This window comes from Topomyia yanbarensis, chromosome 3 (genome assembly GCF_030247195.1).
Source record: "Topomyia yanbarensis strain Yona2022 chromosome 3, ASM3024719v1, whole genome shotgun sequence".
Taxonomy (NCBI): Eukaryota; Metazoa; Arthropoda; class Insecta; order Diptera; family Culicidae; genus Topomyia; species Topomyia yanbarensis.
This window is the reverse complement of record NC_080672.1, coordinates 222943520-223015608: the sequence shown is the minus strand read 5'-3', so window position 1 is coordinate 223015608 and position 72089 is coordinate 222943520. Positions and strand designations below refer to the sequence as shown.

The 72089-nt window shown below is 39.4% G+C and overlaps 1 protein-coding gene across 1 annotated transcript; it reads left to right on the top strand.

The window, feature by feature from the left end:
- The first annotated feature begins 25954 nt into the window (after positions 1 to 25954).
- Positions 25955 to 36662, top strand: LOC131687690 (uncharacterized). Its single transcript, XM_058971786.1, has 3 exons — positions 25955 to 26364; positions 26507 to 27624; positions 36475 to 36662. The coding sequence occupies exons 1-3, from the start codon at positions 25955 to 25957 to the stop codon at positions 36660 to 36662; spliced, it is 1716 nt and encodes a 571-aa protein (XP_058827769.1).
- Positions 36663 to 72089: the final 35427 nt, after the last annotated feature.

Sequence of the window (72089 nt, the reverse complement as noted above, 5' to 3'; positions counted from 1 at the left end):
TTTTTTAAATTTTTGATTTCTCTATTAAACCAGATGGGATGTTTTGAGTTATAATGACGCCTTATTCTTTTCAATGGTATATCTTCGTGAATGACTTCAAATAATATTTTGTAAAAGATGTCTACGGCAGCTTCAACATTTTCTTCATTTCTTAAAATCATTTGCCAGTTTAAGCATTAATTTTTTGCCTCAAGCTTTCATAGTTAGCGGACTCGTAATCAAATACCTCCTCAAATTCACTATCACCAGGTCTGTCGTTAACATGCAAGAATATAGAAAACTCAATGGCTGTATGATAAGCTTCATTCTTCCATAAGGGAGTAAGTGATTCCGTTACACAGAAGTCTTCGTCTATATTCGTCATTAATAAATCTAAATAACAATGCCGCTGATTTCTTATGTGATTTATTTGATTAAGGCCTAAACTGGCAAATTTATCGCAAATGAACTGCAAAGTTTCATTTTCCCCTACAACAGGAAGTAGGATGCTCTCATTATCAGCATCTGGTATGAAATCAATACCGCGTTGATTGAAATCACCGTATATGTGAACTTTTACGTGCGGGGAAAGACTATTAATAATGCATTCAGCAGCATGATAAAACTTTTCGTAAGTCGTTTTTCGAGCAAAATTTGGAGGAAAATACACCGAAGCGAAAACGTGAGTTTCGTCTTTAACATGTACTTTCACCCACACATGCTCGAATTCTTTTGATTTTGTAGTTTTGATAACTTCTGTATTTAGTTTTGCTGAAATCGCAATCAAAGCGCCCCCTCCTGACTTCTTACCAGATACATGACAATCACGGTAGTCCCTAAAGACATTGTAATTGCTTCCGAAAACTTCTTCACTTCTCACTGTTTCGTCCCAAATAGTCTCAGTTGCTAAATTACGGAATGACAACCTAATATTTTGTTTTGAATCACATTCATCTTAGCTGCATTTTTCATGCGATTAAAGTTTTGGCAATAGACCAAGATTTCTGTTCTTGACTGAGATTCTCTTGGAGAAGTTTTCGTTGAATAGGAATTAATTAGACCTAGCTCTACCTCTTCTTCATCTTGAAGCACAATATGATTCAACAGTCCTTCACTGGCGGATAACAAGAATTGGCGAGTTAGTGAGCACGATTGGTCGGAGGAATTGCATTGTAACGCGGAGAGTGAGGACTGGCGAGCGGAAGTGGAAAATAAAGGACTTCAACAAGAACCTTTTTGTGGAAGCACTTTTTGCTGACAGCCTCGCTTAAATTTTGAATGACGATGAGCTGTTGGAAACATTAGGGGACAGTTGACGACGATCTGAGGCAGTCAGAGAAGAGTGTAAGGTGAAGTTCCTGGTGGCTAGGGCTGCTTTTAAATACAAGATAGAGGTGCATCTGCTACAAGGAGTTGTGCAGAGAAGTAGACGCTAACTGTTGGGCAACGCTTACCGTGCCATGATGGCCAAGATCAAGGGTCCAATAACGCCAGCTGAAATGCGCGCTGACAAATTCAAAATTATTGTCGAGGGTCTTCTCACGAAGCATGACCCAACCCCATAGCCGCGTACACCGTACGTCGATGCAGACGGTGCAGATGCTGGAGACAGTTGAGTTTCCAACTACGAGCTCCTTATAGTGGCGAAAGGGCTGAAAACGAGGAAAGATCCCGATTCGAACGGTATCGCCAACGTGGCATTAAAGCCCACGATTCTGGCGTTTCCGGACATTTTCAGGATAGTTCTACAGAAATGTCTGGACGAAGGTTACTTCCCGGACAGATGGAAGGCCAGAAGATGGTGTTGCTGCCAAAAGCAGGGAAGCCACCAGGAGATCCAGCATCGTATCGGCCATATGCCTGCCAGATACTCTTGGTAAACTTCTGGAAAGGGTCATCCTCAACAGGTTGACGAGCTACGTTGAAAGTGAGAACGAACTATCGCCTAGGCAGTTCGGATTCCGGAAAGGGATTTCGACAGTGAACGCCATCCGTACAATCATCGCGAGCGTGGAGAAAGCATTGTAGCAAAAGAGAACGGGTAATCGCTACCGCGCCGTGGCTACAAACGACTTGAAGAACGCGTTTAACAGCTGGTGCTATCGACGTAGCGCTACACAGAATGTGGGTCCCGGCCGATTTGTGCAAGGTTCTGAAAAGTTACTTTCAAAACCGTGTACTGATCTACGAGACGAACATGGGGCAGAGGTCGATTAGAGTCACGGCGAAAGTACCTCAGTGCTCCATACTAGGCCCAACGCTCTGGAATATAATGTACAACGGATTGTTAACACTGGAACTGCCCAAGGGAGTCGATGGCTTTGCAGATGACGTTGTTCTGACGCTAACCGGCGAGACTCTCGAGAAGGTGGAGACGATTAGTTAAATAAGAACAGCCGTGTCGACTATGTATGCGATAAGGCTGAGAGGACAACTAACGTGTTGACAAGGTTCATGCCGAACATCTGAGGAGTAAGATGCAGCACGAGACGTCTCCTGGCGAGTGCCCCATCCTCAATACTGAGGTATGCGTACCGACCTGGGCTGCTGCGCTGAACTAAAAGCGAAACCGGACGGAGTTGACAAGCCTAATGGCTGTTCGTGTCGCGAGTGCGTACAAAACGATATCGTCGGAGGCGTTATGCGTAATTGCCGGGATGATTCCCATCTGCACCACTCTGGCTGATGACGTGGAATGCAACCAGCGGAGGAATACACGAAATGCAAGGAGAGTGGTCAGAGCGGACTCGTTGGCGAAGTGGCAGCAAGAGTGGTACAACGCGGAGTTTTTGTCCAGACACGGGTGCTTCCAGAAATACCTGTATCGGTTTGGACATGAGCTGCAGTGAAACTGGCGAAGGGACCAACAAAGTAGCGCCGCCGACTGGAAGGCCACCGTGAAACAACAAATCGGGCCGGGAAAGATTCCACCGCCAGGGAACTCTCCGCCAGAGTAGACTACATCTACTGACGGGACCAGTTGAGTAGTACACGACGCAGCACCGGGTTCGGATCATCGGGGCACCAGCGAACCGGACACTAGGCTCCACCGGAATCACCGGATCGACCTCGATACCCTACCTCGTGAGTAGGCCAGATTCACCGCCGGGGACTAGATCGAGTAGACCGCGACGAACAACCAGCAGCGGGTCGTTGGCGAAACACTGAAGTGGAAGCTACGCTCCATCTGAAATCGCTGGACAGACCTCGGCACCTACTGACTGGCCCGTTGAGTAGGCTAGGTTCACCGCCGGGGACTATATCGAGTAGATCACTGAGACGAGAGCTAAATGGCGACATAATAGATGGAGACAAAAAGCAAGGTCGAGCCAGTTCATGGACTAAGTGAGGCTCCGAGATAGCTACGCATATCTCGTGAGCAAAAGAAAGAGGTGCGACGAAAGCACCACGAGACCCCCCTCTCGAAGTAATAGCTTGATGTAGTTCCGTGGGGAAAAAGGGCGAAAAAAAGTAAGGAGTGTTTAGTGGATTGGCACGAAAGTGATTCGTGAGTCCCACACAGGGTCACTTACGCTATAGGCCAAGCTTTTGAAGTTTTTTAAACCGTACTATTTTAAAATAACACAGACATTTTACTATCTCGATTAACTGAATCGAATGGTGTATGACACTCAGGCCTCTGTGCCTTGGTTGAAAATTCGATTTTTGAAGTGATTACATACCCTTTCTTTATATGATAAGGGCAGAAATGAGCGAAAGAAAGTCTCAAAAAGTTGATATTTGTCAAAACAAATTTTCGAAATAGCATCAAATCTCAACATTTCATGCATTTCAACGACATTAGGCATAAAGCATACAACTTTGATTTCTGAAATTTCATGCGAATTTTTTGGAAAAAGAAAATTAGTTCTGGCATATATGGGAATTTTATAATTGACAGGACAGTTTATATTTCCGGAACCATTAAACCGATCCGTTCGAAATTTTATTTGTAGTCTATGGGTATAATATAATGATTTTAGACTTTGTTTATTTTGAAAGATTGCCTATTTCTCCCGGGCACTTCCGAAACCGTCTATGGTGGTCAGTGCAATTGTCAACGAGACTTCACTTCACACCCATTTCAGCAATTTTTTCTACCTTTTCGCATTCCTCGCGGTACCAATTTGCATTGCAATTTTCTGAGTGGCTGCTCTTCATAACCCTTAGTTCATGGAAATGCAGCACTTTTTATTTGAGACTAAGTTCGGTCAAATTGGTTTGGCCATCTTCGGGGATGTAACTGTTATTCAGAATTTAGATGCTTCAAGCGGGGCTTCCGAAGCTTCGATGTTAGTAAATGTGGTCAAAGAGACTTTGAATGGCATTTCGGGACCTAGAACTACACATCCAAGCAGCTGTGGTAATATTGTAGAACTTTTATAAATAGAATAGGGAGTTGTTTCACAATCGAACCAAAATAGGCCAAACAATTTATTAGTTTTTTTCCGCTACATTTCAAATTAAATTCGAACAAAACGGGGATATTGCTACTATACACAATTTTATGAAGATAATACGGGTTTTTGAATTACAGTAGTGGAATGTATAAGATTTGGACTGGAAAATTTTAATGTCAAGTACCAGTGTTATCGTTGAAACGAAGAGACTTTTATTATCTTCTATAAACTAGAATAAAATTTTGCAGCCATTCTTCCGAAGAAAATTAGTAAAAATGAACCCTATGTACTATATTCGCATTGCAGGTTTTTGGTATCCATTTCGACAGATTTCGCGGTTGATTCTCAGCACACCGGTTCATTGCACGACTAGTGTTACAATGAAAAAACCATTCTGAACGGAGCAAGAACATATCATAACAGAATAAGTTTCTTACATTGGTATCGATGTATATATATATATATATATATATATATATATATATATATATATATATATATATATATATATATATATATATATATATATATATATATATATATATATATATATATATATATATATATATATATATATATATATATATATATATATATATATATATATATATATATATATATATATATATATATATATATATATATATATATATATATATATATATATATATATATATATATATATATATATATATATATATATATATATATATATATATATATAATATATATATATATATATATATATATATATATATATATATATATATATATATATATATATATATATATATATATATATATATATATATATATATATATATATATATATATATATATATATATATATATATATATATATATATATATATATATATATATATATATATAAGTTACCGAAGTGTGGACTTCGAAGACGTTTTTAAATACAAAACTTCTCGATTGAACGATCAACCCATTAATGCCCATGTTGTTTGTGGACAACAATGTTTTTAAACAGCTATAACTTTTGATTGAGACGAGATTTGGTCACAAAAACAAGTAAGGCTCATTAATGTGATTAGTGCCTTTTATTTGAGTTATAAAAGTTACAAGGATCAGCTCTAGAACTGAAGTTATTGCAAATTGTCTGATTGGATTCCGATGGAGCAGTGCTGCCAGGGACAGTTTACGTTGACGACGGAAAATGATTTTTTCATATATCTTCGTTATGGTGCAATATTATTGAAATCTGACTGAAAGATTCCACGGTTTGGTAGTTGCGCCCTACTACTGATTTACGATTCCAACACGGTATTCCCACCGGTATCATAATCGAATTTAGTACCAAATTGTCAATCTTTGAAAAATAACTTAAGACTCGAGGTTTTGCTTACGTGACACTGCGACGAACTTGACATGCTGACATGCGTGGGCCAAAAATTTAAACATGTTCAGTTCCGACAGCGATATTCTCCTATATATTTTATATACGCAAACTTATCCTTGTTCGGCAAAATGTCTAAATTTATGGAAGAATCATTGGTGACCGTGCACCACATAGAAATGTGTAAATTGCACTGAAGTTACCAAACCGTACACATGCATATTCATACGGGTGAGCATACGTACAAGTGGACAGCGTGCGGCAAAAATTTTGCCCAACTAAGTCACAAAATCGAACACATGCACCTTCATACAGATGGGTACCCGGTACCCGCAAATTGAAATGCTCATAACTATGGCTTTCTTTAACCGATTTGGACACTTTTAGATGTTTTGGATTCAGAAACTTGTCCACTTTTTGATTATGTGAAATTGAACCGGATGAATGGATCTGGTTCTTGGTAATCCGGATTTTTCGGAGTAATGTTCCAGTACTAGGGTATGATTTGTAAATTTTATGCAATATGAGTATCAAAACTCTTCAAATTGTCTCGGCAGTCTGTTATACGGGACCATACGGAAATTTGACTTCGGAATGGTCACTCACGGCACCACGGGAACCTGCTTCGGAATATCCGTTCCGAAGTCAAATCACCAAATGGTTCCAAAACCACGAGATACAGCCTGCTGATGAAATTCCAAAAATTTTCATACTTATATTGCTAGTATTCCATTAAAGTTCACAAATAGTATCAAATAGAATGAGTTCCTGAATCCAAAACACCAAAAAGTGTCGAAATTGGTTGGAAATTGCCTTAGTTATTGGCATTTCAGTTTTGTGGGTACCCGGGTACCCACGTCGGCCGGATTCAGGAACCCTTCCTCACTCCCCCTTACTATATCAACAATATTATTAAACTAAAAGCTTGAATTAGTGAAGTTCTAAGATGTCACAAAGTTTGAATTTCCAGCTATGGTTAAAACTTTGGAATTTCATTAATTGAAACCTGAAAAGGTTCCCGGGTACCGCGTCGGACACATAACGGTTAAAAATACTCTAAAACAAACGCGCTTCCATACCTATGAGCGACCCTACAAGTGCACTATAGTGGCTTAGGCAAAAGTTTTACCTAATATAATCACACAAGGCTGTTCAAGTGCACCACACACATACTGCTTCATACAGAAAACTAGCGGCTCAAGTGCGATGTGTGTGGCAAAAGATTCTATGCAGGTACTCACTTAAAGGAATAAAAACGCAGTCAGATATGCAGGAAGGACTTGATTGGCTTTTCTTTCTCGCTAGCTTTACATTTATGCAGCAACTTTATTTTCAATAAAGTTTTATTGTTACCTTCACATTTGTTTAATACCGTATACAAACTGGCAATGGCCTAGTCTTGTTTCGTAAATAATAAGCGCAACTCAAAAATTATCCACCAGTTAAAGCAGCTGGGAACGTCTTTAATATTCACTTTTCAGCCGGGTTGTCGCAAACCTCTTCTGGATTAGACGTGGCAGGAATGCTCAATATCACTTTGATCACACATATCAAACACCGATAGCAACCGTTGATTTTATCCTCGCCTTCCACCACATTTCTTCTCTCGTTGTTGGTTGTACTGCAAGCGGATTGGCCTACATTCGGAACTTATGTTGGATCTGTAAAAAGTTCGAACACAATGTGTCAAAGCTGATTAACAGCATACACAAGAGAGCTGCAAACCCGACATATGAAACAAGTTAAAGTATATCGAAAATCAACAATTTTAAATAATAAATACCTATTTTCACATAACTCTTTTCATTCCTCGCTAATTGATTTTGCTCCAGGTCTTGCTTCATGGTGCACAGAGCCTGTTTATTTTTTCGATAAACAGCGCTTAATTTGCACTGGATGTGGTGTCTTCTCGAGTTGCTGCTGTTATCGTCATCGTCATCTCGTTTGATAGAAACCCGATTATTACAATTTTCACTAAAACACCCGCGGGTCAGCTCACCAAAAAATACCGACAAGATAATTAAAACCAACAACGCGGCGATTAGAACAGCGATATTTTTTCGGTTTCCTCTTTCTTTCTCTAGAAGAATATTGGAAAAATTAATTCAGGTCAAAACAATATGTTTGACAGAGATGATTAATTATTTTAGCATCAAGGATGCCAAATTACTTTCTGCAGTAGCATGCAGTAAAAATCTGAAAAGTCTGTAAATCGCTGCAAAATATTTGAGCAAGGAAACTAGTGCGATAAAATTTTAAATAATCTAAAATGTTAAATACTTGCTAAAATTTGATGGAACTGGTTTTGTTCGATGAAATATCTGAAGCCTGCGAAAAATCTGCAGCTAATATGAAAAATCTGCAGATTTGCTGAAATATTTGCAGATCTGGCATCGTTCTTTCAAATTCCCTACAAGAAATTCATCCAAACATGGGGAAATGAGGCAAAGTAGATCATCAGCATATGGGGTTAAATGAGCAGTTCGCAGTTTTTTTGATTTTTTTAATAGTTGAAGGCACCAAAACATCGCGGCAATATGCAATATCGACATAGGGATGAAAAAAGAAGCATTCTAGCATGTAAAATTTTTTGACGAGAAAGGTCTATTAATGCTGATGTCGAGAACTTCGAATTTAGCGCGTGGAGCGTGGTTGCTTCTAAATGTTGTCTCGCGGGATCATTTGTAATTATACCCCTGCGAAGATCCGGAAGTCCCTTTCCAGATGAGATCCTGTTGAAATGTAGGGGTTTTGATGCAGAAGACGATGATGAGAACTATCGCGATTATAGTCGTGAAGGAATAACTTCCGAGTAGCGTCCAGAGCTTAAGGTTTGAGGACAGTGTGTCGCGTATCGTTTTCAAATTGACCGCGTGGCGCTCTCAATTCCTGATTCGGTGCTTATTCCTCTCACACGTGGTCTCATATCTAGAAGACTAGAGTCTTCTCTCGCGCACACATTTTGACTCTCGCTGACGCCGGGTTACCAGAATTTCTGTTCTGTCGTGGAAAATGTTTTATGGTGGTTGTTGGTTATATAATAAAATACTTTATGACGTTTATGTGCATATTCGTGTGTGGTAGTGTATGTGTGTATGCTTATCAATTAGTGTGTGTGGGCGTGTCATGTGTATGTGGGTGGATGTATGGCGGTAGGAAATGTTGTGGTTGTCTATCAACCGATTTCACGCTTCTTTCACTGAATACTTTCATGAATAAAACACTCGTTTATACTGTTATTAGAATGAATCAAACTCTAACAATATACTTCCGAAAGCCTTCGGGGGAGTGTATAAATATCGATATGAATGAAAATTGAACAATAAAAATAATCTTGGAACTGTCAGCCTAAATGAGTTATGACCATCCCGGGCCCCGTGATGGTGGAGGAACGCTATGTGAGAAGCTGAGCTGCAAGCAACCGTGCGGGTCATATGTGGTGGATAACGCTTAATCGCGATAGCAACTAGTTGTGATTCGCGACCCGAACCAGCAGCGGGGGCTGACTGCGGGTGTGGTAGGACGAGGTGTGGGCCCTATACGTTCTAGGCCTAAATACCACATGCCCTAAAGCAGCCCTGACAAGGCGAGCCTGCGCCGCCTTTAAATAAGCGCTTAACCCAAATCCCTCTCCTCCAGTTATCCTTCCTTCCTTCTGCGGCTGATCGCCCATCTGAATATGGAAGCTGTCCTTCAATGTCAGCTTCTTTCACCGAACAGCCTAGATAAGCCGTGTTGTGTCGGTAGTGGTTGTTTCAACCGGCTAAGAATTACAATACGGACTACCTGTTCCAGTGGTAAAAATCCACCAAACAGGGAACCCCAATTCCATAGTTTCATGCGACCCGTGCTGTGGGTAAAATTGTTGAGGGGGTTTAAAACATTCTCAATGGCGAACGGAGCCTGGGAAGAGTTGGGCGAACTCCCCAGTATGCTGCATTACGCAGCGGAGCGTTCACCCTACACACCGAAGTTTTTTCACCGATGATCCACTTAATTTTGCCGAATTTTTGTTGGCTGGGGGTTTGCTGAGACTCTCGGCTGATGGTAGTTCGGTGAAGTTTTGTTGAGTTTCGATTATCAAATTTCGATGTGTACAGATGAACCTGCTCAGAGGCCGTGTGGCAGTCTCCACCCCCCCCCCCCGTGGGGAGAGTAGTGGAGCGATGAGTGCTGCACCCGAAAGCACCAGTGACCCCCCAGCAGCGGTAGGCAATATCCCTACCAATGCATCGGAGGGGCCAATAGCTGCGATGCGCAAAGTAGCGAAGCAACTCGATTCTATAATCGACTTCGCTAGCGCAAAGCAGAACATAGCCTAGGAGTTGAAGTTGAGCCTCTTGGAGCTCCGGAAAGCTGTTCGTGTCGCAAGACAGGAACAGCAGGCCTATGTTGAGAGGGTGGAATGTCGGGAGAGGCCCGACAGAGAAACCCAGACAGTGGCCTCCAATAGGGAGGAAAGAGAGAAGGTCGATAGAGGTTCACAGACAGTGGCCTTTACCTTCTACGGAGCAGCCACGTCGATCGGAGCGGCGACTGAGTTCCCCTCGAAGGGAAAAGGAAAGGGCAATCGCAAGACGGTATCGAATGCGAAGCGCCCTAGGAAGTCGCCAGGCGAGGGTGCCAAAACCGACACCACTCGGCGTGCAACCGTCAAGGTCAAACGCCGCCTGGGTGAGGTAAGCGAGGGCGAGAGTGACCTCGCTGTGGAGAGCGATGGTACCAGCAACCCGGGCAGGGGGGCTCAAACCCCTGGACGCTGGTCACCAAGAAAAAGCCGGCACCGAAACCGGAGGTACCGCGGCCTGCGAGGAAGGCCAAGGACAGAGGCGAAGCCTTGTGGTTAAAAACCGACAAGGACAAATACGCCGATGTCCTTAAATCGATGAAGGCGGCCGAAAGCCTCTCGGCCCTTGGGCAGGATGTGCGTAGCGTAAGACGCACCAACACGGGAGAGATGCTCCTGGTGCTGAAGCGAGGCGCACAATCAAGTGCAGTATATAATGCCTTGGCCCAAGAGGTCCTTGGTGAGGGCGCCCAAATCAGGTCGCTAGGTGCGGAAACAACTCTCCAGTGCAAGCACTTGGACGAGTTCACGACCGCAGAAGACGTCGTCGCAGCCGTCAAGGAGCACTGCGGCGTCACAATCGAGCGGGCCTCTGTGCGATTGAGGGACGGACCCTCTGGCACCCAAGTAGCCTACCTCAGGCTACTGAATGCGGATGCCAAAAAGGTAACCGAGAAAGGGAAGCTGAAGATCGGCTGGTCGGTATGCCCTATTAGTATACCCCAGCCGCCTTCAGTGGACAGGTGCTCGGTGCCTAGAATCCGGCCATAAAGCTTACGAATGCAAAGGCATAGACAGGAGCAAGCTATGTCGTCGCTGCGGCGAGGAGGGGCATAAAGAGCGGGGGTGCACTAAGGCATATAAGTGCCTTATCTGCACCGCTAAGAAGCAAGCCCATAAACATGCTATGGGCGGACCTTCGTGTCCCTTCGGCGAGTTAAATAAGAAGAAGCCGTGAGAGTCACACAGCTAAATCTTAACCATTGTGCAGCAGCCCAACAGCTGCTGTGGCAGTCGGTCTCGGAGTCGAGGACAGATGTCGCCCTCTTATCAGACCCGTACAGCATCCCTGCCGGCAACGGCAATTGGGTGTCGGACGGGTCTGGAATGGTGGCAATCTGTACAACGGGAAGGTTCCCGGTTCAAGAGGTAATACACCCCTCCGCCGAGGGTGTGGCGATTGCCAAGATCAATGGTGTGTTCTATTGCAGCTGCTACGCCCCACCAAGGTGGCCAATAGAACAGTTCTACCAGATGATCGACAGGCTCTCGTCGGACGTCGTGGGCCGGAAACCGGTAGTAATAGCGGGAGACTTCAACGCTTGGGCAGTGGAGTGGGGCAGCCGCTGTACAAATAGCAGGGGTCAAGCGCTAATGGAAGCGTTTGCGAAACTCGATACTGTGCTAGCTAATGATGGCTCCGCTAGTACATTCCGTAGAAACGGAGTGGAGGCGTGGATTGATTTGACCTTTGCCAGCCCGAGTCTGGCTCCAGGCATGGAATGGAGGGTAGACGAAGGCTACACCCATAGCGATCATTTAGCAATCCGCTTTAAGATCAACTATGGTGTGCAGCATCCGAGGGCGGGAGATCCCTGTCAGGTACGCGGGTGGAAGTCCAATCACTTAGACAGCGAAGCTTTCACCGCGGCCCTGGGACTGGAGGCCAACACCGACAGTCTAAGCGGGGATGCGCTGGTAGCTGTTCTATCACGCGCGTGCGACGCCACTATGCCGAGAAAAACACTGCCAAGAAACGGTAGATGCCCGGTATACTGGTGGAGTGCCGAGATTGCAGCTCTACGGTCAGCCTGTCTCAGAGCTAGACGTAGGATGCAAAGAGCTCGCACCGAGGATGCAAGAGAGAACCGCCGTGAAGTGTTTCGAGCTGAGAAATTAGCCCTTAACAAGGCTATTAAAAGCAGCAAGAGAGCGTGTTTCGACAACCTGTGTGAGAGTGCCAACGCGAATCCGTGGGGTGACGCCTACCGGATTGTGATGGCCAAGACCAAAGGGGGCTCCTCACCCCCAGAACGGTCTCCGGACCGGTTGGCAACGGTTATCGAAGTACTCTTCCCGTCTCGAGCCACAAGCCCCTGGCCACCTGCACTACGAGACAGTGCGGGCACGGTCGAAATGGTGGCTCCAGTGACGAACGAAGAACTACTCGCAGTGGCTAAATCCCTAGCAATGAACAAAGCTCCAGGGCCGGATGGAGTTCCGAACAACGCTCTCAAGGCAGCGATCATGGCGAACCCGAACATGTTCAGGCTAGCTATGCAGAGATGCCTTGACGAGTGCCGTTTCCCCGATAGATGGAAAAGGCAGAAACTGGTGCTGTTGCCGAAGCCCGGGAAGCCGCCAGGCGACCCATCGGCATACAGACCAATCTGTCTGATAGACACGACTGGCAAACTCACCCCGTACGCGGAAGGTACGGACGGTCTGTCAAGCAACCAGTTTGGCTTTCGGAAGGGTAAGTCCACAGTGGACGCTCTCAACTCAGTGATAAATACTGCCGAGATAGCGATCCAACGAAAAAGGCGAGGTATTCGATACTGTGCGTTAGTGACACTTGACGTGAAGAATGCATTCAACAGCGCAAGCTGGGATGCCATCGCGCTCTCGTTACACCGGCTTAGCCTACCGGTGGGTCTGTACCGGATCCTGGAAAGTTACTTCCAAAACCGCGTACTGCTATACGAGACCGATGCCGGTCAGAAAAGGGTTCCGATTACCGCCGGAGTCCCGCAGGGCTCGATCCTAGGCCCGGTGCTATGGAACCTCATGTATGACGGGGTTCTGAGACTGAAGTTCCCTCCTGGGGTCAAGATCGTCGGCTTTGCCGACGACGTAACCTTGGAGGTCTACGGGGAGTCAATTTCTGAGGTAGAACTAACCGCAGAACACGCGATTAGCACGGTGGAGGAATGGATGAGCGCGATAGGCCTGGAGCTCGCTCATCATAAGACGGAGGTAGTTATCGTCAACAACCGCAAGTCGGCACAACATGCAGTTATCCATGTGGGAGAAGTCGCGATCACTTCACAGCGAAGTCTGAAGTCTCTCGGAGTCATTATAGACGACAAGCTGACCTTCAGCAGCCATGTCGACTATACGTGCAAGAGAGCATCGACTGCTGTTGCGGCACTATCGAGAATGATGTCCAACAGCTCAAAGGTGTGCGCCAGTAGACGTAGGTTACTGGCAGGCGTTGCCGTATCTATCCTCATGTACGGCGGCCCGTCATGGTCAAGAGCACTGAGGATAACCAGTTACCTACAGAAACTGGAGAGCAGCTACCGCGTGATGTGTCTCAGAGTGATATCTGCCTACCGCACGGTATCACACGATGCATCCTGCGTGATAGCGAGCATGATGCCAGTCGGGCTGGTCATTCGGGAAGATGAGGAGTGCTTTGAGCTACGTGGAAATAGGGGAGCCCGCGAGCGCACCAGGGTGACCTCGGTCGCCAGATGGCAGCGTGAGTGGGACAACTCCTCGAAAGATAGGTGGACCCACCGGCTGATACCTAGCATATCGAGCTGGGTGGGAAGACCCCATGGGGAAGTTCACTTCCACCTGACACAATTCCTGTCAGGCCATGGCTGTTTCCGTCAGTACCTCCACAGGTTCGGACACGCGGAGGTCCCAGTATGCCCGGACTGCCCAGGTGTAGATGAAACTGCCGAACACATACTGTTCGTATGTCATCGGTTCGACGTCGAAAGAAGAGCAATGCTTGACGTCTGTGGCTGGGACACAACCCCGGATACCCTTATTCAGCGGATGTGTCAAACGGTGGAGAAGTGGAACGCAGTCTCGGCTGCTACCATCCAGATTGCCAGTAGGCTACAGGTAATCTGGCGAACCGAGCAACAGACGGCGGGCACGGCTAACTAGTGATTGGTTAGTTGGAGCGAAAAAGGCCAAGCGCAAAATAAGAGAGTGAATGGTCTGTTCATGCCGAGGTAGGTTGGCGCAGCGAATGGCAACCGCGTAAGGGGTAAACCCAGCCACCCCGAAGCAAAACAGAAGAGTGAGTGTATAGGCGTATAAGTGGACTGCCTCATGCCAAGACGGGAGGGTCGTAGCGTAGTATGTTGGAACTAAGCTATCGATGCCTCATGGCGTGGCAGAGGAGTGAAAGGGTGAGCATCCAAGTCAGTCTCACACTGCATGTTAAGGGTGAGCATAAAAGTCAGCCTCACAGGTTGGTAGAGGCTAGCACAAAAGTCAGCCTAGCAAGGAATGAAAAAGGTGAGCACAAAAGTCAGCCTCGCATGGTATGTCAGAAGTGGGGCCTAAGGAAAATGTCCCACATGGGATGCCAGAGGGAGTGACAAAGGTACAATAGAGTGGCACGATTGAGAGTGAATCAGGTGATAGGGTGAGCACCCAAGTCAGCCTCACATGGATGGGTAGGGCGAGCACAAAAGTAAGCCTTGCAAGGAATGAGTAAGGTGAGCATGCAAGTCAGCCTCGCATGGAACGTAAAAGGTGAGCACAAAAGTCAGCCTCATGTGGGAGTGTTTGAGAATGAATCAAAGTGTGATTGAGAGAGCACCCAAGTAAGCCTCATACAGGATGTATGATCGCGTGAGTGAGAGTGAATGAGTACATTTAGTACAGCCATCCCCCCAGAAGTAATACCGAGAGGTAGTTCCTGGGAGGAATGATGGCGGAGCCCAATGGAGTTTAGTCGGTATTAATGGCTGGTCACCATTCGAGTCCGACACGCCCCCAGTGCACCCCGTGTGGTAGATTGGACCCTACCGTTAGCACGTGTACTGGGCTAGGACATAAAGGTCTTCTCCATTGTAAAAAAAAAAGAGGCCGTGTGGCATCCGGCCTAGAATTGAGCAAGTGGAGTCCTGGTCCCATGTCGTAGGAGGCGACTGAAAGTAGGAGACCCTAAGTCAAGGTGTAGTTTCGTGCCGAGAACTTAATGACTGGAGGGTTTAAAATATGCCAGTCGCGCACGAAGTATTTTGGGTTTTGCCCTTACTGTGTTATGCGAATCTCTGACACAGTGGACCATTATTTTCTTCGCAAATCGTGGGAATCAAATGATCATGTCCCATTTAAACCTGATATGGCTCGCTATATGCGTTAACATCCCAACTCGCTTGGTGTCCTCTAGTTGTTGTGCAATTTGTGTTGGAGATGAAATGTACAGTTCTCTAATCAACAATGGTTAGAATAGCACAAATCAATCTCCAATATGAATTTTATCTCGACTCATGCAGGAAGGTAAAGCTTCCATAGCATTGGTTCAAGAAGCGTATTTCCATAAAGGAAACTTCTATTTTGGAAAGTTACTTAACACTGCCTTCATTGCTTACAACAAGACAGGCATGACTAACCCACGTGAAATGCCTCGTGCTTGCATTCTTGCAAATAAGGGTATTGACGCGTGTCTCATATCGGAGCTCACAACTCGCGATATCTGTGTTGTCACAGTTACACTGACTGTCGGAAACGTAGAAAATATAAATATATATATATATATATATATATATATATATATATATATATATATATATATATATATATATATATATATATATATATATATATATATATATATATATATATATATATATATATATATATATATATATATATATATATATATATATATATATATATATATATATTGTTCAGCATACCTACCGCATAATGAGTCGTCTCCTTCTGATGATTTCAAAAGCGTTGTATCATATTGTAGCAGAAATGGGCTTCCGCTCATTATCGGCAGTGATGCGAATGCTCATCACATCATTTGGGTTAGCTCAGACATCAATCTGAGAAGCTCTAAATTGATGGAGTACATAAGTAGTACAAATCTCCATATTCTGAATGTGGGAAACCGACCAACTTTTGCGAGGTCTGGGAGGGAGGAGGTGTTAGACATAATACTTTGCTCTGATAGAATTTTGCATGAACTGGGAAATTGGCAGGTTCCAACTGAAACTGAACCGTCTTTATCCGATCATAAATATATATTTTTCGATCATTTTGATGTCACCTTCAATGTGGTGACATATCGTAATCCTAACTGTACAAACGGGGACCACTTTTTGGAAAACTTGGCTACTAAATTTCATGGATATTTTCCAACAATTAGCCAACTATACGACTTAGATGACGTCGTGGATACGACAAACTCATTCATGTTAGCATCCTACGAAGAAGCTTGTCCACTTCGTACTGTTAAATCGACTAGGGGAACCCCTTGGTGGAGGGCTGAGCTTGAAAGAATGAAGAAAGTTATGAGAAGAGCTTGGAACCGGCGTCAGCGTGATGACTCCAGGGCTTTCAGGTCAGCTCGTAGTGCATATAAGAAATGTCTTAGATCTGCAGAACGGGCTGGCTGGCAAAGCCTATGCCCTAATGTTTCTAGTCTGAACGAGGCTAGCAGATTAAATAAAATTCTCTCCAAATCGACTGATTTTCAGTTGAACTCCTTAAAAACCAGAGATGGTGTTTACGTGACGGACGAAAAAGATGTTCTTAATTGTCTCTTCGACACACACACTTTCCAGGTTGTATCGATCCGGAGTTGAACAATGTTCACAGATCTCATTCTGGTGATTCGGACTCGTGGGCGTTAGCACGCACATTAGTTTCCACTGAATCGGTCAAGTAGGCAGTTGACAGCTTTGCTCCATACAAATCACCCGGAAAAGATGGAATACTTCCCGTGCTACTGCAAAAGGGATTTGATATTCTTAAACATGTCTTGAAATAGATTTTGCTTTCCAGTCTTGCTACCGGGTATATCCCGAAAGCATGGCGAGAAATAACTGTTAGATTTATTCCTAAAGGGGGGCGCTCAAGCTATGAAGAAGCCAAGAGTTTTAGGCCTATCAGCTTAAGTTCTTAAGTTCCTGATGTGTCAAGAAAGCGTGCATGGCCTTCGTGCAGTGCAGACGAAATTTTTGCGATTATGTGGGGTGCAATCGGCCCTTCAACTGAGTTTGTCCGGCAAAGTTATAAACTTCTGCTCCGATAGTCAGGCTGCAATCAAGGCCCTTAGCTCAGACAAATCCCGGTCCAAGCTAGTGATCGCGTGCCGAACCCAAATCGAAGAACTAAGAATTGTCAACACTATCTACCTTGTCTGGGTGCCCGGACATTGCGGTATTACTGGAAATGAATGGGCTGACGAATTGGCCAGGGCAGGTTCAGCGATTGACTTCGTTGGTCCTGAGCCCGCGCTGCCAATTTCGACAAGTTGGATAAAGGAAAAAATACGGTCCTGGGCTTCGTCCGAGCACCGCAATTATTGGAGAAATCTACAAAACAAAGGCGTTTCTAGAACAACCATGCCCAGTGGTTTCGAAAAATTTCTTACATTTTTCGAAGCTCCACTGCAGCATGCTGACCAGGGCTTTAACCGGCCACTGCAAACTCAATTATCACATGGCAACTATTCAGCGCGCTGAGTCTTTTTCATGTGATCTTTGTGAATCCGACTACGGAACCTCATATCATCTGATGTGCAACTGTCCAGCGGTAGCGCAATTGCGATTTCGAGTCTTCAGCCGTCCTTATTTAGACGAAACCTTGTTTGGACGACTGAAACTCAGAGACATACTAAAGTTTCTTATCCAATGTGGTAAAGAGCTTTAGGCTCATTCGCAGGCAAGTTGAACTACTTGTGAGTTTAACTTACCTGTTGTTTATTTTTGTTTTGTGCTGTTATTTTTCCCACCCTTCCAATTCTACTTCACCACACCTCCTTGTCCTTTCCTTCCGCTCAGGAAATGATGAAAACACACGGCAAGGCACAAATCCCCGACAATGTACGGGGAACGTGCCATTTGAGCCAATATATTCTGATTCCTGATTTTCGTTTTAGACTGAACTGAGGCAATACCGGAAACTGCTCTCGAATAATATTTAGCGTAAAGGACAGTTTTTCAGTCATTATGAAAATTCTGGTTGGGTCTCAATTATGGCTATAACCAGTGCCTTTCTCTATACACATCGAGACCAATGTAAGAAACTTATTCTGTTATGATATGTTCTTGCTCCGTTCAGAATGGATTTTTCATTGTAACACTAGTCGTGCATTGAACATGTGTGCTGAGAATCAACCGCGAAATCTGTCGAAATGGATACCAAAAACCTGCAATGCTAATATAGTACATAGGGTTCATTTTTACTAATTATCTTCGGAAGAATGGCTGCAAAATTTTATCCTAGTTTATAGAAGATAATAAAAGTCTCTTCGTTTCAACGATAACATTGGTACTTGACATTAAAATTTTCCAGTCCAAATCTAATACATTCCACTACTGTAATTCAAAAACCCGTATTATCTTCATAAAATTGTGTATAGTAGCAAAATCCCCGTTTTGTTCGAATTTAATTTGAAATGTAGCGGAAAAAAACTAATAAATTGTTTGGCCTATTTTGGTTCGATTGTGAAACAAATCCCTATTCAATTTATAAAAGTTCTACAATGTTGCCACAACTGCTTGGATGTGTAGTTCTAGGTCCCTAAATGCCATTCAAAGTCTCTTTGACAACATTTACTAACATTGACGGCTTCGGAAGCCCCGGTTGAAGCATCTAAATTCTGAATAACAGTTACATCCCCGAAGATGGCTAAACCGATTTGACCGAACTTAGTCTCAAATAAAAAGTGCTGCGTTTCCATGAACTAAGGGTTATGAAGAGCGGCCACTCAGAAAATTGCAATGCAAATTGGTACCGCGAGGAATGCGAAAAGGTAAAAAAATTGCTGAAATGGGTGTGAAGTGAAGTCTCGGTTTCGGAAGTGTCCGGGAGAAATAGACAATCTTTCAAAATAAACAAAGTCTAAAATCATTATATTATACCCATAGACTACAAATAAAATTTCGAACGGATCGGTTAAATGGTTCCGGAAATATAAACTGTCCTGTCAATTATAAAATTCCCATATATGCCAGAACTAATTTTCTTTTTCCAAAAAATTCGCATGAAATTTCAGAAATCAAAGTTGTATGCTTTATGCCTAATGTCGTTGAAATGCATGAAATGTTGAGATTTGATGCTATTTCGAAAATTTGTTTTGACAAATATTAACTTTTTGAGACTTTCTTTCGCTCATTTCTGCCCTTATCATATAAAGAAAGGTTATGCAATCACTTCAAAAATCGAATTTTCAACCAAGGCACAGAGGCCTGAGTGTCATACACCATTCGATTCAGTTAATCGAGATAGTAAAATGTCTGTGTTATTTTAAAATAGTACGGTTTAAAAAACTTCAAAAGCTTGGCCTATAGTGCAAGTGACCCTGTGTGGGACTCACGACTCACTTTCGTGCCAATCCACTAAACACTCCTTACTTTTCTTTCGCCCTTTTTCCCCACGGAACTACATCAAGCTATTACTTCGAGAGGGGGGTCTCGTGGTGCTTTCGTCGCACCTCTTTCTTTTGCTCACGAGATATGCGTAGCTATCTCGGAGCCTCACTTAGTCCATGAACTGGCTCGACCTTGCTTTTTGACTCCATCTATTATGTCGCCATTTAGCTCTCGTCTCAGTGATCTACTCGATATAGTCCCCGGCGGTGAACCTAGCCTACTCAACGGGCCAGTCAGTAGGTACCGAGGTCTGTCCAGCGATTTCAGCTTCCACTTCAGTGTTTCGCCAACGACCCGCTGCTGGTTTTTCGTCGCGGTCTACTCAATCTAGTCCCCGGCGGTGAATCTAGCCTACTCACGAGGTAGGGTATCGAGGTCTATCCGGTGATTCCGGTGGAGCCTAGTGTCCGGTTCGCTGGTGCCCCGGTGAACCGAACCCGGTGCTGCGTCGTGTACTACTCAACTGGTCCCGTCCGTGGATGTAGTCTACTCAGGCGGAGAGTTCCCTGGCGGTGGAATCTTTGCCGACCCGATTTGTTGTTTCGGTGGCCTTCTAGTCGGCGGCGCTACTTTGTTGGTCCCTTTGCCAGTTTCACTGCAGCTCATGTCCAAACCGATACAGGTATTTCCGGAAGCATCCGTGTCTGGACAAAAACTCCGCGTTGTACCACTCTTGCTGCCACTTCGCCAACGAGTCCGCTCTAACCACTCTCCTTGCATTTCGTGTATTCCTCCGCTGGTTGTATTCCACGTCATCAGCCAGAGTGGTGCAGATGGGAATCATCCCGGCAATTACGCATAACGCCTCCGACGATATCGTTTTGTACGCACTCGCGACACGAACAGCCATTAGGCTTGTCAACTCCGCCCGGTTTCGCTTTTAGTTCAGCGCAGCAGCCCAGGTCGGTACGCATACCTCAGTATTGAGGATGGGGCACTCGCCAGGAGACGTCTCGTGCTGCATCTTACTCCTCAGATGTTCGGCATGAACCTTGTCAACACGTGGGTTATCCTCTCAGCCTTATCGCATACATACTCGACATGGCTGTTCTTATTTAACTAATCGTCTCCACCTTCTCGAGAGTCTCGCCGGTTAGCGTCAGAACAACGTCATCTGCAAAGCCGACGACCCCCTGGGCAGTCCCAGTGTTAACAATCCGTTGTACATTATATTCCAGAGCGTTGGGCCTAGTATGGAGCACTGAGGTACTTTCGCCGTGACTCTAATCGACCTCTGCCCCATGTTCGTCTCGTAGATCAGTACACGTTTTTGAAAGTAACTTTTCAGAACCTTGCACAAATAGGCCGGGACCCACATTCTGTGTAGCGCTACGTCGATAGCACCAGCTGTTAAACGCGTTCTTCAAGCCGTTTGTAGCCACGGCGCGGTAGCGATTACCCGTTCTCTTTTGCTACAATGCTTTCTCCACGCTCGCGATGATTGTACGGATGGCGTTCACTGTCGAAGTCCCTTTCCGGAATCCGAACTGCCTAGGCGATAGTTCGTTCTCACTTTCAACGTAGCTCGTCAACCTGTTGAGGATGAACCTTTTCAGCAGATTACCAAGAGTATCTGGCAGGCATATGGCCGATACGATGCTGAATATCCTGGTGGCTTCCCTGGTTTTGGCCGCAACACCAGCTTTTTTTCTTCCATCTGTCCAGGAAGTAACCTTCGTCCAGACATTTCTGTAGAACTATCCTGAAAATGTCCGGAAACGCCAGAATCGTGGGCTTCAATGCCATGTTGGCGATATCGTCCGAATCGGGATCTTTCCTCGTTTTCAGCCCTTTCGCCACTATAAGGAGCTCGTAGTTGGAAACTCAATTGTCTCCAGCATTTGCACCGTCTGCATCGACGTATGGTGTACGCGGCTATGGGGTTGGGTCATGCTTCGTGAGATGACCCTCGACAATAATTTTGAATTTGTTAGCGTCTACTTCTCTGCACAGCTCCTTGTAGCAGGTGGACCTCTATCTTGTATTTAAAAGCAGCCCACTCTTCTCTGACTGCCTCAGATCGTCGTCAACCGTCCCCGCTAATGTTTCCAACAGCTCATCGTCATTCAAAATTGAAGCGAGGCTGTCAGCACGAAGTGCTTCCACAAAAAGGTTCTTGTTGAAGTCCTTTATTTTCCACTTCCGCTTGCCAGTCCTCACTCTCCGCGTTACAATGCAATTCATCCGACCAATCGTGCTCAATAACTAGCCAATTCATGTTATCCGCCAGTGAAGGACTGTTGAATGTTACGTCGATGATGGATTCCCTGCCATCTTTATGGAATGTGCTAACGGAACCTTCGTTGCAGAGTCTTACATCCAGCTTCGTTATGACTTCTGACTGCTGTAATCTCTTCCGTTGGCCAGCCTGTTACCCCACTCCACGATCCAAGCGTTAAAATCTTCTCCTATAACAACCGGCTTTCGTCCGACTATCGAGTCGGTTAGTGCGTCCAGCATCCGATTGTACTGCTCTGGTATCTACGGTGGGGGAGCATAACAGCTACATACGAAAACGCCGTCGATCATGGCGATCACAAAGTCTTCATTTGTGCGCTATCCACGACCTCCTGGACAGGGAAACCGCCCATCACTTGAATTGCCACCATCTCTGCACTATCCTTCACCCAGCTACCGTTATCGGGAGGAACACGATACGGTTGAACAACAATTACAACATCGCACTTCGTTTCTGTTGTTGACTGCCACAACAGTTACTGATCAATGTCGCAATGATTGAAATAAGGCTGGTCATCTCTATTGTCATTGGCCTGCCTCCGCCTTTTCGTACTCTGGCCATAATAAGTGAGTGAGTTTGTATGTGTGTATGTATCATTAAAACTCATAACATAATTTCAAATTTGCGGTCATATAGCAAATTCCCATATAAACTAGCACCACTTTAATTTCCAAATGATGCAATGCATATTACATTGGACGCAGGACCACAGTGACCACCTTTGACGGTTCTTGATGCCCCCGGAGAACTTACTGAGTTCCAAAATTAATTTCACACCTATTTCTCAGCGAGTTGTTGATCGATTATTACAAACATGATTTCAACGGAAAGATACAATACTCCCATTAACTGCTATTGAATTTTTTTTTGACTTGTGACGTTTGGTTCCGGAGTTGCAGCAGTCATATAGGAATTTTCCATATAAACCGGTACAATCGTTATACTTTAGAGGTTTAAAATTAAAAAGGACATTGTCCACTATCGACCATTCTGGAAGACTCAGGTTCAGGACATATTCCAAAATTAAAGTCACATCGGTTCTTCGGTGAAGACTGAACCGATTTTCACAAACCAAGTCTCAAATGAAAGTTATAATAGCCAATGCAACAGGACAGAACACGTTATAGTGTGCGGTTGTGTGTAGCATCTTCCATCGATAGGGGAGGAATGGTGAAATGGCCGATTGGCGCAGTTTTAAATTTATTGGAAAGAAGAATTGTGTCAAAGAAAGAAGATGGTGGTAAATTACTTTTTGAGTAGAAATCATTTCTGTTTATTCTGCATCAAGAAAAAGAAAATGAAAAACTGAATGTAATATCAGTAAAAGTCAGTGAAATCATGTAACTCGTGAATCTTTTACAAATTAGTTACCTAAACAACTTCATTTTATGAAAATTGTCTTTACGACTAATTCGTAGCGATTTACGAATATATTCTATCAGTGTACATTTTTTTCTTGGTCAGGGTGTTTTTGAACAGTTTTTCTACTCTCTAAAAATAAACGCAAACACATACACACATTTTTCGATCTCGATGAACTGAGTCGAATGGAATATGGCACTCGGCCTTCCTGGCCGGGATCAGGTTCTCGATGTTCAGAGTAATTGAATAACCTTTCTATATGAGAAAGGCAAAAACGTGCCAAATCTAGTTCAAAAAGTCAACCATCGTAAATTTTTTTTGGGATTTCATCAAATCTCGATGTTTCATGCATTTTTCACTCCCCCTTTGAACATTTTCAGTCCCGCTTATATAAAATCAAGAACCGTCGTAGGTGACCAGTGTGCTCAAAGCGACTTTGGTTAGACATTAGTGATCTAGGCTTACAAATCCAAGTAATGGTGCACCTTTTTAATAATCTTTGCATCATATGGTGGCATGGTGGTGACCGCGCTCTTCATCCCGTATATCCGGAACCAGAAATCCTATTCTAATGAAATTCAATAGCAGTCTTTAGAGATTGTTGGCAAATGTAGTCCGTCATAGATTGACCGCTCAGTTGGTCCCCCCCGTTTGTGGAACGTATTTCTGTGTTGCTACGGTGTGATGTGCGATGGTTGTGTATTAAACACACTCATAAGCAAAATATATAGAGCTGCAATTTCGTGATTGGTTGAGAGCCAAATAGATATAACACTGTTTTTTCCCATAAAAGGAATAAAAAATGTTAATTTAAGAGTTAGTAGAAATATAGATTTCAGAAGGAATAAAGGGCGGCGATTTAATTGTGAAATAATAAATGAAGTGTAGTTAGTGAACAATAAAGTGTAGTTTCTTGGACGGGAGTGGAATTGTTACCAATAATATTCCGAGAGAAAAGGTGACCCTAATAATTTCCAGCCAATGGACTGAAGGAAGGCCAAAGGGATTACGAGCCAAGAACTCCAAGATTTGGTCAGGACCAGAGCTCCCCCTTAACATTGGTCCTTCGAACCGGATCACTATCGGATCAACAAGTGCTGGATACCAAAGTATTTCTCACGGAACCATCGGACTCAATAAGGGCAACGCCGTTTTGGATAATCTGTATCAAAGGTATTCCGCCATCACAAAACCCTATTGTGTGAGCTTGCAAGGGCATAGACGCCATCGAGGATTTTTCGCGGGCTTGCGAGTTGAGATTGCCGCCATCAGCAGTTACCGCCATCATCAGCAACATCACATCACCAAGGAACTCAAAATCGTAAAACACCTTAGGCTACTGTCATCGTATCTAATTGGGTAGAGCATCAACCAGTTTCCGAGGTTAGTGAACATTTAGTACGATGTCCAGTGGAAATTAGGTACAACAGTAATACTAACATCGTATTTTTAACTACTGCTACTGGCAAACTGGTCCCCATCGAGGCGAGAGGTTAATTTCAACTCTAAATGCGACTCATACTCGTCACAAGAAACTCACTACATTTTGGTACTGCGAAGTCCTCGCTGGAATCGGGATATTGCAAAGCTTATAACCGGGTAGACTGCCCTGGTTTTCCAGGTAAAGAAAAACATAGTATATGTCCAGCCGTTGCTGGATTTTGTGATATTACACTGATTTGTTTTCCGATCTACATCATCTGCACTTGAACCAACCTTATTCATCGAGCTGTCATCGCACGAACGCACACATTTACTAACGACGATCGCATCTGTATATTTCACTGCTAGTGAATGATTCATCCGAGCATAGTGCAATTTTGAGATTGCATTCACCACGCCGGGTTTGATATTTACTCAACATTGGAGAAGCATACCAGGCGTATCATTATTTCCGGCAGGTTAGTAAGAACTCTACAGTGTGTGTCTAGCCGAAGCTAGGACAAGTGAACAGAAACTCATACGCTTTATTTATCTCTTGGTGAAAGTAAAACTACGTTGCGACGCCGCCAACTTCTGCTTCCACATCAAAAAAGGCGCCGACTTTAAGGGCTTTGCAGATAAAATTGAAGTCGCTACAAGGAACATTTAACGACATCGATCGGTTCGTAGACCTTGCGAGTGGGGATACAACTGCTAGTCAGGTTGCAGTTCGGTTAGAGGCACTTGAGGAGCTTTGGGAGAAGGTCAATGAAGTGCTATTGGACATGCAGACACATGAAGATTACGATTCTGGTGAAGACGCGTGTGCAACTGAACTGGCTAATTTTAGTACTCGTTTTTTTTATACAAAATCAAGATTGCTTGATATATCCAAGGAGTTAGATGTGCATCCCGCATTTAACGTGTCTACACGAGGGCTCGACACTACTCAGCAACCCACCATCGAGCACGTGAGGCTCCCGCAAATCAAATTACAGATTTTTGACGGTAATATTGATGAGTGGTTGAGTTTTCGCGATTTGTACACATCTCTTATCCACTGGAAGCCCGACCTTCCGGATGTGGAAAAATTTCATTACTTAAAGGAATGCCTTGCAGGAGAAGCTAAGGCATTGGTCGATCCGTTAGTCATCACTAGAGCAAAACCAGGTGGCTTGGGAGACGTTAACTAAGCGTTATAATGATAATAAATTGTTAAAGCGACGTCAAGTGCAAGCTTTGTTCAAGCTACCAATTATGGCAAAGGAGTCTGCCAGGGAATTGCAATCATTGCTAGAGGGATTTCAAAGGACTGTGCAGACGTTGGATCAGCTGGTGCAACCTGGTGACTACAAAGACCTGCTACTATTGGATATATTATGTGCCCGGTTGGATCCAATAACTAGAAGAGGGTGGGAGGAATACTCTTCTACAAAGGAACATGACAAGGTCAAGGATCTGACCGAATTCCTACAAAGAATAGTCCGAATGTTAGGATCACTACCAACCAAGACGTCTGATACCAAGGGGGATTATGCTCAATCGTCAAGGAGAAGGCAATCGGTCGCGCACACTCGTTACGGGGCCATTCAGACGTTGTGTCGCATGTTCCGATGCTCATTTACTTTACCAATGTCCAGCATTTCAACGGCTAGCAGTGGTTGCACGTGATAAGCTACTGCGGACTCATTCATTATGTCGTAACTGCTTCAGGAAAGGACATCAAGCAGCGGATTGTTCTTCTAAGTATGTGTGCCGAAATTGTAAGGGTAAGAATCATTCTTTGGTATGTTTCCGTTCCAACGCCAGCGAAGAAAACAGTGGCCAGGCGGAAGGGAGCAGTATAAACACATCTGGACAAACCCACACCGATACATCCAATGCAACAGTCACCCAAGTAGTTTCGGCTCACGTTTCTAGTCACCGAACCTCTGCTATATTGCTGGCTACGGCTGTTGTTATGGTGGAGGGGGACGATGGAGTGAGCTTTCCGGCTCGAGCCCTGCTAGATTCGGGCTCCGAGTGTAATTTTATGTCGGAACGACTATGTCAACAGCTAAAGGTCCAACGACAGCGTTCCGATGTCTCGGTGTTTGGAATTGGACAAGCCACCACAAGAGTAAGACATAAGGTTGCAGCGACGGTGAGGTCACGAGTATCTGACTTCACGAGAAAAATGGAGTTTCTCCTACTTCCCAAGGTAACAGCCAATCTGCCAATAAGGGACATCGATATGATCGGGTTGGAGTTTCCAAAGGGAATGGAATTGGCAGACCCAGCCTTCTTTACTACCAGATTGGTAGATTTGGTGCTCGGCATCCAGCATTTCTTCGCGTTCTTCAACACAGGAAGTGAATTCTCACTTGGAGAAGGTTTATCAAAGTTAACCGAGTCGGTATTTGGCTGGATAGTCTCAGGAAAGATAGCAAGCTCGCAGGATGCACACCATATATCTCGCAACATGGCGGTGGGTTTGGAGGAGATATTATCTCGCTTCTGGTCCTGTGAGGAAGTAGGATCCCCTAATAATTATTCGCCGGAGGAACAACGCTGTGAGGAGCAGTATATACGGACGGTGAATAGGAGGACGGATTGTCATTATACAGTCTCACTACCCAAGGATAAAACCGTATTGGCCAGGTTGGGCGAGTCGAGGGACATCGCAAACCGGTGGTCTCAGGCATTAGAACGTAGATTATCAAGGGAACCCGACCTGCATCTTCAGTACAACAATTTCATGAAAGAGTATCTGGAGCTTGGACACATGCGTAAGGTGGATGCATCTTTGGCTGTCACAGGAAAACGATGCTACCTCCCGCACCATCCCGTGATTAAACAAGAGAGCACCACAACCAAGGTTAGGGTGGTGTTCGATGTGTCATGTAAGACTGCCACTGGAACATCTCTCAACGATACACTGCTCGTGGGTAGGGACATTTCGATATTAAAATACATCGATACTTAGAATCGATACTGGTATCGAATGCAAGTACTGATGCTTTCGATGTAATCGTAGTCGTAGTATCGATACTTGAAAGTATCGCCATTCGATTGCGCACTTTTACAGTAGCTTAATTTTTTTGAATTAGGTAATCTGCAAACCGTTGTTTAGAAATTCAGTAGTGGGTTTAGTCAGTTAACGTTTTGCTCTGCTCCTGCGAACAGAAAAACCCGTTCGACAAATATATTTTATTGATCTGATTCGTTTGATTTTGGATCCAGTCGCCGATTCTGTCAGACGTCGAATGTCAGAAAAGATAAACAATAAATAATTGGCTGATCAGAAAGTCTCATGGACTGTCGAATAATGGGCAATGTTCGGAATCGATTTTTTCATCAAATGCGATTGGTGCTCTAGTTATTCTAGCAATTCAAATGTAACAACCGATTCCGCAATGGTTTAGCCTGAATAGGTAATCACATTTCTTCGAAAATAATTCCAAAATCGTTCAGAATTCCGAATCAAATACTTCCATTTACTGGTTCTTTCGATTCTTTTCGATATCGTGAGGAATGTATCGATACTAGTAAAGTATCGTGATGGAAGTATCGATACCAAAAAATCGAGTATCGGAAACAGAAGTATCGATTCCGTACTAGTATCGAAAATATCGCAACGTCCCTACTCGTGGGACCGGTAATCCAGGAGGATCTCCGGTCAATCATCCTACGTTGTCGAACAAGACAAATAATGTTAGTTTCAGATGTTGAAAAGATGTTTCGTCAGATCTGGATTAATGAAGAGGACCTCGCGCTACAGAGCATTTTATGGCGGGAAGGTAGTGCAGAAGAAGTGGGAACGTATGAGCTTCTCACTGTCACCTACGGCACTAAAACGGCCCCATTTTTGGCAACAAGAACACTGAAGTAGCTAGCATTGGAAGAAGGTGAACACTACCCGCTGGCTGCCAAGGTCATTAACGAGGACGTTTACATGGATGACGTGTTAACGGGGGCCAACAATGTTGAGGAGGTAGTGAATCTTCGAGTTCAACTAGATGCTATGATGGGGGTCGGAGGATTTCGGCTTCGGAAGTGGGCGTCAAACTGTCCTACGGTATTGCAGGGCGTACCAGAAGAAACCCTGGCACACTTGCTTTTGTGAAAGTGAATATGGTAACTTGTGTGAAAGAGTGCGTAAACATTAATCGGTTAAATCGTGTGAAATACTTTACTTTTCGTTGAAAACTTTGTGGGCGCCTATTGCTAATCGAAATATCATTCAGATAAGTATAGTGTGTAGTCATACAGACTATTATTGTTCTGTGATTTTCAGATTTCATTTCGCTGCGGCTGGCTTTATAAGCTTGCCCGCAGTGGAAGACGCAGCGTTATATTGTTCTTTTGTATTAACCCGCTTCTCCAGCTGTAGTTTAATTTGCCTATAATGAGCGGCCTGTGTGCAAAGTGTACGAGCACGGTGAGTCTCGCCGAAGGCCTTGTTGTATGTCTTTTTTGCGGTGATAAATATCATCAAAAATGTTCCGGGTTAACAAAGGCCATGGTAAATTGGGTGGCTGATAATGCAAGTCTTTGCTACAAGTGTGCGAAGTGTTTATCAAATCAGTCTTCTGGTGTGCAGGATGTCAGTTCGATATCCATTGAGTTGAATAAGAAGATGGAACAATTCGCTTCCATTTCTGAGTCTCTCACTGATACCCGAAAAAACATCGATGCACAGATAAACATCGCAGTAGAAAACGGAATAGAAAAATTGATCAGGTCTTTCAATCTCTCTCTCGAGAGTAAATTGGCTAGCTTGGAAAACAGTGTTGCCAAAAGGTTGGAAGATTTGAAAAGTTGTTTAAATGAAAATGTTAAGCGTGAAATTGATTTAGTTGGAATGAACAGAAAGAGGAATTTTAGTAATAGGAAGGTTCATTCTGAATCTGACGGGAATCCCAGTAGAAAACGAAAAATTTTGACGAATAAAGAAGATGAACCGATGTTAATTGAAATAGACGATGATGGAAATAATGACGAGGTTTTTGATAAAAATAGTAGAATTACTTACGCGAATGTTTTGTCGGGAGCTACTGGGACGAATAAAATTAGAACTAGAAGTCAAACGAAACGTAAGGCTCGCCCGGTCATTGTAATTAAACCAGTCGAGCCGTTGCAATCGAGTGACGCCACGAGGAATGAATTAAAAAATAAATTAGATCCAAAGGTGCACAAAACTAGCAACTTTAAAAACGGTAAAGATGGCTCGATTATTGTGGAGTGTGCAACTCGGGATAATATTGAATCGGTGAAAGAAAACATTGTAAGCAATCTGGGTGAAAAGTATAATGCTGTTATACCGATACCCGGTAAACCGAAGTTGAAAATAATGGGGATGAGTGATCGATACTCTGAGGAAGTTTTCGTTGACTTATTAAAGAATCAGAATGAGGGCATTCCGGTCGATTTTGTTAAAGTTGTTGCCAATTTTGAAAATCCACGCTTCAAGTATAACAAATACAATGTTATAATTGAAGTTGATAAGAACACTTATAGCGGCCTGATGTCAGCCCGTACGGTGAACATTGGTTGGGATAGGTGTTCTGTTTTAGAGGCCTTTAACGTGCTGCGCTGCTTCAACTGTGGAGAATTTGGTCATAAGAGTACGGGATGCGTTAATAAAGAAACATGCTCCATATGTAATGGAGCACATAGAACATCTGAATGCTCGTCAACTGATTTTAAATGTGTAAATTGTATAAAAAAGAATAGTGAACGCAAAATGAATTTGGACGTAAACCATGCGGCATTTAGTAAGCAGTGTTCAGTATATCGGAGACTGCTAGAATCTAAAAAAAGCAACGTTTTGTTGAGTGAATAGCAACTAACAAACGGGAGGCTATCTGAAATATTATGTTTAAATATAGCTGGGTTGTCTACAAACTTTGTTGCAATGCGACATCTTGTAGAAAACAAACGTCCATTGTTGTTTTTTTCTATCAGAAACACATATTGTTGATGCTGATGCATTTGATCAGTATAGCATTCCGGGTTATAAAGTTGCTTTTTGCCTATCTCATTCCAGACATACCGGTGGAGTTGCTATTTACGCCAAAGAATCGATTAAATTCAACGTTATGTTAAACGAAGCAGTTGATAATAATTGGTTCTTGGGTATATCAGTTGAAAGAGGCATGCAGATGGGAAACTTTGCAGTAGTATACCATTCTCCTAGTTCTAGCGATCGACGATTTTTAGAAATTTTAGAAAACTGGTGGGAGAATTTCATTGATTTAAGCAAACTTAATGTAATTTCGGGCGATTTCAATATTGATTGGCTCAACGATCAAAATTCGAATCAGTTGAAGCAGTTGGCTGAGTTTTTCAATTTCAAGCAAACGGTTAGTGAGTTTACAAGAATTTCCAGACACAGTAGAACATTGATAGATCACGTGTATTCCAATTTTGATGGGGTTTATTCGTATGTAGAGGCCGATAGTAAAATTTCAGATCATGAGACAATTTCAATTTTACTGGAGAATGAACCAAACCGTGAGGAGGATAAAGTTAAAATTAAGTGCTGGAAAAGATATTCGAAACAAGCCATGTCTCAACTGGTTTCGAGAAGTCTGGATTTTACGGAATTGAATGGAAATTTGGATAACAAGGCAGCTGTTCTAACTAATGTGTTAAAAGAGTGTACAAATAGTTTAGTTTCTCAAAAGTATGCTAATTTAAATAACTCGAACAGCTGGTACTCTTTAGATCTTTTGCGCCTGAAACGTAAAAGGGATAAAAAGTACAAGAAATTTTGCAGAACTAATAGTGAACGTCTTTGGAATAGGTACACACACGCGCGAAATATTTATTCACGAGCTTTGAAAAAGACCAAATGTGAGTACATTCAAAGGAAGATCGATCAACATCAAAACAACAGCAAAGAGTTATGAAAAATCCTAAAGAATTATATTAAACCTAAACCTAGTTCCTCGCAGTCCATAACTTTTAACGGGGTAGAAGAACAATCTGAGCAAATAATAGCTGAAAAATTGAACAGTTATTTCGTTAACAGTGTGCAACTGATCAATCAAAGTATTGAGCTGGTCAGTGAACCTGCGGAAATAACACAGTCGATTAATATTAACTGTAGATTTGATGGATTTCACCCAATCACTTTTGAACAATTGAAAGATATTTGTTTTTCTTTGGGAAAATCGGCTGGTATCGATAATGTCAATGCAAAAGTGATACAGGATTGCTTTCATGTCATCGGACACGATCTGCTGGACCTTGTAAATGAATCGCTACAAACTGGGCACGTGCCGACAGTTTGGAAGGAATCACTTGTGATTCCTATTCCCAAAGTTACTGGGACGGATAAAGCCGAAGAGTACCGCCCCATTAACATGTTGCACACATTAGAGAAAATTTTAGAACTTGTTGTTAAGGGCCAGCTGATGAGTTATTTGAATAATAATAATTTGCTAATTCCGGAGCAATCGGGATACCGAGAGGGACACTCTTGCGAAACCGCTTTGAATCTAGTGTTAGCAAAATGGAAAGAGAAAATCGAGGTTAAAGAGACTATTTTTGTTGTGTTTTTGGATCTGAAACGCGCTTTTGAGACAATTTCGAGACCGTTACTTTTAAAAACTTTAGAGCGATTTGGTATCGGAGGGATAGCACATAAGTGGTTTGAAAATTATTTATGTGATAGAACTCAGAAAACTAGTTTCAACGATTTTGTATCTAGTTCTCTCGGCAATCCTCTTGGAGTGCCGCAAGGTAGTGTCTTAGGTCCTATTTTATTTATTATGTATATAAATGACATGAGGCGAGTTTTACGATTTTGTGACTTAAATTTGTTTGCTGACGACACTGTTCTGTTCATTGCAGCTAAGGATATAGATGAAGCCGTGGCGCATTTGAACGAAGATTTGCATTCCCTTGCTCGTTGGTTAAAATTTAAACAATTAAAGTTAAATGTTGCTAAAACTAAATATATGATCATCTCTTCGGCTAATACTAGGCCTGACGTTAACGTTGAAATAAATGGTGAGACTATTGATCGCGTTAGTGAATTAAAATATCTTGGAATAATCATTGATGACAAGTTAACCTTTAAGTCTCACATCGACAATGTCATCAAAAAAATTGCTAAAAAGTATGGTATATTGTGTCGTCTGAAAAATGATTTAACAATTAGTAGTAAAATTTTATTATATAAATCTATTGTTTCACCACATATCGACTTCTGCCCATCCATTTTGTTTCTTGCCAATCAAACACAAATATTGAGGTTACAGCGATTGCAAAATAGAATCATGCGATTAATTTTAAAATGTAACAGATACACTTCCTCTAGTTTCATGCTAAGCGCATTACAATGGCTCTCTGTGAAGCAAAGAATTTATTACTTAACAATGGTGTTCATTTTTAAAATTATTAATGGAATGCTGCCTCGATATTTGTGTGATCGAATTGAAAGAGGAAGTGATGTGCATAGGTACAACACTAGAAACGCGTCGGATGCAAGAACACCAAACTTTTTATTTAGTAGATCACAGAACTCCTTGTTGTACAAAGGAATAAGCTTTTTCAATTCGATGCCTAGGCATATTAAACGTGCAGCAACATTAGCGGAGTTCAAAACACTATGTATTTCACACGTTAAATCTGCTTTGTAGACAGATTTTTTGAATTTTTATATTTTGGAGTTATTTGAATAACTATGTAATACCACGAAGATTGTATTTTTTTTCCTCTTCTATTATTTGTATTTAGTCACACTAAGTTATTATATTCGCTATGATGATGATGGATTTTTGTTAATTGTTTATTAAAGTTATTAAAAAATAATGAGATGTCTACAAAAGTCTGAGCCACGCGCGCGCTAAGCAGATAGAGACTAACTTGAAATCGAACATGGTGACCAGCACTAAAAGCTCATCGGGTTGAATCGAAGCTTTTAGACTTTTGTTGTGATCAGGGTCTGATTTGATGATGGAGTTGTTTGCTCGACAATAGAGTTAATTTCGGTTATTGCTGCGATAGTGGTAATAACGGAGTTAGCACGTTGAGAATGGGGCTTGATGACTCCTTCTGATAACTACTAGATATCGGGTTCAATTCCTGATCAATCAAGGATGTTCTCGGATAGGAGTATCCCTTAATTGCCTTGGGTTAATGGTAGGAAACTTTCAATAAAGGGGTCTGATGTGGATGATATAACTCGACCGGACTCTGCACTGCCACTAGGCTCGTCACTGCTCACCATAGTACCGATGCCTTGGTCAGGCGGGAGGAGTCTTACAGAGAATTATCGGAAATGGAAGCTATTGGGTTCAATTCCCGATTCTATCAAGTATCTTCCCGGAATGGAAATTTTCTTGATGGACCCTGGTTGTTGGCGGAATATTCGAAATGTATCTGGTTACGTTCTTTTAAAGGAAAGGCTATGTCTGCAAATTGAACCAGTCCGTTTCTTTTTGTTAACTGGTTTTGTTATGGATCAAAATATTAATTATCTTTTAGATAAATCGTTCAGCTCACACTTTTGTGGGGGTATGAGGTGGGACCATCATAATCAAAAAAAACCAATGAATGAAGTACAGCTTGACCTAGACCCAACAGTCAAAACGCTTGGACTGGTTTGGCGACCCGGAACGGATGTGTTCAGGTTCCAATTTAAGATTGATAAATCAAATCCTGGCGAAGGTCTAACGAAACGGAAGGTATTGTCAATCATCGCAACATTATTTGATCCATTAGGTTTGGTAGGCGCAGTCATTACCACTGCAAATTATGCGAAGGATTTGGTGTTTGGAAGATGCGAAAGGAAGGAAATTAGAGTGGGATCAACCACTACCAAGGAATATGAGCGATGAATGGAGAAAATTCCAAGACCAGCTACCGAGTCTGAATGAGTTAAGCATTGGGCGGTGTGTGATCATCGCAGAAGCGTTACGCGTGGAATTGCATTTCTTCTCAGATGCGTCTGAACGTGCTTATGGAGCTTGCGCATACGTTCGAAGTATAGATTCGAAAGAAGCGGTGAAGGTTGCACTGCTTACATCCAAGTCAAAGGTGGCACGACTAAGGTGCCAATCAATACCCAGGTTGGAGTTGTGTGGAGCATTGCTTGCTGCACAACTATCGGAAAAGGTCACAGATTTATTAAAATTTAACATCGACATGTTTTTTTGGACTGATTCTACGTGTGTACTACAGTGGCTACGCCCTCTACGTGGACTACATTTGTAGCAAATCGAGTAGCTAAGATCCAAGGTATAACAGAAGGGCATACGTGGAGACATGTGCCAGGAGGGCAAAACCCAGCAGATCTCATATCACGTGGGATTACTCCAGAGCAGATTGTAGGAGACAGATTATAGTGGCAAGCTTCGCATTGGCTTATGGAACTTAGAACTACATGGCCAAGATTATCGACGGAGGAGAATACAGAGGACGTGGAAGGGGAAAGACGAAGGTCGACCGTTAACTGTACAGGAGCTCAGCAAGAAACGTTCATAGATTAGTACATCGGAAGGTTTTCATCATTAACTGATATGATACGGCGCACAGCTTGGTGGATACGATGTATGAGGTTTTTGAGGCCTTCAGAAGGGGAAAAGCCGATAGAGTTTTTAACAACAAGGGAATTGAGAGAAGCGGAGTTCGTTTTGATTAGAAAGGTCCAGCATGATTATTTTAAGGAAGAGTGGGTGGCTTTGTCGAAGAAGCGGTCAGTAGCTAGGAGCTCGCACCTACGTTGGTTTAATCCACAGTTGCATGACGATGGCTTGATTCGCGTAGGAGGTCGACTCAGCTATTCAAGTGAAGCAGAGAGCAAGAAACATCCGATAGTACTTCCAGCTAGACACGCTCTGACTAAGATGTTGCTAGAGAATTATCACCAACGTTTACTCCACGCAGGGACGCAGCTACTTCTTGGAGTAGTTCGATTGAAATATTCGCCATTAGGAGGCCGCAGTGTGGTACGGCAAATTGTGCACAAGTGTCTCTGTTGCTTTAGAACGAGACCTAAACCTGTACAACAGTTCATGGGAGAACTTCCTGCTGCACGCGTAACGGTCGCGCGCCCGTTCTCTTGGACCGGCATTGATTACTTCGGGCCTATTTACATTCGACCTGGTCCACGCCGAATGGCGGTGAAGGCATACGTTGCTTTGTTCGTCTGTCTATGTACAAAGGCAGTTCATTTAGAATTAGTAGGCGATCTTTCCACAGAACGTTTTTATAGGCGCTGCGTCGTTTCACTGCGAGAAGGGGTAGATGTTCCGATATCTACTCCGATAATGGGACTAATTTTATTGGAGCACGAAATCAACTAAACCAGCTCTTGGATCCTTTACGCAGCAAACAACATCATCGAGAGATATCCAGAGAGTGTTCAAGAGAAGGGATTCATTTAAATCCACCTGGGGCTCCTCACTTCGGAGGCCTCTGGGAAGCAGCAGTTCGATCGACTAAAACACATATTTTGAAGGTGCTCGGGGAAACAGTGGTATCGTTTGAAGATATGAGCACCTTATTGGTGCAGATCGAAGGCTGCTTAAATTCGAGACCTCTAACGGCGATGTCGGACGATCCCACTGATTTGGAACCACTCACCCCGGGGCATTTTTTGATCAGAACGTCTTTGCAAGAGCTTCCGGAATTGGATATAACCAACGTTCCAACGAACCGACTGAACCATTGGCAACTGATACAACGAAAACTTCAGGACTTCTGGAAACAATGGAGACTAGAATATTTGACACAGCTGCAGGGAAGAATTAAACGTTGGCAACCTCCTGTCCCAATATCTGTAGGGCAGTTGGTTGTGGTTCTGAATGAAAATACACCACCCATTCGTTGGAAAATGGCTCGCATTGATCAAGTGCATCCTGGAAAAGATGGTGTAGTACGAGTGGTAACGTTGAAAACCGCGACTGGACTGCTGAGAAGGCCTGTGGAGAAGATATGCATCCTGCCATCGTCGAAGCAGGACGCCGAATAACGGTTGAATCCAACCAACAGAATTCGAGGACTTCTATCGACTATGCTGTGTTCGAGAGGAATTGTTTTCCTTTATTATTTTCTTGGAGAAATTCCAGAATTTCAGGGTGGCCGAAGATGTTGGCAAATGTAGTCCGTCATAGATTGACCAACTGAGCGCCCCCCGTTTGTGGAACATATTTCGGTGTTACGACGGTGTGATGTGCGATGGTTGTGTATAAAACACACTCATAAGCAAAATATATAGAGCTGCAATTTCGTGATTGTTTGAGAGCCAAATAGATATAACACTGTTCTTTCCATAAAAAGAATTAAAAATGTTAATTTAAGAGTTAGTAGAAATATAGATTTCAGAAGGAATAAAGGTCGGTAGTTTCTTGGACGGGAGTGGAATTGTTACCAATAATATTCCGAGAGAAAAGGTGACCCTAATAATTTCCAGCCAGTAGATTGAAGAAAGGCTACCCATATTGGGCCAAAGAGATTACAAGCCAAGAACTCCAAGATTTGGTCAGGACCAGCGCTCCCCCTTAACAGAGATGTAGTTCGAGCTTTGATTTGATAATGTTGTTGAGGTTCCAGTTTGTCGAAGAGCTCGTTGGGATCGAACCAGTTTGCTAACTCATGTAAAATTCCGTCAGAACAGAGAATATCATTCTTCGAAACAGTAGGTATGCGATATATTTAATCCGCTGTATCTCAGCAGTAGCTTAACAAATTTGTAACCTTCGAATTTCTTTAACAACCTAGATTACTGTAGAATTGGAATTCGACTAGAATTCAAATTTCTGCGAACAGAAAATTGCAATTTACGTCCACATCGAAATAAAAATAGACAGTGTACGAAAACAGCTGAAAAATCTTAGAAGAGGGATTCCATGAGAAACCGGCCGACCGCAAAAATATATTTCAACCATAGGGTCTGTTGATTAAACTATATAGCTGAATCATATGTTGGTTGTTTTCATGTAACTTTAAAATGTTTCACAATATCGCCTTGATGTCAAAGAGAAAGTTGCAGGAAAATTTACGGGCCTTTTGAAAAACCTATTATTGTTGATGGAGAAACGCGACTAACTTATGAAAAGGTCGTAATAAAACAAAATAATTGTGTTGTTAAAACAAAAGTTAAAATATCTCGAGAACTACTACATTTAAAAAAATTTTTGTTAAGGGCATTTCGATTTAAAATGGCGTTTAGAATCATATTCAAAAGGAAAATTGTATTTTTGACTGCAAATAGTAAGAATTATAAAAAAATGTCAAAAGTTGTTAGGAAAACTTTTTTATTGAAAGCTTTTCCAGGATCCAATTACACTAAAAAGTTGCTTTTACGTCTTTAAAACGATAAACATTAAATTTTTGACATTTTTTGATGGGGTAATACGAATAACTTTTAAAAAGAGCATAATTACACGAATTAATTGTTTTTGAAGGAGCAAAATTTCAAATATCTCGAAAACTATCGCATTTTGGAAGATTTTTGTTAAATGCATTTTGATTTTAAATGGTGCTTAGAATTATATTCTGTAATAGAATTACAATTTTGTATGTCTATTAGTATGAAATTTAAAAACATGTACGAAGTTATTGTTGGGAAAACTTTTTTACCGATTTTTTCTCCTTCATGCAATCACATTCAAAATGTTTCTTTTCTCTTTAGGTTTTTGGTAACAAAATATAAAAAATTAAAAAAATGGTTTTTTTCGCGATTTAAATTTTTATCTTAAATTTTTGTTGTTTTGAAAAATGACACATTTTTTTCAGTGAATATTTTTTTTCAGACAGAAGTATTCATTCCCTGTAACTCGTTCTCAGATAGTTTTGCTGTATAAAATACAGTAATCGAACAAAAAAAAATTGAATTTCATGCACGTAGAAACGTTTACGCCCTTTTGAAAAGTTGCTCTTGAGTCAAAATAATCTTATTACCTGTGGAAAATATTTAGTCTTGCATGACGGTGAAACGTGTAATGTTTCATTGGAATCTAAGATGGTCGGTCACGATTTTAAAGATTTTCGGACGGATCTTCGTGGAATTCCTCAGAAACATAAATCCATGAAACAAATTTTACTTAAATCTTACATATATTAATCATTTTACAAAAATGCTTGTACACACTGATAAGTGGATTTACGATAGATAACCAGAACCTTGACTACAAGTGTAGAAAGGAACGATATTGACATATTCTTCAGCTCCTTTTTCTCTTTATCATTCCACTGTTTCTTGGTTTTGGCTAAAAAATTGTTGAAATAGATCCGGCGTTTGAGGTTGGCCTACAAATTCTCGATTAGCCGCAGGTGGGGATTATTGGAAGGGTTAGTGATGTTCGGTACCACAGTCATGTTGGCCTTGCTGCTAACCTCCTTAGTGGACGTGAAATATCCCCTGCTAGTCGTTACCGTCTAGGGTCAGATATGTCTCGTCGTTCATCACCACCACCACATGCTCCGAGATAGCCGGCTTGGACCTACACTTCCACATGATAATGTTCATAGTTTGGCGAGCTTTTCAAATCATAGTAAACAAAGAAGTGGTTGGAGACGACCCAATTGAATTCTGTGTATAATAGAATATTAATGATAAAAAAAAATTGTTGCGGTTCAATTGCTGTTACGTAATTTTTGAGCGATTGCTGAACAAATTTGAACAAACTTAGTCTGAAATGAAAGGTACTATGTTCCCATCGACAACTATTGAATTTCATTTTGATCCGACTTCCGGTTACGAAGTTACTAGTTGAATAGTGCGGTCTCGCGTTAAATTCCTGTACAAACTGGTATCACTATAATATCTAGATGACCCAAAATTTAAAAAAATGAAGCAAAAATACTTGGAATTTAGGTTTCTAATGATCAAATAAAGCCTCTTTGGACACATAGATCACCTTTGACGATTCCGGAAGCCCCGTCGGGAGTAACCGTATTCCAGACTTAAACACACATTAGGAGAATGCTGAATCGATTTTCACAAACTTAGTCTCAAATGATTGCAGGTTTCACAAAGTTAACAAAGTCATGAGGGCGTTTCGAGTTCGTCTCATCAGAAACCGACACTAACTTATTGTCGGAATAGATTAGCGCCGGCTTGACGCAAAATCCCTAAAACTAAAACACGCTTTGTGTTTCAACGATTGGTCAAACGTGATGTCCTGTCAGAGCAGAAGTTCATGCAGGCGATAATCTATTCCGAGAATAAGTTAGTGTCGGTTTCTGATGAGACGAAGTCGAAACGCCCTCATGACTTTACTAAGCTAGGATTTGTGCCCTTCACGTACAAAGACTGGTTTCGCCAAAAAAATTCGCCCAAGGGAGAAATTTTGGTGTTTACTCAATTTTTTCTCCTTAGGGGGAAATATAGCATAGTTAACAAAATTATTTTGAAATAAAAGGTACAACTTATAGACTGCTACTAAATTTCATTCGAATTGGGCTTTCGGTTCCGAAAATAGAAAAATGAACCAGGTTTAATCCACCTACACACCAAAAAAATCTGAATTTTATCGTTGACGTAATTGCAAACATGACACAATTCAACAACTAGTAATTCACGAAATGACGAAACATTACCTTGTTCCGTTTAATTTTACATGCTACATATACTTTACATGCGCAATGACATAAAATTACACTTCCTACCATTCAGAACAAACGCTGTATGTGGAGTAATTTTACATGATTTACGAAATTAAACGTCATGTAAAATTAAAATCAAACGTAAAACTAAGTCATTTTTGATGCTCGTATATGTCATGGTCAGGAGACGTAAATTTACACTATTTTTTCTAGGTGTGTAGTGATGCAATTGTGCCTATCTCATTTGTCCAAACTACGATTCCTGGTTGGTTATGTTCAATATAATATTGAAAATGTACATTACATATTCTGTATGATTTGTACATTCATACAATGGATCGATAGCCACGAATTTGAGATGCTATGTGTCGTGGCGGATCCAGAACAAGGGTCCTGGGGGTCCGGAACCCCGCCGAAAATTTTCAACTTGTTAAGAAAATTTAAATTAGTTTCAATTTTAAAGTTGTTCCAAACTCAAAATCATTTCAAACCAATTTTTTAACTGATTTTTATTAAACGCTGTTATTGCGTATTACGTAATATGTTCATTTCAAAATCGAAATTTCAGACCCACTAGGAAATTTTATTCCGTATCCGCCCTGCTTGAAAAAAAAATTTAATTAGCTTTATTGGAATTAGCTCAATGTTGTCTTTCGGCTAACTTATTTTATCATGCTGGTGTGTGTGTGAAAGGGATGAAAAACCCACAACTCAACCACTCCCCAGCTTATCCTGTTATGCCTACTGGGTGAAGGTGATTGGGATGACAGAGGGGTGGCTCTGCAGAAGGTGGATGAGGTGGTCGTTTGAGACGGATGTGTTGAGGGGCTTCAAGGGAGGGACTTGATAGGGGGAGGGGGTTTAGGGAAGGGCGGTTTGTAATGTGGGGAAAGGGGTCAACCCCGAACCGCATACTCCTGGCTACGCTGCTGTTAAAATACAGAAAACCTATCTTAATCAAAAAAAAAAAAAATGCCGGGATTAGGTTGCATAATCTTTCTATATGAGAAAGGCAAAAGTTAAAAAAGTCAATCTTCGTTGAAGTCTTTTTTTTTTTGAGATTACATAAAATTTCATGCATTTTGAAGACTCTTGGCCTCAAAAATACAAATTCGATTTTGACATTATCCTTTACTCCCACTTAGAGCATTTTTCAATTCCTACTTATATGGAATCAATAACCATCGTAGGTGGCCGGTGTGGTCGAAGCGACTTTGGTTAATCATTATTGATCTAGGTTGGCAAATCCAAGTAATTTTGCACCCATTTTTCAAAGTTTTGCATCATTTTGATATCATGGTGTACCAGTTTACATGGGAATTTGCTGTGTGATCGCGATCTTCAATCCGTATCTCCGAAACCGGAAGTCCGATCGACAAAAAATTCAATAGCTTATGGGAGCGTTATACCGTTATACCAGGATTAACTTGACGATGTTCATAGTGATTGTATAACCTTTCTATAAGAAAAAGGCAAAAACTGAGACCAAAAAATGCCCAATTGGGGAGTAAGTGATAGTTCGAAAATCGAATTTAAGTTTTTGTTGTCTTAAATATCTTAATGAACGAACTGTCGAGATCTTGTAATAGTTTGAAAAAAAAAGTTTACTAGGAATTAGAAGATTTGGTGTTTCAGCAAATTGCATAACTGGGAATATCTTTCTATGATACGAACAATGTCTTACCTCTTGCCAGATCTGGGTATTCAAAATGTTTCAGAGCCCATTAGAAATTGTTTGAAATTAATATTTGTATTATCAAATATCACATAAATTAATAACCAACATCTATTTAGAGTTTTATTGGGATGAGATGGAATTGTTGCGGTTTACCATTCTCGTATAAAGTAAGGTTACGCAATCATACTGAAAACCTACTTCTTAACCGAGGCCCACAGTGCCTAGTCTAACATACCATTCTAATTCAGTTCGTCGAGTCGGAAAATGTCTGTGTATGTGTGTGTCAAATAATGTCACTCACATTTCTCAGAAATGGTCGGGGCGAGTTTAACAAAGTTATGGTCAAATGAAAGGTGCAACATCACCATGCTAATGAATTTTATTTAGATCGGAGTTATGGTTCTAGAGTTACGAGTTAAAGAGTTCGCTCACACATAAAATTCTCTGAACCTTTTTACCTTTCTCAATAGAAAGGTATAGCAATAGCTCTGAAAATCGACTTTTTAACCGAAGCCCGGAGGGCAGGGTGTCGTATACCATTCAATTCAATTCGTTGAGATCGGAAAAATGTCGGTGTGTATATGTGTGTTTGCATCATTTAAACTCACATAAGTTTCACATCGCTGAACCGATTTGCACAAAGTTAGTTTGAAATAAACGGTATAACGCCCCCATAAGGTGGACATAAATTTTTAGTCCATAGTTTCAGTTTCGGAGTTAAGGGTTGAAGAGTGCGATCACACATCAAATTTCCATATAAACTGGTAACACCATGATGTCCGAATGATGTAATACATTTTAAAATGGGTGCAACATTACTTGAAATTGCATTTCTAGGAGATGGTTGTGTCGATTTTCACAAACTTAATCTCCGATGAAAAGGACATTATCCCTATACAGTGCTATAAAATTTCGCGCGGATGGTTTACATGGTTTTGGAAATATAGACCGCATCGTCTTATCGCATGTAAAATTCCCATGCAAGCCGGAACTAAAAAACCTGTTTTAATCCACCTAGCGGTGCAATTGTGCCTTTCTCATTTCTCTAAACTATGGCACGGAGGCTTTTTATGTTCAACATAATTGTGGAAATGTCCATTACATTCTTAGTACACTTTGCACTTATACACAATGACATGTCAGCCATGAACTTGATGAGCTGCGTGTCGACGGTGAAACACTTGAACCAAAAAAATATCATATTCCATTAGCCTAATCAGCATTAGATCAATGTTATCTGCTTGCTAACTCATTTTGTCATGCGGGGGTGGGTATGTGACGACTCCCCAGCTTAAATTGGTATGCTTTGTGATATAGTGGTGGTTTAAAGATGATGGGGTTGAAAGGTAGGGGTATGAGGGTTGGATGGGGTGGTGGTCTGAGGGGTGATTTAAGGAGATTTTTAAAGGAGGGGAGTGAACAATAGAGGGGGGGGGGGTGAAACCCCTCTCCGTAAACCATCAACTGCGCCCCTGTTAAAATCCAGAAACCTTATGCGGGCCGGGATTAGGTTGACGTTTTTCAGAGTGATTGCATAACCTTTCTATATGAGAAAGGCAAAAATGTGCCAAAATCCAAAAAAGTGAATCGTCGTCAAATTTTTTTCGAGTTTGCATCAAATCTCGACGTTTCATGCACCTTGAACACATTTAGCATCAAAAATAAAAATTCTAATTTTTAATTTTTCCTATAGTTTATGTGAGAAATTTCTGTGTGGCCGCACTATGAAACCCGTAACTCCGGAACCAGAATTCCGATCGATCCAAAATTCAATAGCAGCCGATGGGAAGGTTGCACCTTTCATTTGAGACTAAGTGGGGCAAATCGGTTCAGCCATCTCTGAGAAACATGAGTGACATTATTTGACACATACGCACATACATACACACACACATACACACACATACATACATACACACACATACAGACTTTTTCCGATCTCGACGAACTGAATCGAATGGGATATGACACTCGGCCCTCCGGGCCGGGATTAGGTTGACGTTTTTCAGAGTGATCGCATAACCTTTCTATATGAGAAAGGCAAAAATGTGCCAAAATCCAAAAAAAGTGAATCGTCGTCAAATTTTTTTCGAGTTTGCATCAAATCTCGACGTTTTATGCACCTTGAACACATTTAGCATCAAAAATAAAAATTCTATTTTTAATTTTTCCTATAGTTTATATGAGAAATTTCTGTGTGGCCGCACTCTGAAACCCGTAATTCCGGAACCAGAATTCTGATCGATCCAAAATTCAATAGCAGCCGATGGGAAGGTTGCACCTTTCATTTGAGACTAAGTTTGGGCAAATCGGTCCAGCCATCTCTGAGAAAAATGAGTGACATTATTTGACACATACGCACATACATACACACACATACACACACATACATACATACACACACATACAGACTTTTTCCGATCTCGACGAACTGAATCGAATGAGATATGACACTCGGCCCTCCGGGCCGGGATTAGATCGACGTTTTTCAGAGTGATTGCATAACCTTTCTATATGAGAAAGGCAAAAATGTGCCAAAATCCAAAAAAGTGAATCGTCGTCAAATTTTTTTCGAGTTTGCATCAACTCTCGACCTTTCATGCACCTTGAACACATTTAGCATCAAAAACAAAAATTCTATTTTTAATTTTTCCTATAGTTTATATGAGAAATTTCTGTGTGGCCGCTCTCTGAAACCCGTAATTCCGGAACCAGAATTCCGATCGATCCAAAATTCAATAGCAGCCGATGGGAAGGTTGCACCTTTCATTTGAGACTAAGTTTGGGCAAATCTGTTCAGCCATCTCTGATAAAAATGAGTGACATTATTTGACACATACGCACATACATACACACACACACATACACACATACACACACATACACACACATACATACACACACATACAAACTTTTTCCGATCTCGACGAACTAAATCGAATGGGATATGACACTCGGCCCTCCGGGCCGGGATTAGGTTGACGTTTTTCAGAGTGATTGCATAACCTTTCTATATGAGAAAGGCAAAAATGTGCCAAAATCCAAAAAAGTGAATCGTCGTCAAATTTTTTTCGAGTTTGCATCAAATCTCGACGTTTCATGCACCTTGAACACATTTAGCATCAAAAATAAAAATTCTATTTTTAATTTTTCCTATAGTTTATATGAGAAATTTCTGTGTGGCCGCACTCTGAAACCCGTAATTCCGGAACCAGAATTCTGATCGATCCAAAATTCAATAGCAGCCGATGGGAAGGTTGCACCTTTCATTTGAGACTAAGTTTGGGCAAATCGGTCCAGCCATCTCTGAGAAAAATGAGTGACATTATTTGACACATACGCACATGCATACACACACACACATACACACACACATACACACACATACATACATACACACACATACAGACTTTTTCCGATCTCGACGAACTGAATCGAATGGGACATGACACTCGGCCCTCCGGGCCGGGATTAGGTTGCCGTTTTTCAGAGTGATTGCATAACCTTTCTATATGAGAAAGGCAAAAATGTGCCAAAATCCAAAAAAGTGAATCGTCGTCAAATTTTTTTCGAGTTTGCATCAAATCTCGACGTTTTATGCACCTTGAACACATTTAGCATCAAAAATAAAAATTCTATTTTTAATTTTTCCTATAGTTTATATGAGAAATTTCTGTGTGGCCGCACTCTGAAACCCATAATTCCGGAACCAGAATTCCGATCGATCCAAAATTCAATAGCAGCCGATGGGAAAAATGAGTGACATTATTTGACACATACGTATGTATGACACACATACACACACATACACAAACATACACACTCATACACACACATACACACACATACATACATACACACACATATAAACTTTTTCCGATCTCGACGAACTGAATCGAATGGGATGTGACACTCGGCCCTCCGGGCCGGGATTAGGTTGACGTTTTTCAGAGTGATTGCATAACCTTTCTATATGAGAAAGGCAAAAATGTGCCAAAATCCAAAAAAGTGAATCGTCGTCAATTTTTTTTTCGAGTTTGCATCAAATCTCGATGTTTCATGCACCTTGAACACATTTAGCATCAAAAATAAAAATTCTATTTTTAATTTTTCCTATAGTTTATATGAGAAATTTCTGTGTGGCCGCACTCTGAAACCCGTAATTCCGGAACCAGAATTCCGATCGATCCAAAATTCAATTGCAGCCGATGAGAAGGTTGCACCTTTCATTTGAGACTAAGTTTGGGCAAATCGGTCCAGCCATCTCTGAGAAAAATGAGTGACATTATTTGACACATACGCACATACACATACACATACACACACATACACACACATACACACACATACATACATACACACACACACACATACAGACTTTTCCGATCTCGACGAACTGAATCGAATGGGATACGACATTCGGCCCTCCGGGCCGGGATTAGGTTGACGTTTTTCAGAGTGATTGCATAACCTTTCTATATGAGAAAGGCAAAAAATTCCAAGTAGGGGCCACATAAAATTTCAGAAATCGAGTTTGTATTTATTATGCCAAGTGTCTTCGAAATGCATAAAACAACGTGATTTGATGTTATCTCGTCGAAAAAATGTTATATTGAACAATAAATAGGCGACAAAGAGTAATCAACAAACAACAAGCCATAATTTTTAAAGTATTCAAAATAGATATTTGAAGTCTTCAGTAAAGTTATTCGCAAAAGTAAGAGCTACAAGTTTGCTGAAGACATCATTTCGATATAATCACTTCCAAGAAAATTTGTGAAAATATCTCACTCAAAGGGGAATTAATTAGCAAAAGCACAATACCAAAAGAAAGGGTATATTGCCTCCATTGAATTCTCCGAAGAAACTATTGACCTAAAATAAGCCGTTTTGGCGTTAACAATAGATTGCATGTTTTTGGTCATATTTCTGGCAATGGGAAATGATAAAAATCTTTCGTCCGCATTTAATGATAAATATCTCTTTTGATAATAGTCCGATTTCAACAATCTATAGCTTGTTCGAAAGGTATCCGTTGAAGCTGTCTAAAACATATAAATTGTTAATCTATATTGTTAATTTCGGCAGATATTTCAAAAAAACTGCAAAAAAACGCCATTTTTACGCATTCAAACATTCATATCTTGGAAACTAATTATCAGAATCAAAAACAAATTAATAGCGTTCTTACTGTTTTTAAGTTCTTTCATTTAAAATTGGTTTGGATAAGATCGGTTCAGCCATTGCTGAGAAACACGAATGAGAATTTGTCCGTTACATACACACACCCACACACACAGACATTGTCCCAAATCGTCAAGCTGAGTCGATTGGCATATAAGACTCGGCCCTTCGGGCCTCGGAAAAAATCTTGAAAGTTTGAGCGAATTCTATACATTTCTTTTATAAGAAATGTAATATAGAACTGTAACGTGACAGATTCTGGTTGTAACGTGATAGATCATTGAGAATACTCCATAAAATCGAAAACAAAGTTTTTCTTCAGGAAAACTATATTTCAAACTCTTCCTTTTTTTCTTGGCTTCAACTTAAAACTGTGTTCATGCAAATTTGGGGGCCAACGGAACAGACTTTTTCAATTTATGCATTCTGCACGAGTGTTTAAGGGTGCTAAACAGAACCATCGTCGCTTCCTGCAAACGGTGGAACTTTTCTTCAGGAAAACTATATATCAAACTCTTCCTTGTTTTCTAAGCTTCAACTTAAAACTGTGTTCATGCAAATTTGGGGGCCAACGGAACAGACTTTTTCAATTTAGTCGGGCAACCTCCAAACTCACAGCGAAAATTGTGTAACGTGACAGACGTGTTAAAATGACAATAACACGAAAATAACTTTCTGTAGAAAAAATGTGCGGTTTAGTGACCTTAGCAATGTGCAGTTGGGATAGAATCTGATTTTATCGTCTTTACTGACTTATCTTATGAAATATGCGTAAAAATGTAATGTGACAGACAGAAGCCTTGACCAGATGTGTGAAATTAGGTTTTTTGATTAAACCTGGAACCGTCTACCGACAAATCTAAATTTACGAATACCTCCAAAAGTGACTTCTTGAGGTCTCATGAAGGCCTGACACTAGCCTTATAATACTTTTGCTTTCCTTAACAGTGATAAAAATCTCAACATTCCAGAGCTTCACTTTAGTTAGAAAAATTACTAATTTATTTAAATTTTAAAAAAACTTATACTACACTTATACTGTACTACGTCTTATAATCTTAACGTTCCTACTCCAACTGACTGAGGTGTTCCTCTGCAGTGGCTTCAGTGGTTGTTGTTTAGATTCGCGTCGACTGGTTTCTCAGGAAAACATCTGTTGGCTGGTACGATTATCATGAATAACTTAAGGCGCGTAGACAATTTTCTAGGTACAGTGTCGACGACCAATATTCTGTTGAAATAGGGTGTGCATTAACTTCTCCCTTCTTCAAAAGACTTTTTCCTCAAAGTCTCGAAGAACGTTCTTGTGTTGGCATATTCAAATATTGTTGTATTTCAATGAATCTCTCAGTGGAGATATCTGGATACGAATTCTTTTCAGGAATTGAATGTACAATGATTTCTGGAGGTGCTGTAGGAGATATTTGTTCTTTTTGTACATTAATCTTAATATCTGTACTTCCAGTTTTCAATTGAATTATCATATATATTCCAATTGCTATTATCATTAGTGTAATAGTGGAAACACTTGCTGAAGAAATTGAATCGCCATTGAAGTGACTTATTCTGAAGATAAACGTGTTGTAACATAGATCTATGCTTTAAAGTAAGATTTCCCAAATACTCAGGAGATGGAATATCGACAATATCATTCTCGTTTACTATTAATCCTGTAGTTAGTCTGAATTCTTTTTGTGGTGTCTAAATAATAGCATTTGAGTAATAATTGTCTTCCAAATGTAGAACGCATTCATCAAATTGTATTAGGTACGATCCTTCCAAAACTTGGGTATGATTGCTACAATTTGATTGTAACGTTGTATTTATATTATTCAGAAAAATTGTTGCATCATTGATTCTTTTCACCATTCCGTTTGCATAAACCTTTTCGTAAGTACAATTAGCATGCTGTAGTTGTATCAAATTATTGACACATTCACTTGTTATTTTTAACAGATCAGGATCGCACAAGAAGTAATCTAAATCTTGCGAACATTGTTTTTGTATTTCATATACTTGTGACTTATTGACGAGAATATAATTTAATTGAAGGGAAATTCTTTTTTGATTGTGAATTAAGGCATCTATATATTCATAATCATATATTTCGTTTGATAACTGTGGATTTTTTAGCATATAGATCACATGAGTTGTATTCATAGCAACTTGTGCTGTAGCTTTTGTCAGCATATTTTCAAATGAAGTGGATGTTTTGTTCGATCAAAAATGTCTTAATCTTTAAGAAATCTTTAATTGATAAAATTCGACTACTGGGAATTCCATGTTTGGCAAGGAGTACAGCATCTTCAAGTATTTCGATTTGATGTTGTGTTGCATCTATATTCAAAATTATCTGCATTAAATTCATCTCAACGACTTGTTGTTCTTTTGATTTAAAATCCAATTCTAATAGATCATTCGCCATTTTATTTAAATGCTGCATTCTGGAATTAATCGCCTGGTTGATTAATACTTGTTGATTGTTACTTTCGATGAGGGCATTCATGGTGTTGTTGATTGTTTTCAAATCTTCTGCATCAGGAGTTCCAGAGTTCAGTACTTTTCCAATGCTGTCCCATCTCTTTTTGCGATGTGTGTGAGCAACCAATTTATAATATGTATGAGTCAATAGTAAGTACTTGTTTTGTAATAATGTATACAATTGATGATTATAAACATTGTTTTCAGTGATTTTTTCAAATTTGATAATTGTTGTTCCTATTTCAAAAAAATTAATAAGTTGAATAATTCTTACATATCCTAATTTAATTTTCGCTTTTCCTAATGGTATTATTACCAAAGGATTTCGATTTAAGTCATGTATCTGTATCCTTGCTTCGACTGTTAATATAATTACACATCCTGCGAATCTGAAAATAAGAGAAACACAAAAATATATTATGGAAGATTTTTTCTCAAATTTACTTTATGAATATTTCGATTATTAGAAACGATTACAAATGTATCATGATTTTCTTTAACTTTAATCTTTAAAGAATTTACTTTTTCTTTTTTAAATTTCATTGGTTTTCTCGAAAGCATACGTTCCTTGATCAAATACAGGGTAATCTTTATTTTGGATGTTGTCATTCTTTTTTTGATATATTTGGGTAATTTTTTCGTGGCTCTTAATTTTTCGTAATGCTCTTCGATCTGCATTTAATTTTTTGTCATTTTGGAGTGTTTTTTTTATAAATGGATGGATTGTATTGTTGTATTTATAAACTACACTTCTCATCAATTCTGGAATAGTAATTTGTGGTGATTCTTTTTTAATACATCGTGAAATTTCTCTCAATGTTGAATGACTTCTTTCTATTTGACCGTTTGTTTCGGATCTATGAATCGGAGTTTTGTAAATTTCTATATCTAAATTTCTCAATCTTTGTTCAATTACATTTGAACTAAACGAACTTTCGTTATCTAATACTATCATTTTTGGAATATTCCATTCATGTACAATATTTAACAGAGCTTCTTCAATGTCTAGAAGTGATTTTGATTCAATTGGTTTGAATTTTAAATATTTGGAAATAAAAAAAGGATTAAAATACTCTTTTAGTTTTTCCTTTAGGAATTCTTTTGAAAATCTTCTTTCAATGAAAATGTGTCTTTTATAATTATCAAAAGGAATTACCAAACCGTAACTTGAATTTTTACCAATTTTGAAAATTAATTGATTTTTAAAAACATTTACTGGAGCTTCTGTGGAAGGAATATAGGAACTGTCATCATCTTCCGCTGAATGTTGGGTAGCCGTCATTGAGTTAATTTGAATTCGTGACACTATGCTACTGCTACTATGTTTGCCTTTCCTGGTTTGTAATAAATTTCGTGGTCATGCTCTTCAATAAAAGCTTTCCATCTTTTAAGTTTGGCATTATTATTTTTTGGTGAAATTGTGAAAGTTAATGGTTGATGATCAGTAAAAATTTTAATTTTGTGACCATAAATAAAATTTCTCAAGGATTGCAATGCCCAAACTATTGCAAGCATTTCTTTTTCATTCGTTGCATAATTTTCTTCTTATAGGTCTTTCTCCATCATGAAATTCTTGAGATAATACTACTCCAATTGCTTTGTTGGAAGCATCAGTTGTTAATAAAAAGGTTTACTAAAATCTGGAAATGATAAAACATCATTTGAAGAAAAAATATCTTTTAATGATTTGAAACTTTTTCGACCTTCGTCATCCAAAGTGATTTTATGATTTTTCGACTCATTCTTATGGATTTGACGATGACCATTTTCACCTTTCAAAATTTTTGTTAAAGGTTTGGCAATTTTAGCATAATTTTTCACGAAGCGTCTATAATATCCAGATAATCCTAAAAACGCACGAAGTTCTCTCAAATTGGTCGGTTCTGGGTATTTTTGAATACTTTCAATTTTTTTTGGATTTGGTTTCAAACCATCTTTTGATACATATACAGTTTTCAACCATTCAGATATGTCAGGTTGTATTTTGAAATTAGCCTTTCGTATTGTTTCAAGTATGATTTCTAAATTTTTCAAAGTTTCTCCGAAAATCAATATATCATCTATGTAAACATAACAAATTTTACCAATATGTTCGTGTAAAACATCATCCATTACACGCTGAAAAATTGCTGGTGCATTTTAAGCCCAAACTGTAAAAGTACAAATTCATATTTTCCATTGTTAACAGAAAATGCTGTTTTTTCAATATCTTTCTCATTCATTGGAATTTGGTGAAAACCAGATGTCAAATCAATGGTAGTAAAATATTTCATTTTCCCTAAATTTGCTAAAATTGTGGACGTTTCTGGTGTTGGATAACGATCACTAACAGTTTTTTGGTTAATTTTTCTATAATCGATCACTAATCTGAATTTCTTTTTTCCTGAAGCGTCATCTTTTTTTTGGAACAATACATACTGGTGAATTATATGGTGAATGCGATGGTCGTATGATTCCGTCACTCAGCATTTTGTCGATTTGTTGACAAACTTCTTCTTTGAAAACCTGTGGATATGGATATGTTTTTGAGTAAACTGGGTTTTCATCAGTGGTTCGTATTTCAGCTGTAACTTTAGAAGTATATGTTAATTTTTCGTCAGGAGGTTGAAACAAGTCTTGATATTTTCCAAATATATTATAAACACTTTCCTTTTCAATTTTCGATATTTTATTGGTTATTTTATTTATTTCTTCCAACTTGTGCTGTAATAAAGGAATCGAAAATTTTTTGTCAATAAAAAGTTTTTCATTTGCAGTATCTATGACAGCTTTAATTTCTTTTAAAGTGTCCTGCTCAATTATAGCGTCGAATGTTTTTAAATTTTTTAAATGAAATAATTTTATATTTACATCTGAAAATGGTTTAAAAAATTTAGCTTGTGAATATTTTTCAATTTTAATATCGCCTCCTACTGAATAGACAAAATGGTGGGTTAACTTCATGTGAAATTATTGGATATTTTGGATGTATAAAATTCTTATTTGAGCCAGTATCTATTAATATTCTCAATGGTTCCTGTCGATTACCATAGTATAGAAAATATGGTAGTGACGAATTCATTCTAAAAAATTCAGTTCAGCTTGATCTTAAAAATTTTCTGTTGTAGGTAAATCTCTATCTTGGTAATCCGTTTCTTGTAGGTATCGATCGAACGATGTACCTTCTGCGTAATCTTCTGAAGCTAGATACGAAAGTTGATCAAAGTATTGATTCGCATCTATATCTTCATTAATTTGTGGATTTGATTCTATGTTAAAATTTCTTGGTCGTTTAAATGGCATGGGGGGTTTATTTGCATAATTCACTTGATGGGTTCTTATAGAAGGGTCTACTTCCATAGGAACTGGTTTATCAGCTTTTCTCATAAAAGGATTAGAAAACGGGCAATTCTGTTGGTTAAGATTAGGAGGTTTTTGGTACTGATATTGCTGCATTGGTTGACGTGGTAACATCATTGGCGGCGTCCTTGGTGGCAACATTGGTGGTATTACTTGTGATCTTGGTGGTGTTCTAATTTGATGATATTGCTGAAAATTATTTTGTCTCTGTGAAAAACAATAATTTTGATAATTAATAGGTGGTTGTGGTTTTACTTGAGGAAACATATATTTTGGGGGTAATGGTGGTTATAAAGAATCAGGGATTTTTTACTTTGTCATCGTTTTCCTTTATTCTATGTTTTGAAAAGATAAGCAATATGCATATGCTTGTGCTAAAGATCTAGGCCTGAAATTTTACAAAAATTGGCTCAAAAGTCCCCCATCCAAACCTCTCATAAATGCATCAATTGCTTTATCATTATAATTATTAATCATTGCTTGCATAGCCTCTGGGTGAGAGAATCTGCTGTCAGTTTTTATATGATTAGCAATTAATGATAGTAATTTATTAATTTGATCATAATAAATGTCAAGAGGTTGACCTTTTCGTATACATGTCATAAGTTGATGATCCAAAGCTGTTAGATCGCGTTTTTCGCCATAGTAAGTTTGTAATGTATTTTTAATTAATAAAAAAATGGTATTTACATTTGAAGCCACAAGTGCGTTATTTGCTTCACCTTTTATTTTCCTCCTAATAGCTTTACAAACGTCAAATTTATTTTTCTGATTGATAGTTGAGTTAGCATTTGGTTTATATAAATTAATTAAACTTTCAGCATCAGAGATCCAACAACTCAATTCGTTGGGATCTCCAAAAAATCAGGCAATGTTTTTACAATATCTGGTATCGCTTCAATAGTTGAAGGGTCTACCGGTACATTATTTTCGTTTACTAATGTTAGAGATGGATCGGAATAATCCAACTCTTCACGAGGCGCTAAAGTTGCTTCAATTGCGTTAACGCGATTAATTAAATTTAAAATTTGTTGTTGTTCTGCCATGTTCTCCTGATTCAACTGCAACTGTGCAAGCTGATCTATTAGGTCGTCCAGTATTTGAGTTTAAATTATTCAATTTACACTATTTTTGTTTTCACAAAAAAAAATCACTTTATTTCACTTAATTAATTTTTATATTTATTTTTTCACTTCCTTAAATTAATTTGTTAATTCTATTACTTACAGTATTTTACTCAGCATCCCTCTGACAGGATACTTTTTCCAAATCCTCTAACGGTTGGCTCTATTAATTTTGGACACTAATCCTTTTCCGGAGTATCCGATCGTGGCACCAGTAGAGAAACTCTTCTTCTCAGCACGGCGACGTGTTCCTTTTTGATGCTTTTGTCTACTTGGGCGTCCTCTCCGTGCGGCTGCTTATGCGATGGGAAGAGTGTGAAAAAAGATCCGTGATCATTCACTTTTTTCACTTTTACTCACTACTGGTCCCTACTCGGGTGCCAGTTAGAAAAATTACTAATTTATTTAAATTTAAAAACAAAACTTACACTACACTTATACTGTACTACGTCTTATAATCTTAACGATCCTACTCCAACTGACTGAGGTGTTCCTCTGCAGTGGCTTCAGTGGTTTTTGTTTAGATTCGCGTCGACCGGTTTCTCAGGAAAACATCTATTGGCTGGTACGATTATCCTGAATAACATATGGCGCGTAAACAATTTTCTAGGTACAGTGTCGGCGACCAATATTCTGTTGAAATAGGGTGTGCATTAACTCTTTGTCAGAAAATGTAGGGTCATCGGAAGCTAAAATTTCGTAAAATCGCACTCCTGGACCTTTCTTCAAAATCATCCAGTGCAGTACTCTACGTCACTCGTTCGAATTTGCGCCGTTCATATGATAGTCGGTATTTGCTAGTCCTGCTGTTCTCCCATCCATTCTTCTTCTGGATCACCGAGGGATCCCCTGTCGTAGTGTTTATTTTATTTTTTTACGCATAATAAATCTGTCGTTTGCAATTGGTATTTAACCCAATTATGGGAACTTGTCATTAGCATTTCGCTGTGAATTTTTTCACATTCATTTGGGACATCTTTTATACATTTATACGCTTTCTTTGTACTATATATATATATGGGTCATTCCACGCGAAGTGATCAAAAAAGATGCAAACTTGAAATCGACCTTCACGGATTTGAACAAAATTTTGAGAAATTGTTCAATTGTTCATCTAGGGCCAATATATAAAAACCCAAATTTTTGTGATAATTGAACCACCCCTCGGGTCATGGGAGCACCCCCCGTTTTGGCAAATTGCCAAAACCCTTGATTTTCTTTTGATCATATATCCGGCTCTATTTACTCTAGAATCAAACCACAAGATGGCTTTTGAAGAAAATTGTTTAAGGAATCTAGAAAATATATTATTTTTTGCCGGCAGTGATGCCAACTATGCGATTTTTTCAGTTAAATATTAAAAGTTAATTTTTCCCTCAATACATATATTTTAATTTTGAAAAGACATTTTTACATAAAAAACACTTATCGTCCCAATATAATATGAGCGCATCCTGAGATATACCGTTTTGAAGGGAAAAACTCCGATTCTCTCATATAAAAATCCATTTTTATTGGCCAAAATTGAGAAAATTTTCAAACGGTTATTAAAATCGACCCTGATCTGCTAGAAGCAAACCAAATACGTAGTTTTTCATCATTTCTCGTCTACTTCACGAAAAGTTATGTTTGAACTCAGAATACTCAAGTTGGTTTTTTAGTGTTGTGCGCTTGCTATTTTATATGGGAAATTGCGGTTTTTTCTCTTCAAAACGGTGTATCTCAGGATGCGCCCATATTATATTAGGACGATAATTGTTTTTATGTAAAAATGTCTGAGGAATGCGATGGCATTAAAATGTTCAAAATTAAAATATATGTATTGAGAGAAAAATTAACTTTTAATATTTAACTGAAAAAATCGCATAGTTGGCATCACTGCCGGCAAAAAATAATATATTTTCTAGATTCCTTAAACAATTTTCTTCAAAAGCCATCTTGTGGTTTGATTCTAGAGTAAATAGAGCCGGATATATGATCAAAAGAAAATCAAGGGTTTTTTCAATTTGCCAAAACGGGGGGTGCTCCCATGACCCGAGGGGTGGTTCAATTGTCACAAAAATTTGGGTTTTTATATATTGGCCCTAGATGAACAATTGAACAATTTCTCAAAATTTTGTTCAAATCCGTTGAGGTCGATTACACGTGCCTTGATCACTTCGCATGGAATGACCGATATATATATATATATATATATATATATATATATATATATATATATATATATATATATATATATATATATATATATATATATATATATATATATATATATATATATATATATATATATATATATATATATATATATATATATATATATATATATATATATATATATATATATATATATATATATATATATATATATATATATATATATATATATATATATATATATATATATATATATATATATATATATATATATATATATATATATATATATATATATATATATATATATATCGTCAGTCCTCGTCTTCGTGGACTCGCTTTGAATATTTTTTGATGAAATTTTACAATAGGAAAACAAAAAAATGTTAAAAAAACAATGATTTTTTGATAGCGAAAACCTAAAATTAAAGAAACAGTAATTGCTTCTAAATTTCTTAGTATTTGCCAGTCATAATTTTGTTATAATTTTGTTATACAATACTAACATTTTGATTTTTTCTTCAACAAAAATATCTAGTAGTGAAAATACGATCTGTTAATAAATAACTCACAGATACCAAACGCAAAAACATAACGCGTTTAAAATTTAATTGCTAATAAAAAATGTTTAAAATATAATTGCATTGTGGAGAAAATAACAATAAAAGGATTTAACATATTTCAAAAATTCTTTTAATTTTCATTTTATTTTTTTAATAGAAATTTTTTTTCTTTAAATAATTTAGTTATAGAATGTATTTCAAAATGGTTTTTCAATTCAAAATTCTCATGAAAAATTGTACTTCAAAATGCAAAAATTTTTAAGTTATTTTAGATTTTTTTCGACATAATATCCTTTTCATAAGTTATTCACGTTTGTTAACCAAAACCAATATGTTTTTACATTTCTTACAAAAGAAATGTATAGGATTCGCTGAAACTTTAAAAACTTTTTCCGAGGCCCGGAGGGCCGAGTCTCATATATCAATCGATTCAGCTCGACAAATTGAGACATTGTGTGTATGTGTGTAAGTATGTATGTACAAAATGTCATGTAATTATCTCAGCAATGGCTGAACCGATGTTAACGAAACTAGTTTCAAATGAAAGGCCTAACGTTACTATTTGAGACTAATATTTTTGTTTTTCGATATGTTGTTTATCTTTCTGAGATATGGGTGATCTTGTCAAAACAAGACGGGTTTTAAGCGAATAACTTTCGAACAAAACGATCGCATCGCACAAACTAGATAGAAGTAAAAAGCTTATGAAAATACCTTTCTAACAAGCTATAGATTGTTAAAATCCGTTTACGAGCGGCGGAGATATTAAACAGTTTGTATTTTTATTCCTCCCTTGCTAATTTTCACTAATTAAAAAGGAGACCTTTTCATACAGAGTATTGCTTTACTGGTATTTTAGGGGCAAAACTAAACCGATTTTGAATATCGGGGTATGAAAACACATCTACTTGATTCAAGGAATTCGATATTGAAAAAAAATGTGAATAATAAATAATAATATAATAAATGAACTACTTTCAAAGACAAAATAATGTGTTCATAGTGAAATTTTTCTAGAGTTCATGTAATTACCCCTTGGATTAGGCGTTGCATTCAATCGTGAGGTAAATGTTGATGGTATATTAATACATAAAACATCAAGTAATTCACCTAGTAGTGAGATAAAAGATTTCTCATATAATTATACTCGCGGCATCACCGAAAGCAATTGTATTTTTGAATCCCAAAGCTCTAGCGAAAATTTAGCTCTTTTGCATGATTTAGGTTGTTTATACTGGTCCTGGCGTAAAAATTACTACTTACATTATTGTTGGGTAACTCGCTACAACACTCAACCAACAAAACTTTTGGACACCCCCAGACGTTACCAAACGTTACTACAAACTTTTCCCACCTATAAATGTACCCATACTATACGAATTACACACTTGAACTTGAACAACCAATCGAAGTACACGCGTTTCATTTATTATCCCTGTGTGGTGATACCCTTTACGTTCGCTCGTTTCCTCTGAGTGAGATTGAAATTACTTTTCGGACATCGTTGCTCCCGCCAGCTCTATCGACATCGTCGCTGACAAGATTCGTCATCCGTCCCATCGTGAAGCTCCTAGGATCGCCTTCATTTTGGTGCCGAAACCCGGGACTGCCAGGTCATATAAAGCTCGGCCGATTTTTGAGGTTAGCGTGGGTAGACCTCGAACAATAGACATCACATTTCGACGGAGTATTCCATCTTTAGTGTCGAATCAACGCAATCTTCAGATCGGAAATCATCATTAGTGGCTGCCCCACTGGCCTGGAAGCTGCACGGCAACGGACAGATAGGACAGCACGCAGGTTCGAGCGACCACAGGTAACCTCACTGGATCAGTAAAGGTGAGTGGCATACTATACTGAGTGGCTATAAAGTGTGCGCAACATGAAAGAAGCCAAGAAAGTTAAAAGGCTTTTAGTCCGACGGATTAACCTTGTTGGTTCCGTAAAATTAATTAAAGAGTTCGATGCAAATTTTGTGTTCGATTGAGATTTCCCACAACTCAAATTTCGACTAGAAAAATTAGAAAAAAATATGGGATGAATTTAATGAGGTACAGGCAGAAATTGAGTGTGATGAGGAATTAGAAGATGAAATATCATCCGTACGTATTGCATTTGAGACGGATTTCATCCAACTTAAAGGATGCTTAGCAGAAAAGTTTGACGCTGTTGTACCCGTTGTGAATAGGGTGCCACCTTCACCCACCGCTCCACCTGCTCGAACCGCTCCCATTCGTTTACCAGAATTGAAAATCCCCGAGTTCAATGGAAGTTTCGATGAATGGATGAATTTTCATGATCTGTTCATCACACTCATCCACACCAACCCACACCTTTCATCAGTGCAAAAGTTTCAGTATCTGAAAGCTGTACTGAAAGGAGAAGCATTACGTCTAGTTTAGTCTCTAACCGTATCAGCGGTAAATTATACTATCGCGTGGGATACCTTGAGAAGACGTTACGACAACAAAAATCTACAAATCAAACAACATTTTTCGGCCCTTTTGTGTACTCCTGCTATCCGGAAAGAATCGGCAGCTGCACTTTCGGATCTGGCAGATGAATTTGATAAACATGTTTGTGTACTGAACAAGCTGGTACATTCCGATGTTCACTGGAATTTCTTCCTTATCGAGCTGCTAAGCCGTAAATTGGACTCTGTTTCCCAGAAGGAATGGGAATCACAACTGGACAATGAAGGTCGTCCAGCGTACAATGACCTGATTACCTTAATTCAAAAACGCTCTCGTATTTTGCAATCACTAACGCTCTCCCAATCTTCGCAACATGTCGCTAAGCCCGAGTCGAAGCTGGAGCCTAAAGCTTGGCGTAACAAAACCTCGATATATCACTCTAGCAGTGACAATCTCTCAATGTGCTGTGTGTAAGCAAACGCATCCGCTGACACAGTGCTACGATTTCAAGAAGCTATCTCCACAAAAACGGTTCGATGTGGCCAAAAAACACGGCCTTTGCTTGAATTGTCTACGGTCATCGCATATGATGAAAAACTGTACTGTTGGCTCATGTTGTACGTGCAACAAACGTCATCATACACTGTTGCACTTAAACTTAACTCCTCAGAAGACAGACCAGACTGAGGATAAAACGGCTTTATCGATTCAAATGGTTCAATGTGATACAGCCCCACGATCGGCATCGGTCGTCGAACCGTCGTCGTCGGTTTCGTGCATTGTCGATCAATGTCACGTGGTCCCTCGGGTTAGTGGATTGGCCCCGTCGTCGTCGGATGGGCATAGTAGTCGTTCGTCGTCGTTCGTATCGCCGTCGGGTTCGCAAAGTATACCGTCAGGGTCGGCTCACAGCTCTTCACAGGCGACAAATTGTCAAGCTGTCGTTCTTGTACACTCACATTTTTCGAAAAACAGTACGTCTGCTGTCTTCATGCTGACCGCATATTTGAAAATTAAGAACATCGACGGTCATTACATTCATGCCGGGGCTCTATTGGATTGTGCATCCGAAGCCAACTTCGTAACTGAATCTCTCGTACAAGCTCTCCGGTTAAAACGCGCACCAGCAAATGTCGATGTGTATGGCATCAGTCAGTCTGTAAAAAGGGCAAAACAGCAAATACCCATTGTTGTGTCATCTCGTACTGGCCCATACACTACCAGTATGAACTTTTTGATTCTAACATCTTTAAAGAGTTTACCAACTGTCGATGTAGATGTATCAAAGTGGATTATCCCTCGCCACCTTCCTCTCGCTGATCCAAAATTTAATATCGCCCATGACGTTGACTTGATAATCGGTATAAAATCATTCTTCACCATCCTAGAGGAAGACCAAATAAATCTTGGCAATGGCTTGCCAGTACTTCGTAAAACTGTTTTTGGATACGTAGTCGTAGGTGAGGCGTTTGAAACGAATAATACTAGTGTCGTCTGAAACGTTTCCACTATTGACAACATGGCGTCAATAGTTCGCAAGTTTTGGGAGGTGGAGAGTTTCGAAAGCGGCAAAGCCCTTTCTCTCGAGGAGCAGTACTGCGAGTCACACTTTTCGAAGACCCACTTTAGAGTCCCTGACGGTCGGTACGTGGTTCGTTTGCCGATTCGTGAAGAAATGTTGCTTTTTTGGGAGAATCATTCACGGTTGCGAAATGCAGATTCAGTGGTATTGAAAGAAAGCTTAGTATGGACCCACAGCTCCAATCAGAGTACACACGGTTTATGGAAGAGTACCAATTGTTGGGGCATATGACCGAAGCTGTGCCCGATCACTCAAAACCCTATTTCTACCTTCCTCACCATGCAATCCAGAGACCATAGAGTACAACGACCGAAACACGCGTCGTTTTCGATGGCTCATGCCGAGGATCCAACAGTCTGTCGCTAAATGACCTGTGCTAGATTGGCCCTACTGTCCAACCTCCACTTTTGTCCACATTGCTGAACTTCCGCTTGCCGAAATACGCAGTAACGGCCGACGTGGAGAAAATGTATCGGCAAGTCATCGTTAATGCCATCGATCGTCCTTTGCAGCAGATTATCTGGCGGAACCATCCAAATGAGGAGCTGAAAACCTATCGATTGAGCACCGTGAGCAGGGCCGTCGAGAGCCGCGTCGGGCCCCAAGGCTTGTATTATTGCCGGGCCCTTTTAAACCAAAGCCCTCTAGGTCAGTATGAGTTAGTCCCTCTTCAGTCATGGGAAACTCGTGAGTCCATGGTTTCTATTAGTCTCCGGTTGACTCATATTGGCACATCCACAAATAGCGTGCCAGACAGGTGAATTTCGACAGCTTCTTGTTCCGTGGTATCCAAATCGGGTAAAATTGCCATAGCTACGAGTTTTTCAATTTGCGGGTACTCAGGAATCAGGAAGCAGTAGCGTCTAGCTCAAATGGCACGTTCCCCATATTGATCGGAGATTTGTGCCTTACCATGAATCCCCACCCACCCTTTCTCTTCTTTTGTTTGACAAACCGACTGTTTAAATTGACGAATTAGTGCCTATAGAAATGGGATTCGATCCGCAGTCGAAAACCTCGTCTCAATTTGGTATACGCATTTGATCACCGATCTGTGAGCAGATTTGCATGTATACTTGGTTTAATCCAAACTCTACCTAGATGTTGGTTGAAATTACGCAAACGTCTATTGTGGATTATATTTGCAATTGTATTGTTTTTCGAAAAATCGTGCAGAATTTGCATTTTGATTTTAAGTTAATTGCATCATCACTTATTACATGAAGGCATACGAGTTTAGGTGACTGTTGGAACGCATACGTATATTTGATATTGTTCGGTGTCTCGAAGCATTATAAGAAGATTCTATATTAACACTTAGAGTTTTCTATAAAAGCTTCATAGCATTTATCTTCAAAAGCTTTTTTAGCACGATGTCTATGTTCTGTATGTCGATATCGTGCTAGATTTTATGCTTTACATTTTAGGGACATTGGAGCGTTAAAAATACTTGTATACGGTTAGTTAGCAATGGAAATGCTAACTTATAGCTTATCTAGAATTTTAAATTAGTACCTATGGTTACTTCGGTAACGACAAAAAGCAAAGCAGAGTATTCTGCGCCTCTGAACGGTCTGCAGGTGTTACAATAGCAGGAATAATACTTCCAACCCCCGGAATTTGGAATTTTTATTTTAACAGTGAGCGGATATATTTCGTTTCGCGAAACAAACACTTCTGCTTGATTGATGATCTGGAACATAATCAGCACGCTATGACTAACATGGTGAAATTGTAGGGTGTAAACATTGGCCATAGTGGTTTGGAACACGATATTTTGCTTCTACTGTGCAGACAAAGCGATACACGGATTGATTTATTTGCTGGTAGCAATGGAGCAGTTTTTAGCTTTTGTTGTAAGCAAAATGAGAAGGTAGCAGATGCAGTTTGAAATACTCGTTTGAAATTATTACATCAAAAATATTTTCAATTTATATACAATTTATACCATTTCTAATAGGGTTCGTCGCGGTGCGGATGTGGGCGGTAAATGGGTAGTCCGCACCGCAACCGCAAAAAAATAATAAAACCGCACCGCTTACCGCAACCGCATTGCATTTACCGCACCGCACCGCGCGGTAATGCGGTAAAAATCATGCATTTTAAAAATTGTGTTGAAAAATTAATCATTTGTTTTGTGTAGCCTTATTTAGTAAAATGTTATTCTTATTTACACGAAAATTATCTTTGACGGACTCCTCAGAATGTAACATTTATGAAAATATTCAGCTTTGCAAGATTTATTAAGAGGAGTAATGGTTTTGGCGTGAAAAAACACTGTTTCTCGTTTTTTTAAACTTTGCGTGAAGCGAACTGATCAAAACTTTTGTACATTATAGTGTATCATTTCAATAACATGCTGTAATTTTTCCATGCAAAAATATCGACAAACTCGACGGCGAAGCTTTTTGTAGAACGTTTCTGGAAAAAACATGATTTGCGGTGTTACCTGCCATTCAAAAACTATTTAACCGATTTCTTTCAAACTTTGTATACAGATTCTATGTAAAAATACCTAACCCCTACGTTAAAGTTTTTAGATAAATTTTCAACTAAGGCAAAAACTCTCCAAACTATGCAAAATTTGGCATCTAGGCTAACTTTGACACTTGTCACAATGTGAAGGAAGACCTTGAGGGAGACTTTGAGAAACACAAAAAAATCGCAATGCTATACACTAACTTCGAAAGCTTTACTTTTAAAAAGTTACAAAATACTCCTAACTGAAAAATATTATTTGTTAATTTGGTAGAAAATATTCCCAGTTGGACGGAAAATGGACGCACGCGAAAAAAAATTCCTCCAAATTCGTTTGGTTTGATGATAATAATTGCATTCTTTGGATTGTTTTTAAGTCGTAGTATCATTAGTTAATCTCTAAGTTCTCCAAATTAATCAAAATTCACAGTTGAGAAATGTCATCGAAAACGATTCATAATTCCACGATTGCCAAGAGGAATCAGGAGAAAAATTTTATTGGACACAGCTTATAGATTTTATTTCTTAGCAACAGTATGTTTTATCATATTTGAATGATCAAAATGTAAAAAATCAAGTAGCGATAGGTCGAATACAGATTATATTTGGATTTCTTTTCAAATCATTGTGAAGTCTATGGAAATTAGAGCAATTAAATGTTTATCATGTTTCTCTATTGTAGGGTAAATATATAAAACTCGAATGTTCTGAGAGAGATGTTCCTAATAATGCCATTGCTAAGCATTCGTTCAGAAAACAAATCTAGTTTCGTCCTTCTCAAATGGTAAAAGTCATAGTTTTAATTCACTTTTTAATGCAGACTGCAGACTTTATCAATTATTTTTTGAAGTGCGGTTGCGGTAATACCGCGCGGTAAAAGCTCATTACCCGCACCGCATCCGCGGGAAAAAGTGTCTCACCGCACCGCATTTTTTTGCGGTGCGGGTGCGACGAACCCTAATTTCTAATTTGGCTAACGTAAGAACCGGTTTTGATATGCTGTGAGAATATGTAGGAACCGACAACAATATAGACACAAAAAGAAATTAGAAGACGCAAATTAAACAACTGCGAACACAGTGGGCAACCGAGTACTGCTGCTGTTGGATGAACTGAACTTAACATGCTATAACAATACAAAATACAAAACGGTTATCCATTTTAATCACCTGTTAATTAAGGTCAGTCTACCTTCTTATCTCACCCAGAGTAGAAACAAAAAATCGTTCCGCTATAGATACACGGCAAAAACGACTGCAGACGAATTGTGTTGCTATTGATTTTTGGAAATGTCCTGTAAGACCAGCTACTCGGGAAGTGAAATAATTACTAAATGTGCAGATTGTGCTCAATCCAGGAGAAATTAACGCCCTGCAAATGCACCACATCAAACATTAAGAAATATTCGCGGAACAACGTGCAGCACATCAACGAAAGCTGCCACGTTAACAACATCATCCCCGTATACATACGGAAGGGCTATAGAGAAATGTGCTTACATGAATTATCTCCACACGCCTTTGACATCGTGATTAACAAATTTATGTCAAGATACGGAGAAGTGGCTTCCATAAGAGCTGCAACTTCGCATTTTCCCGGATATCCCTAACCTTGTTCTTGTGGTGAGAATGCTTCCGTACAAACCTTTTCATACGTAACCATTTTATGCGGATCAACAAAAAATGGGATGTTTCATTAGACAATTGCTCGAATTCTACAAAAAGACACTGCACCACGGAAAACTTTGTGCAAAAGCAGCTAAGAAAAGCACACCTACTACAATCGTAAACAGCACACTGTTATCTTATGTCAAACCAAAAACGGCTTCAAAACCAATATCTACGGATCTGACAGGAACAAATATTCACTCAACAACAATCACGCCCAGCGTCTCCAAGCCAACAACCGGCACCACCAGCAAAGAAGCGAATGTAGAAGAGGACGGATGCGTTTGGCCGTGCGCTCGCATTTCTTTTTGATGCACTATTGCTTTCTTTGAAAATACTTTAAATTGGCTTCTCAATATGTTGTAGTTTATTCCGTCGATTCAAGCACTAAAACTCGTTGTTTAAACTTGTACACAAAGCAGACAACTTTCTTAAGAACGTTTGTTCTAGAACTATCAAATAAAGTTTTCATTTTATTACGATTTCATCATATAACAATTTATTAAGGCGAATGATTACAAAGAAATTACTATTGCTATTTTTGGATCTTCTATGAATACCGGACGTTTTCGCCAATCTTTCGGGTAAGATCGCGGGCCCCCAAATGCGATCCGGGCCCCAGGGCAATTGCCCTGGCTGCCTCCTCCTCTCATCGGGCCTGACCGTGACATACGGCACAGCACCAACGCCGTACCTGGCTACTAGAGTTTTGAACCAGTTGGCAGAAGATGAAGCCAACAACTACCCGCTAGCATCGCCGAAAGTGAAGCAAACCTTTTACGTCGACGATCATCTGTCGGGAGACGACGACGAACAACGATTGATCGAGACCAATTGTCAACTTATCGCTCTTCTTCGTTCGGGAGGATTCAGTCTGCGAAAATGGTGTAGCAACAGTGCAGACGCACTCACTCACATTCCCGAATCGTTACGGGACACTCGTACAGAGTTTGGAATCGACATAAACGATCCGATTAAAACGCTTGGACTCCAGTGGCACCCAGTTCCAGATCACTTCGGTTTTAATGTTCCTGTTTTCGGAAGTACCGAACCGATAACAAAACGCCTTATTCTCTCGGAGATGTCACGTCTATTCGACCCGCTCGGACTTGTTGGCGCAGTAATAGACCTCTCTTGCAAAAAAAAATTATATCGCCAAAAGCTTGGTTTTTTATCCGTGATTCGATATTGAATATTGGGGCGATGATTTGGGGCCTCTAACTATTGAAAAAATCAAATATACTTCGAACTGCCCACTTAACCCCATATGCTAATGACCTATCTTGCTTCGATTCCCCATATTTTCTCACCATTAAAATGAATTCAGAGTGGGGAAATGTGGCAAGGATGCCAGCTCTGTTAATATATCAGTAAAACTTAAGATTTTTCATATATGTTGCAGATTACGGATATTTCACGGAAGAAAACCAGTTCAACTAGTCTTTAGCATTTTTTAATTATTTTAAATATCATGGCATCACTTTTCTGTGTCAAATATATTGCAGACTTTTGTGACAATCTGCAGACTTTTTCGATTTCTACTACTTTTTATCGACCTGGCATCCCTAATGCTAAAATAATTCATCCAAACCCTGTCAAATTGAAACAAGCAGTAGAAAAAGAAAGGTGTGAACATAATATTTTGTCGTATTTGATTGCTTTTGAGAACAGAGTATAACATCAATAAAATAAACTCATGCGGTAAACATCACAGTCTAACCGATGTTTTCCTGAGAAACCGGTCGCGTCGACCGGTTTCTCAGGAAAACATCTATTGGCTGGTACGATTATCCTGAATAACATATGGCGCGTAAACAATTTTCTAGGTACAGTGTCGGCGACCAATATTCTGTTGAAATAGGGTGTGCATTAACTCTTTGTCAGAAAATGTAGGGTCATCGGAAGCTAAAATTTCGTAAAATCGCACTCCTGGACCTTTCTTCAAAATCATCCAGTGCAGTACTCTACGTCACTCGTTCGAATTTGCGCCGTTCATATGATAGTCGGTATTTGCTAGTCCTGCTGTTCTCCCATCCATTCTTCTTCTGGATCACCGAGGGATCCCCTGTCGTAGTGTTTATTTTATTTTTTTACGCATAATAAATCTGTCGTTTGCAATTGGTATTTAACCCAATTATGGGAACTTGTCATTAGCATTTCGCTGTGAATTTTTTCACATTCATTTGGGACATCTTTTATACATTTATACGCTTTCTTTGTACTATATATATATATATATATATATATATATATATATATATATATATATATATATATATATATATATATATATATATATATATATATATATATATATATATATATATATATATATATATATATATATATATATATATATATATATATATATATATATATATATATATATATATATATATATATATATATATATATATATATATATATATATGGGTCATTCCACGCGAAGTGATCAAAAAAGATGCAAACTTGAAATCGACCTTCACGGATTTGAACAAAATTTTGAGAAATTGTTCAATTGTTCATCTAGGGCCAATATATAAAAACCCAAATTTTTGTGATAATTGAACCACTCCTCGGGTCATGGGAGCACCCCCCGTTTTGGCAAATTGCCAAAACCCTTGATTTTCTTTTGATCATATATCCGGCTCTATTTACTCTAGAATCAAACCACAAGATGGCTTTTGAAGAAAATTGTTTAAGGAATCTAGAAAAAATATTATTTTTTGCCGGCAGTGATGCCAACTATGCGATTTTTTCAGTTAAATATTAAAAGTTAATTTTTCCCTCAATACATATATTTTAATTTTGAAAAGACATTTTTACATAAAAAACACTTATCGTCCCAATATAATATGAGCGCATCCTGAGATATACCGTTTTGAAGGGAAAAACTCCGATTTTCTCATATAAAAATCCATTTTTATTGGCCAAAATTGAGAAAATTTTCAAACGGTCATTAAAATCGACCCTGATCTGCTAGAAGCAAACCAAATACGTAGTTTTTCATCATTTCTCGTCTACTTCACGAAAAGTTATGTTTGAACTCAGAATACTCAAGTTGGTTTTTTAGTGTTGTGCGCTTGCTATTTTATATGGGAAATTGCGATTTTTTCTTTTCAAAACGGTGTATCTCAGGATGCGCCCATATTATATTAGGACGATAATTGTTTTTATGTAAAAATGTCTGAGGAATGCGATGGCATTAAAATGTTCAAAATTAAAATATATGTATTGAGAGAAAAATTAACTTTTAATATTTAACTGAAAAAATCGCATAGTTGGCATCACTGCCGGCAAAAAATAATATATTTTCTAGATTCCTTAAACAATTTTCTTCAAAAGCCATCTTGTGGTTTGATTCTAGAGTAAATAGAGCCGGATATATGATCAAAAGAAAATCAAGGGTTTTTTCAATTTGCCAAAACGGGGGGTGCTCCCATGACCCGAGGGGTGGTTCAATTGTCACAAAAATTTGGGTTTTTATATATTGGCCCTAGATGAACAATTGAACAATTTCTCAAAATTTTGTTCAAATCCGTTGAGGTCGATTACACGTGCCTTGATCACGTCGCATGGAATATATATATATATATATATATATATATATATATATATATATATATATATATATATATATATATATATATATATATATATATATATATATATATATATATATATATATATATATATATATATATATATATATATATATATATATATATATATATATATATATATATATATATATATATATATATATATATATATATATATATATATATATATATATATATATATATATATATATATATATATATATATATATATATATATATATATATATATCGTCAGTCCTCGTCTTCGTGGACTCGCTTTGAATATTTTTTGATGAAATTTTACAATAGGAAAACAAAAAAATGTTAAAAAAACAATGATTTTTTGATAGCGAAAACCTAAAATTAAAGAAACAGTAATTGCTTCTAAATTTCTTAGTATTTGCCAGTCATAATTTTGTTATAATTTTGTTATACAATACTAACATTTTGATTTTTTTCTTCAACAAAATATCTAGTAGTGAAAATACGATCTGTTAATAAATAACTCACAGATACCAAACGCAAAAACATAACGCGTTTAAAATTTAATTGCTAATAAAAAATGTTTAAAATATAATTGCATTGTGGAGAAAATAACAATAAAAGGATTTAACATATTTCAAAAATTCTTTTAATTTTCAAATTTATTTTTTTAATAGAAATTTTTTTTCTTTAAATAATTTAGTTATAGAATGTATTTCAAAATGGTTTTTCAATTCAAAATTCTCATGAAAAATTGTACTTCAAAATGCAAAATTTTTTAAGTTATTTTAGATTTTTTTCGACATAATATCCTTTTCATAAGTTATTCACGTTTGTTAACCAAAACCAATATGTTTTTACATTTCTTACAAAAGAAATGTATAGGATTCGCTGAAACTTTAAAAACTTTTTCCGAGGCCCGGAGGGCCGAGTCTCATATATCAATCGATTCAGCTCGACAAATTGAGACATTGTGTGTATGTGTGTAAGTATGTATGTACAAAATGTCATGTAATTATCTCAGCAATGGCTGAACCGATGTTAACGAAACTAGTTTCAAATGAAAGGCCTAACGTTACTATTTGAGACTAATATTTTTGTTTTTCGATATGTTGTTTATCTTTCTGAGATATGGGTGATCTTGTCAAAACAAGACGGGTTTTAAGCGAATAACTTTCGAACAAAACGATCGCATCGCACAAACTAGATAGAAGTAAAAAGCTTATGAAAATACCTTTCTAACAAGCTATAGATTGTTAAAATCCGTTTACGAGCGGCGGAGATATTAAACAGTTTGTATTTTTATTCCTCCCTTGCTAATTTTCACTAATTAAAAAGGAGACCTTTTCATACAGAATATTGCTTTACTGGTATTTTAGGTGCAAAACTAAACCGATTTTGAATATCGGGGTATGAAAACACATCTACTTGATTCAAGGAATTCGATATTGAAAAAAAAAAATGTGAATAATAAATAATAATATAATAAATGAACTACTTTCAAAGACAAAATAATGTGTTCATAGTGAAATTTTTCTAGAGTTCATGTAATTACCCCTTGGATTAGGCGTTGCATTCAATCGTGAGGTAAATGTTGATGGTATATTAATACATAAAACATCAAGTAATTCACCTAGTAGTGAGATAAAAGATTTCTCATATAATTATACTCGCGGCATCACCGAAAGCAATTGTATTTTTGAATCCCAAAGCTCTAGCGAAAATTTAGCTCTTTTGCATGATTTAGGTTGTTTATACTGGTCCTGGCGTAAAAATTACTACTTACATTATTGTTGGGTAACTCGCTACAACACTCAACCAACAAAACTTTTGGACACCCCCAGACGTTACCAAACGTTACTACAAACTTTTCCCACCTATAAATGTACCCATACTATACGAATTACACACTTGAACTTGAACAACCAATCGAAGTACACGCGTTTCATTTATTATCCCTGTGTGGTGATACCCTTTACGTTCGCTCGTTTCCTCTGAGTGAGATTGAAATTACTTTTCGGACATCGTTGCTCCCGCCAGCTCTATCGACATCGTCGCTGACAAGATTCGTCATCCGTCCCATCGTGAAGCTCCTAGGATCGCCTTCATTTTGGTGCCGAAACCCGGGACTGCCAGGTCATATAAAGCTCGGCCGATTTTTGAGGTTAGCGTGGGTAGACCTCGAACAATAGACATCACATTTCGACGGAGTATTCCATCTTTAGTGTCGAATCAACGCAATCTTCAGATCGGAAATCATCATTAGTGGCAGCCCCACTGGCCTGGAAGCAGCACAGATAGGACAGCACGCAGGTTCGAGCGACCACAGGTAACCTCACTGGATCAGTAAAGGTGAGTGGCATACTATACTGAGTGGCTATAAAGTGTGCGCAACATGAAAGAAGCCAAGAAAGTTAAAAGGCTTTTAGTCCGACGGATTAACCTTGTTGGTTCCGTAAAATTAATTAAAGAGTTCGATGCAAATTTTGTGTTCGTTCGAGATTTCCCACAACTCAAATTTCGACTAGAAAAATTAGAAAAAAATATGGGATGAATTTAATGAGGTACAGGCAGAAATTGAGTGTGATGAGGAATTAGAAGATGAAATATCATCCGTACGTATTGCATTTGAGACGGATTTCATCCAACTTAAAGGATGCTTAGCAGAAAAGTTTGACGCTGTTGTACCCGTTGTGAATAGGGTGCCACCTTCACCCACCGCTCCACCTGCTCGAACCGCTCCCATTCGTTTACCAGAATTGAAAATCCCCGAGTTCAATGGAAGTTTCGATGAATGGATGAATTTTCATGATCTGTTCATCACACTCATCCACACCAACCCACACCTTTCATCAGTGCAAAAGTTTCAGTATCTGAAAGCTGTACTGAAAGGAGAAGCATTACGTCTAGTTTAGTCTCTAACCGTATCAGCGGTAAATTATACTATCGCGTGGGATACCTTGAGAAGACGTTACGACAACAAAAATCTACAAATCAAACAACATTTTTCGGCCCTTTTGTGTACTCCTGCTATCCGGAAAGAATCGGCAGCTGCACTTTCGGATCTGGCAGATGAATTTGATAAACATGTTTGTGTACTGAACAAGCTGGTACATTCCGATGTTCACTGGAATTTCTTCCTTATCGAGCTGCTAAGCCGTAAATTGGACTCTGTTTCCCAGAAGGAATGGGAATCACAACTGGACAATGAAGGTCGTCCAGCGTACAATGACCTGATTACCTTAATTCAAAAACGCTCTCGTATTTTGCAATCACTAACGCTCTCCCAATCTTCGCAACATGTCGCTAAGCCCGAGTCGAAGCTGGAGCCTAAAGCTTGGCGTAACAAAACCTCGATATATCACTCTAGCAGTGACAATCTCTCAATGTGCTGTGTGTAAGCAAACGCATCCGCTGACACAGTGCTACGATTTCAAGAAGCTATCTCCACAAAAACGGTTCGATGTGGCCAAAAAACACGGTCTTTGCTTGAATTGTCTACGGTCATCGCATATGATGAAAAACTGTACTGTTGGCTCATGTTGTACGTGCAACAAACGTCATCATACACTGTTGCACTTAAACTTAACTCCTCAGA

Excerpts from the sequence above, each read along its gene's own strand:
- LOC131687690 (XM_058971786.1), top strand. The coding sequence starts at position 25,955 with ATGGCAAAGGAGTCTGCCAGGGAATTGCAATCATTGCTAGAGGGATTT. Across the intron at positions 26,365-26,506 it reads ACGGCTAGCAGTGGTTGCAC|CGAAGAAAACAGTGGCCAGG; the intron begins GTGATAAGCTAC and ends TTCCAACGCCAG. Across the intron at positions 27,625-36,474 it reads CAACGATACACTGCTCGTGG|GGCAGTTGGTTGTGGTTCTG; the intron begins GTAGGGACATTT and ends CAATATCTGTAG.